We start from the raw sequence: 72,089 nt of genomic DNA, 5'->3' as shown, positions 1-72,089 counted from the left end.
GATCCCCTAGAGGAGGGCATGGCAACCCATTCTGTTGTTCTTGCCTGGAGAATCCCATGGACAGAGGAACCTGGTGGGCTACAGTCCAGGGGTCACAAAGAGTCAGACACGCCGGAAGTGACGAGCACGCACGCAACTGAGTCCTGCAGGCTGGTGAGCTCCAGCAGGGGAGTACACCCAGGGTTATAACAGTGATAATTATGCACAGGACCTGGCAACCAATAATCTCTAGTCTGTCTTTACTGTTATTGTGTAGTCGCTAAGTAGTGTCTGATTCTTCGGGGACCCCGTGGACTAGCCCACCAGGCTCCTCTGTCCACGGGGTTTCCCAGCCAAGGATACTGGAGCAGTTGCCATTTCCTTCTCCAGGGGATCTTCCCAACCCAGGGAATGAACCTGGGTCTCCTGAATTTGCAGGCAGATTCTTTACCACTGAGCCATCAGGGAAACCCTCTGTCTTTGTACATTGGCCTTTTTTGACATTTCATATGAAAAGAATAAGATAATATGCATAATACTACCTTTATCTTTTATAGTTGACTTCTTTCACTCAGCATAATATTTTTAAGGTTCACCCACATTACAACCATATCAGTATTTTGCTCCTTTTTAATGACAGATAGTATTTCACTATATGGGATATTCAAAACTTTATTCATCAAATGATGGACATTTTTAGGCATAAATAAATAATAAAACAGTAATGCTGTTTTGAAGACTCGCTTTCACTTCTCTTAAATAAATACTGGAAAGTAAAAGCTGTGTCCTATGGTGGCTTTTCCAATGAGTCAGTTTGCATCAGGTGGCCAAAGTATTGGAAAAGACCCTGATGCTGGCAAAGACTGAAGGCAGGAAGAGAAGGGGACGACAGAGGATGAGATGGTTTGATGGCATCACTGACTCAATGGACATGAGTTTGAGCAAGCTCTGGGAGTTGGTAAAGAACAGGAAAGCCTGGAGTGCTGCAGTCCATGGGGAAGCAAAAAGCCAGACACGACTGAGCAACTGAAATTAACTTATGATAACTTTATCTTTGAGAAACCACTGAATTATATTCCAAAGTGGCTGCATCATTTTATGTTCCCACCAGCAATATAGGAGTCTTCCATTTGCTTCACATCCTCACCAGCACCTGTTATCATCTTTTTAAAAAGAACTTTACTGAGGTATAGTTGCTTTACAATGCCATGTTAGTTTCCACTGTACGGCAGAGTGAGTCAGCTATACCTGTACACATACACCCTCTTCTTATGGAGTTGTAAGAGATTTGAAACGTAGCTTACCTTTGGGTCCACTGACATCTGGATATTATTGATAAATTATCATAAGTGGGTGAAGACAAAGAGTTGTTGACATCCAATGATCATTCCCTCTGTTATATCAAATCTGTCTTATTATACTATTTAAAAATAAGCTGCTGTTAGGACTTCTCTGGTAGTCCAGTGGCTAGCAGTGCACACTCCCAGTGCAGGAGACCCGGGTTCAATCCCTAGTCAGGGAACTAGATCCCACAGCCAGCAACTCAAGATCCCACATACCACAACTAAGACCCGGCACAGCCAAATAAATAAAAATAAATAAAGTAAAAAGGAAAATAAGATTTTGGTCTCCCCTGTCTTATAACTATTTGATCACCTCCAGTATAGACTAGTATGAAAAAATTTCAATCGCAGCTAAGAAAAAATAACCCAGAAGTGGTGAAAGAAGGAATGACAAAGCAGAGTTTTTCAGCAGACACACAAAAAAATTATGCAGCCTGATGTTTCTAAAAAAGAAATGGAAACAGCTCAAGACCATAGCAGCAAAATTTCAGGCTACTGAGTTTTGGCTTCTCTTTTCACCAGTTCCCAGTATTTCTACTGAAATGAAAAGGTTAGTCATTAGTCAGTGGAAAATTTTGTTGAAGGGAAAAAAGTATATACTAATGGAATCTGTTGTCCAGACTGCAAACTGCTTTACAAGTGACAATTAATTAAGACCCACAACACAAGCATAAGGCAGTTCTAACCCCTATCACAGCAAAGCCTTGCTGAACCTTGTTATTTCTTAGGATGAAACATTTTGAGGAGAGTATTGGGACATGGGAATGTCATAAGAATTTTTACAATGTATAAAGGCCACATATGCAGACCTTTCATTTTGCAAATTACTTACAGAAGTAGCAGGATAAATCTGATGAACTTCCCATATGCTATCAAAAACTCATTCTCTTTGGGGCATGGATTAAGTGAAACTCTTCCCACTTCATTTGAAGACATGCCTTTTTTTTCCCCCTCACTCATGACACCCAACTTTGACCAACATAGAGTAGCATTATGGCAAACTTGGTAGTCTGCAGTTCATCCAACACACATACACTGATCATCAACTGAACGTCAGTTATTGTATTTCCTGAAACTGTCAATTCCAATATACTTTATAGCAGTGTCACAGCATTAAAGTTGCCAGCAGTGGGTGATGACAGAGTTGGGTGTGGGAGACAGAAGAACCACAAGATAAACAAGAAGTTAAATCACAGAATCTTGTAAAATAAGGGGAGATGCTGATCAGAGCCTCTCACTCCCATCCCCGAGGAACGGTGACGTCATGAGTCATCCCATCAGCACGCTGTTGATGGTTGTGTGTTCTCCTCCCGTCAACTCCAGAACTTTTCCAGGTTCGGTCAATGCCCAAGCCATCAGGCCAAGGGCTATTTTCAGTTCCAGCAGCTCCCTTGTTTTGCGAGCAGCCCAGACAGGAAACCACCCAGTCTGGGAGGATTCAGTTAGGTCCCAAAAGAGCACACACTCAGGTACAAAACTTTCAAGGCAGCAAGCGATGCTGCGGTTAGTCTCCAGGCACCACTGAAGAGGGGACAAACAGGCGTTGGTTCTCCAAGGGATTAACACTGTTTTACACACATGCACACACACACACCTACACGTCACACACACACACAAACACACATACACCCCAATATGTGTATGTATATGCACGCATGTGGCATACACACATACATATTTGTACTATATATGTAAATACATGACACATATAATGTATGACACATATACACATATATTTGTGTGTATGTATATGTATATGCACATGTATTTGTATGCATGCACATGTATATATGTATATGCTTAAATATTTATGTGTATGTGTATAAATACATATACAGACATATTTTCACATAGGTGTGTACATACATAAACATATACGTATATGTATGTAAGCATATGAGGGGTGGATCTAAAGGCATTTTACAACCCCCCATTCCTCTCCATGTGTTTCTACATTGATTTCTACCAAGAACTTGCGGAGACTTTAAATTTACACCTTTTTTTTTCAAGGAAGATGTTTCATTTCAGTTGAAAGTGCCACTAGTTAACAATCATGTGAGTGTAAGGGGAGCAATCTCAGGCAGATTTTGTAGATAGGACAAACATCTGTCACACGCAGAGTTTTGGTTAAAATTCGGAGGACGTCCTTAGGGTGAGCTTGATTTCTTCATCGTCTCCCAGGAGGCTCTGGTTGGCAAGTCCATCTGATGTTCCTGGACTCACAAGTGCCCACATGGCTTTAGAAAGGAAAGTGGGAAGAGAGGGCAGGAGGACACATCAGATCACGCAAAGTCAGATGTGATGTTGGGGACCTACTCATACAAAAAATTACTCAGTGTATCTGAAATTTAACTGAGTTTCCTAAATCTTGTCTGACAAACCTCTCATTGGTACTCATCACCCACTCATTCTTAAGTCTTGATTTGTTCATGGTCAATCTGGCTTTTCTAATCTCTGTTTCCTCATGGGGCATAGTCCACAGCTGGGAACAGGAGAATCTACTAATATTTATTGGATCAATGGATAGACACGTAACAAACATAACCCAAATCGTTAATTCTTACAAACCCCACTACCTAACATAAAATGGTCAAATTAAAGTTAATTGAGGAAATAAATGTCCATAAGAACTTTCAGATGCATGACTTCAGATCAGGCTATTTAATACGATAGTTTCTACAGCTGGTAGGCTGGTACTTGAATTGGGACTAACTTCTCCCTGGAGGTGAAACTAGAAGTTCCATTCAACCAAGGGTAACTGTCATTTACTGGATGCTCAGTATCATCCAATAAATATTTATACAAACCTTAACTTTCACAAAGCCCTACTGGGAAGAGTTTAACCCTCTTTCACAGATGAGGAAAGGGAAGCTCAGAGACGTTAAGCAATTTGCAAAAGATCACACAGCTGTCTTCAAGGACAACTGGAATTTGAACTCAGGCAGACTGGCTCCGATATTGGTATCCTAACTATTCAACTACATAGTAGCTCAAATAAAACAAATTCTATGTATTCAACAGGGCTTCCCAGGTGGCTCAGTGATAAAGAATCTGTCTGCCAAGAAGGAGGCTCAGGTATGATCCCTGTGTCTGGAAGATCCCTTGGAGAAGGAAATGGCAACCACTCCAGCATTCCTACCTAGGAAATTTCAAGGACAGAGGAGCCTGGCAGGCTAATCACAAAGAAGTCGGCATGATTTAGTGACTAAACAAAAGCAGTGTGTTCACCTATGCTGGTGGCTCAGCAGGAAAGAGTCCACCTCAATCCAGGAGACTCGGCTCAACCCCTGGGCTTAACCCCTGCGTCAGGAAGATCCCCTGGAGAAGGAAATGGCAGTCCACTCCAGCGTCCTTGCCTGGGAAATCCCATGGACAGAGCAGCCTGGAGGGCTGTAGTCGGCGGTGTCACAAGAGTTGGACACGACTGAGCGTCTAAAGCAGCACCACCACCACAGGCTGACCCCACAGCTTTTGCTTCGTGAAACAGATGAGCTCTTGCTGTCCATGCCCTAGTTGTCTTTCTCTACTACCAGTAATGTTCTCCAACAGGCCTTGCGTGTTTTTCCTTCTACAACTCCTCACTTCCATGTAACTCTTAGTCAACACTGCGAATAGCTTTCCAAAATAGCAACAACCTATAAGAAGAATCTCCCACTGAAATTATGCCCCAAATTTAAGATCTTATCAAGTTTATCCTCCCCCTCCTCCTCACCCACTCTCTGCTCCAAAATATAGGACAAGGTTAAAAAGTAGGAGCAATGAATACAGCATAAGAAGGCTTCTTTTGTGAAACTTGTGGAGGGGAGGAGAGGGGTTGGCGTACAGATTTCTCATACTAGGGATTCATATCCAATAGATAAACCCAGAAAAATGAAAGTGTTAGTCACTCAGTCGTGTCCGACTCTTTGCGACCTCGTGGACTGTAGCCTGCCAGGGTCCTCTCTCCATGGAATTCTCCAGGTGAGAATATTGGATTGGATACCCATTCCCTTCTCCAGGGGATCTTTTTGATCCAGGGATCAAACCCAGGTCTCCTGCATCGCAGGTGGATTCTTTACCATCTGAGCCACGAGGGAAGCCCAAAAAAGCTGGGCATAATTCCTTTTATTAAGGATGGCTCAGGTCATTTCTAGACTCACAGCAGCTATATTTGGGATGAAAAGAATATTTTGGAAAGTTCCCTAAAGTCATTTCATGTAAAGGACTATAAAAATATTAGGCATCATGCTATCTTATCTTTGTATGATAGAGATATAATGTATCTTTATTAGCCAATTTTAAAGTAATATTTTAGGTGATGACAAGGTGAAAAGACTGGATATACGGAACTGTAACTGGAAATTTTCACGGGAAAATTTAATCCATTTTGACTGATGGCTGGAAGGAAGAGATGGTAAGGTTGAATTAACAATTTGGAAGGCTAATTCATCAGCAATAATAAGCTAGTTTCAACGGAAAAATAAGATGCTAAACCATGGGAACCCCCAATTAGAAAGAAAAAAAAAATACAAAAGACCAATACAAGATACATTTCCAAAGAAGGCTGCTCAAACTATATCCCAGGATATTCTTTCTCACAACTGATTTTAAAGAAAACTAAATAACTGTCCATGTGTAATACATGAAGTAAAATTCTCACTAGGCAAACAAGGATAACCAGAATGATGCTTTTAATAAGGACCTTTGAATTTCATATCAAAGGCTTTCAGTTCAGTCTACAATGAATGTACTGATTTTTATTCCATCATCTGCCCACATGGAACCATACAAGACTTTGGTGTTTTGGGGTTTAGGAACCACAGGTGAGGGATCTAGCACTTCAGAAACACTGAAAACCACTGGCTACCTGTGGCTGATTCATGTTGCTATATAGCAGAAACCAACACAATATTGTAAAGCAATTATCCTCCAATTAAAAATAAATAAATTTAAATTAAGAAAAAAGAAAACCATTGGCACTGCCTTTAACTATCAAGGTCCTTTGTTCCCAAATTAAACTACCAGAAGCTTCAAACCCATGTGACTCTTGACATTCTAACTACTGTTAGGAACAAGAGAACTATCTGCTTTGTTTCACCACCATTACCCAGACTACAGAGTCTTCTCGTATCCAGGCCTGGTGGACACAAGCAAACCCAACACATGGCTGCAATGGACTATGTAGGCCAGGCCTGTAGACTTCCACATGTGAACCAGGGGTATGAAGCCATTGCATCTCATGAGAACGCAAAACCTCCTTTTGCTGAAAACAAGACTGTTGGTCTGGGACTGCATGGCAGCCCAGTGGTTAAGACTGACTTCCACTGCAGGGGGTGAAGGTTCAACCCCTGGTCAGTGAGTTAAGCCTGCACACGCCTCAGGACCAAAACACCAAAATATATAAAACCACCTCTTGAGTTATCTCCTAGTGGAGACTGCAGGGAGACATGGGGGACACACAGATCAAGCTCAGATAGTAAGAACGCAGAATCTGTGCGCCTTACCCATCCCCTGCGAGTAAGGGACCCTCTGGTCACCTCATCAAGGTAGATTCTACCTGGGAGCACTGGCTGTTATGTGTTGGATCTGATGTCCTCTCAAGTTGAAAATAATCAACCTCATTGAGACATATCAAGAAAATTTCACCCAGAAAACACTGATGGAGCCATGCGGGGAGAGAGACAGAGGATAAAACAGGAAAGAGAAGGAAGAGGAGTAGGAATAGGACTAGAAGGAGGCTGCAGTCTCCAGCTGCCAGAGGTCTCTTTATTCCCCACTCTTTTTACTCTGCCCTTCACACTTTCACATTTTCCATCTGAGCATGGAGCGCTTTGAGTTTACCATTCCCCTATTTCCCACTAGCATTTCAACCACTGTAGAGCTATGTTCATTTCCCTATCCTGTGATGTCCCTCATGTCTCTTTTCGTGCATCTCCTGGAAACAGCCTTTCCCCTCTCAGGCGTTCTCTTCCAGGTCACTAGTGTTTGTCCTTGACATTTCAGCATAGACCCCACTTTATCTTAGAAGCCTGCCATGGTGCCCAGAAATGAGTTAGACATCTTACAGATGTACAGCCACAGGAATCTATTCACATTCTCTGATAGTGCACACTACACTATATTGCAATTCTATGTTTATTGGTTATTCTCTCCCTCCAGATATGAATTCCTTGAAGGCAGAATTGTACCTTTAACCTTTGGATCATCTACACATGGCATGAAAGACATTCTAGGAAAAAAGTATTAAAGTAATAATTATATGAATATACCTAATTTTTTAAAAGGCATATTTCAGTTTTGACAAAGATACACAGTTTGATCAAGATTTTGACATAAATTCATGGCAGAACTAGAAATAAAAGTGGCCTAACCCCTGGTGGTTCAGCAGTAATGAATCTGCCTGGAATGCAGGAGAGGCAGGAGACACAGGTTCAGTTCCTGGGTTGGGGAGATTTCCCTGGAGGAGGAAATGGTAACCCACTCCAGTATTCTTGCCATGGAAATCCCACGGACAGAGGAGCCTTGAGGGCTACAGTCCATGGGGTCCCAGAAGAGTCAGGCACAACTTAGCAACTAAACAACAACTGAACAAAAAGAGAAAAAAGGAAGAGAAGCAGGAATAAGACTAGGGAAGACAGCGGGTGCAGAGTTAACCGAAGTTGCTCTGATGGAGACCCTGAGCCTCAGCCAGTCCCTGAGAAGCTTGCTGCTGTTGTTCTTAAGGCTCCATTTCATTAAGACCAGGAGTTGGGCATGGTGCCCTCCTGACTGCTGGGCCAACATGCTGCTCTGTTACTGCTACCATTGAGAAGGAAAGGGAAAAACATATTTGGCATCACGGCTTAGACAAATTTACATTTCATTGTGGAAGAGTCCTGTTTGTTCAACTCTACTCAGTTCCAATCTGTTTCAGTCAAATAACTTTTTATCCTTCTCCCACATTTTGTAGGAGAGGAAGGAAAAGAGAGGAGCGAGAGAGAGAGATGGAGACAGAAAATGAGAAAGAGAACACGGGCTCTTAGGGTCTACTGATTTCTGCCCAGCCCCCTTTGAAAGTGGGATATTTCCTGTGCACAAAGAATGAGAATTTGGATTAAAGTACTTTTTTCTAAAAACACACATACTTATTTTATTTTCGGTCGTGCTGGGTCTTCTTCGCTGCAAGGACCGTTCTCCAGCTGTGGTGCATGGGTCTCTCCGTGGGTCTCTCACTGCAGGGCCTTTTCCTGCTTCGGAGCATGAGCTCCTGGCCTCAATACCTGCAGCTCCCGGGCCCGAGTGCGCAGGCTGAGGAGCTGTGGTGCCCTGTCCGAGTTGCTCCAAGACACGGGGGGTCTTCCCGGACCAGGGGTCGGACCCGTGAGGCCTGTTTGGCAGGTGGGTTCATAGCCACCCAGCCACCGGGAAGCCCTGGATTGAACTGTTTCTCGATTCACTCAAGGTTTCAAACAGAGTGAAGGTAAGAACCCAATATCGAGTAGTTTTTTTTTTAAAGTCTAAATTTTTGTATGAGGTTGAATTCAATACAAGCATGACTACTTTGGCTCCCACCCCGAAAGTGAAAGTCACTCAGTCGTGTCTGACTCTTTGCGACTCCATGGACTATACAATCCATGGAATTCTCTAGGCCAGAATACTGGAGTGGGGAGCCTTTCCCTTCTCCAGGGGATCTTCCCAACACAGGGATCAAACCCAGGTCTCCCGCACTGCAGGCGGATTCTTTATTAGCTGAGCCACAAGAATACTGGAGTGGGTAGCCTAATCCTTCTCCAGGGGATCACCCCCACCCAGGAATCGAACTGGGGTCTCCTGCATTGCAGGCAGATTCTTGACCAACTGAGCTACCAGGGAAGACCCACCCCCAAAATAAGTCCTCATGTATAAAATGCTTAAGGATGTTCACTCTAGAGCAGTTGTATCAATCAGACAGCTCAGTGACTTGAACCTCAAAAAGAATGCTGAGAGCCTAGTGCAGTGGGAAACAATTGTCAAGCCTCTGACACGCCTTAAGTTCCTGTGATTAAATAATTCAAGGCATTGTGCATTTGCCAGCGGGACAGAATAGTCCCTATTTCAGGATGAGCCTCCCTTGTCACTTTGAAAACCATAGGAAAAGAACGACAACAAATTTGGACAATATAAATCTTGTCTGAGAAGTCAGTATGAGCAAAGATTGTAACATAATATTTAACTTTAAAAAATCTAAATAAATAAGTAAGGACTGTAAGACTTAAGTTGAAACCAGAACCAATTGCCCAAGTATCTTATCAGGTATGATCCCAGCCCTGAGATGGAGGTAAAGAGTGAAGTAAGTGAGCTATAAAATCAGATCCTTGGAGCACGCAAATCCACCCTTCTCAGGTTCTTATTCATTTGAAAAAGATCTGCTGTATTTGGAATTATGTGACTTAAAAAAAAAAAAATGGTTAACCATTGACTTCATTTTCCCTGAAAGTATAGCTAGATATGTATACATGTATAGTTCTACAAATACACATTCCAAATAATTTAGGAAATGATATAATTAGTTTAGCATGGTAGTTGCAGTCACTTAAAAAAAAAAGGAAGAAAGCTTTCTCACTGCCTATTGCCTGCTTCTGGCTATTTCACAAGGAATTGAAAGACTCTGTATAGATTTGCCCTATTAATGCTTTCTGCTTAGGAAAATTGAACTTCCTTCATCCTGATCAAAAGCAAACAAAATTGATTTGGCCAAGTGTCTGAATTGTAGAGCACTGCAGAAAAAATGTTGGATATCCTCTACTATTTGTTCTATACAGAAAGGGGAAAAAAAAAAAAAACCCACATACAAAAATGCAGAGGGAAAAGGAGGAGAAAGGAGTCACAAAGAAGCAGTTGAAAAAGTGTGTATTTTCAAGTGAGGGGAATGGGGAGGGGAAGAAAAAAAGAAAAGTTACATCAGGACACAAGAAAGAGGTGATGTATTTCCAAAGATTACTGTCAACAAGTTCCCAGCCGGGGACTTCCCTCATGGCCCAGCGGTTAAGAATCCAACTGCCAATGCAGGGGACATGGGCTTTTTGAGTTTACTCAAACTCATGCCCATCGAGTCGGTGATGCCATCCAGCTATCTCATCCTCTGTCATCCCCTTATCCTCCTGCCCCCAATTCCTCCCAGCATCAGGGTCTTTTCCAATGAGTCAACTCTTCGCATGAGGTGGCCAAAGTACTGGAGTTTCAGCTTCAGCATCAGTCCTTCCAATGAACACCCAGGACTCATCTCCTTTAGGATGGACTGGTTGGATCTCCTTGCAGTCCAAGGGACTCTCAAGAGTCTTCTCCAACACCACAGTTCGGTGCTCAGCTTTCTTCACAATCCAACTCTCACATACATACATGACCACTGGAAAAACCATAGCCTTGACCAGATGGGCCTTTGTTGGCAAAGTAATGTCTCTGCTTTTTAATATGCTATCTAGGTTGGTCATAACTCTTCTTCCAAGGAGTAAGCATCTGCAGTGATTTTGGAGCCCAAAAAAATAAAGTCTGACTGTCTTTAGACTGTCTCCCCATCTATTTTCCATGAGGTGATGGGACCAGATGCCATGATCTTAGTTTTCTGAATGTTAAGCTTTAAGCCAACTTTTTCACTCTCCTCTTTCATTTTCATCAAGAGGCTTTTTAGTTCCTTTAGAGTGATAAGTATGCTTAAATCCAGCCTCTGCACCATCTACCTAATGAATGATTCCACCCCAGGGCAAACTCCACTCCCTCCCCCATCCCACACCTTCAATCCCCCACCCCTCGATCCCCACCCCCTCACCCCTCCTTCCCACACCCCCACCTCAACACCCCCCCCACCCTTGCTACACTCAGCACATCAGTTCAGTCCAGTTCAGTTGCTCAGTCGTGTTCGACTCTTTGCAACCCCATGGACTGCAGCACACCAGGCCTCCCATCACCAACTCTCAGAGCTTGCTCAAACACATGTCCATTGAGTCAGTGATGCCATCCAACCATCTCATCCTCTGTCGTCCCCGTCTCTTCCCACCTTCAATCTTTCCCAGCATCAGGGTCTTTTCCAAGGAGTCAGTTCTTCGCATCAGGTGGCCAAAGTATTGGAGCTTCAGCCTCAGCATCAGTCCTTCCAATGAATATTCAGGACTGATTGCCTTTAGAATTGAATGGTTTGATCTTCTTTCAGTCCAAGGGACTCTCAAGAGTCTTTTCCAACACCACAGTTCAAAAGCATTAATTCTTTGCTGCTCAGCTTTCTTTATAGTCCAACTCTCACATCCATACATGACCACTGGAAAACCATAGCCTTGACCAGATGGACCTTAGCACATGAGTCATTTAGCACGAGTGGAACTCAAGCGAGATAGAACTCACTTTACTCTCTCTCGGACTTGCTTCAATCTAAACCTCCTATTCTTCTCATTTTCTCAGGAAATCCTGAAGAACTGATCTGATAATCACACGCTGAAATGTACTGCTCCCCCAAAGGATATAAATGTCAGGCATTGTATATTTTTTCCCTCAAGGCATTTGACCAAACAATCAGTGGTTGTTGTTCAGCCGCTCAGTCGTGTCCGACTCTTTGCGACCCCATGGACGGCAGCACCTCAGGCCTCCGTGTCCATCACCATCTCCTGGAGTTTGCTCAAACTCATGTCCATTGAGTCGGTGATGCCATCCAACCATGTCATCCTCTGTCATTCCCTTCTCTTTCTGCCTTCAATCTTTCTCAGCATCAGTGTATTGTCCATTGAGTCGGCTCTTCGCATCAGGTGGCCAAAGTATTGGAGTTTCAGCTTCAGGATCAGTCCTTCCAGTGAACACTCAGGACCAGGACTGATTTCCTTTAAGATAGACTGGTTTGATCTCCTTGCTGTCCAAGGGATTCTCGGGCATCTTCTCCAACACCACAGTTCAACAGTATACAATTAGTTAAGTTGTATGTTCGACCATATATAGTTAAAAGCATTTCTGTACCTATATCCACCTTAGCAGAAAAATTGCAAAACAGAAATTCCTAAAGAACTGGCACATGACTGGCTGCACAAATCAGTGAGAGAAGTATGAAGCCTTGTCTGTATCAAAGCCGTCTCAGGATCAAAGGCCTGCAGCATCCTCGGCTAACCCAATGGTGCCACATGATGAACAAAAACAAAATCAGAAGGACTCACCCCTCTCACTGCCAAGGCCCTGGGTTCAATCCCTGGTTGGGGAACTAAGACACTGCAAGCCAAGCAGCATGGCCAAAAACAACCAACCAAGCAAACAAACGAAAAAGCAGAATAAAAGCCTGAACCAGTTATTTCCTGGATACCTACTGTTTCCTACATTGTGTTGGACACTGCGGGGAAAAAAGCTGGTGAAGTAAACCGATGCACTCGTTTTGCTATGGATTTTACATCTAGAAGAGAGCCAGTGAGCAAATAACCACTCAAGCTGTGTCAAGTATCAATACTATAGAAGGAAAGTACCAGATACTCCAAGATGCAGACTGGGGGCTCTAATTTATATACAACCAGAGGGTGAAAGTTTCGGGGAAGGTCTGAAACTCATGGTCCAGTGGTTAAGAGTTGGTCTTGCAACACAGGGGACACGGGTTTGATCCCTGGTCCAGGAAGACCCCGAAAGTCTCGGAACGACTAGGCCCGTGTGCCACAATGATGGCGCCTGCGCTCCAGAGCCTGGGAGATGCAACAACTGAGTCCCAGGTCCTGCTCCTACTGAAGCCCAATGCCCTAGAGTCCATGTTCTTCAACAAAAAGCCGCCACAAGGAGAAGCCCGAGCACTGCAACTAAAGAGGAAGTCTGTGCACAGCAACGAAGACCCAGCACGGCCAACAATGAATACATTTAAAGAAAAAAAAAAAAATCTCATTTTCCATTAGATTCAAAATTTCACAATGTGAGTGAGCAGGGGAGTTGAGGTCTCTAGTTTCATTAGATTTTTTAATTTTTTTATTGTTTTGCAAGATTTTTTTTTCCCCTAGGTAGGTGGGATGTAGGATTCTTTGGAGGAAACAGAATCCACAGCCAGAGAGCAGAAAGAGGCTGCCTGAACCGGAAGTCTGAGAGAAGTGCCAGTGACTGTCTGCCATCGGGGGTAAGAGTTCTCTCTGTCTGCGTCACGGGAAGGGACGCCGGGTGACAGGGGCGGAACCTCACCCAGGAGACCCGTGCCCAGGCAAATGCTTTCAGGCTTTGGGACAATTCTCGGGAGCCCACATCCCGTTTTCCTCCAGGCTCTGGACTCATCTGCACGGCCAGACCAAGTGACAGTGCTCCTCGCAGCCCCGGGTCTCTGTACCAGGCTGGGACTTTCAGCAGCCCTCAGTGCAACATAATTCAGCTGCAAATGACATTACGCAAGGGGAGCCCAGCTCCAGAAGTCTCTGAAAGCTCAGTAACTGGCAAAGGCTACTTTGCAGTTTGAATGTTCACATACAGAGAAAGGAAAAAAAATTAAAAAAAGGAAATCTCTCTCCATCTTATCAACAGAACTTACATGAGAACTCAGCCTTCCTGATTTCTCACCCAGAATTCTTCCCAGTCTTTATTTTTATATCTGTGGGTAGCATAGGAAAAACAAATGTACTCTCTCCTTTCCAAATCCAAGGTTTTTAAAATATTATGTGCCTTGCTTAAATTGCAGTGTCACTTTATACAATATATTTGTATTATTTAAAATTGACCACATTAAATGACTGGTAGACTATGTGGAATGGCACCAAACAATTGCTGGGTGGGTTTAAATGCATTTCCAGGACCTGACGTCATAGAATCTCCCATTAGAGTAAGGAAAATTCTAAGTTTATATTTGCCATTATAGCAGTCATCTTAAACATATGCAAAATGCATTTAGCCTAATGTAAGTTATAGGCAGAAAACCAGTTAAGACTACTGTTTCACTTAACTGCCCCTATTGAGTGCTCTCAGAACAAAGGATATAGAAATTGCAGACTTGGAAATATCATCCAACCTAACCCCTTATCAGGTTCTTAAGTGTTCCTCCATTGATAGGGATCTCACTACGTCTTAAACAGTCCATTACGCAGATTTAATTCGTTTCAATCCAGAAAAGTACAAAGAAAGAGAGAGAAGGAAGGGAGGAAAGAAAGAAAGAACAAAGAAGAGAGAAAGAAAGAAGGAAGGAAAGAAGAAAAAGAAAGACACAAAGAAAGAAAGAGATAGAACGAAAAGGAGGAGCCTCCAACGCGCCCTCAGTGTAAAGAATTAACAAGCTACCAAGAGCACAGAACAGCATTTTACCGGGAGAGTCAAGTAAAAAATCATCTGACAAAGAAATAAAACTTTGCCTTAAAAGGGTACTGAGCCAAAGTATTAGTTTAGCAAATATTTATCGAGTACTTGGGCAAAACGAGTACAGAAATCCCATGGACAGAGGAGCCTGGTGGGGTACAGCCCACGGGGTCGCAGAGAGTCGGCCCCTGCTGAGCACACACAGTATAGCCTGGTATTGGGTACTTACCATGTACCTAGCACTGCTCCAGGCATTGGAGGTAAAGCAACGAATAACACAAGGAGACTAAACTCTGGCAACTTACTCCAGGAACAGTTTATACAAGAAGAGTTTATATAAGAATAACAAGCAATAATGATAGCAAACGCTCCTGGAGTGCCATGTGCCAGATTTTGTTCTCAATGTTTTATGTATGTTAATACCTTTGATCCTCATTATGGCCCTATGTAGAAGGTACTTTTATTGCCCCGGTTAAATTCCTACACTTGAGAAGCCTGAGAACTTCCCTCTAAAGTCACTTGGTAGCTAGGCTTCAAAGCCATCGCACTTGGCTGTCTTTTAGAAAAAAGTATGTGTGTTGGGGATGAGGGCAGGGGTTGTTTGGTAAATCAAAAGGGAAATACTGATGCTATGGGGTGGATGCCAAATTTAATTTCAGAGGAAACCCAAGAAAACTGGAGTGGGTAGCTTATCCCTTCTCCAGCGCATCTTCCTGACCCAGGAATCAAACCGGGGCCTCCTGCACCGCAGGCGGATTCTTTTCCAGCTGAGCTTCCAGGAAGCCTCAATTTTTGTTTTAGAAGGGGAATCTGTAAATGCCTTCTGGAGGGAGTAACCCTAATCTGAGGCCTGAGAGTTGAATAGGAGATAAATAAAGTTTGCTGCGGGGGGGAAGGGGTAAAAGGAAGCGATGCCACCGAAGAGGACCTCGCGTGGCCAGACGCAGAGGAGTCGGATAGCGCGCAGCCTGCCCGGAACAGGACCCCGCCCACCGAGTCTGACGGACAGGCCGCAGCTCCGCGGGGACACCACCGAGAGCAGCTCTTTCTTTACATTACTCTGTGATTACTCGGATGCCTCCGTCATTTATGAGTTAATTAACAATGATGTGTCAGTCACTCCACAGAAGCTTAACCACAGTCCTCTGCCTCTAAGGTGCTCCTTGCTCTAGATGAGGTGACAGGATTCAGGACCAAGCCACGCACAACGAAGCAACATAAATGCTCTGAAGATGGAAGGCAATATTGCAAATAAGTTAACCTATAATCAATTTGAATAAATTAATCTATAATTAAAATTTAACCCATAATTTAATAATTCCAATTAATTTATAACTAATGGATTAATCTGTGATTAATATAGATAACTAATACTTGTCTAATCAATTAGACTAGTATTGTTAATTAATCTATAATTAATATAGGTGACTAATACTTTATATATTAATAATTGTTGTTGTTCAGTCACTAAGTTGTGTCTAACTCTTTTCCACCTCATGGACTGCAGCATGCCAGCTTCCCTGTCCTTCACTATAACATAAATGAATAATACTTACATAATCAAAAAAACTTAACCTATAATTAATACAGATGATTAATATTTGTCTAATGAAAACAGCAAAGGTATATCCTGAAACTTGAAAGAATGACTCTAAGCTTATTTTGGGGAATAATGGCCAATAATCATTTATAACTCTCTGGAACACAAGTATAAGCGATCTGAATTAAAAGAACTACCAGATAATAAAATCCACCATGAAGCCATAATAACTTTACACTGTGGCGCTGGTACAAGAAGAGACCCCTGGCCGTCTCATTACAGGCAGCCTGCACTTCAAGTGAAAGTTTAAAGATGACTCAGAATCTCCAGTGATACGGAACTCTTCCCATTATTGTGTGATGGCCTGGAGGGGAGGGGAGTCTGAGGGAGAATGGACACATGTAGCTGTAGGACTGAGTCCCGTTGCCAAAGTTCACCTGAAACCACCATAACACTGTTAATCAGTTGTACTCTGATGCAAAATAAAAAGCCTTTTAGAAAAAAAGTCTCCAATGATAGATGAAAGCAGAATGCCATGTTAACATTAACTTTTAATTTTTTTAATTGGAGTATGATTGCTTTACAATGGTGTGTTAACTTCTGCTGTACAGTAGAGTGAAACAGCTTTCTGTATTCACACACACCCTCCCTCCTGGCCTCCCTCCCACCTACCCCTCCATCCAGCCCCTCGAGGTCATCACAGCACTGAGCTGAGCTTCCTGTGCTTTATAGCAAGCTCCCACTAGCTATCCATTTTACACATGGTAGTGCCTATGTGTGAACCGTGCACTTCCACACTTTCAAGCTGGTTTTTAGAAAAGGCAGAGGAACCAGAGATCAAATTGCCACTGGATCATCGAAAAAGCAAGAGAGTTTCAGAAAAACATCTTTTTCTGCTTTATTGGCTATGCCAAAATCTTTGACTGTGTGGATCACAATAAACTGTGGAAAATCCTGAAAGAGATGGGAATAGTAGACCACCTGACCTGCCTCTTGAGAAACCTGTATGCAGGTCAGGAAGCAACAGTTAGAACTGGACATGGAACAACAGACTGGTTCCAAATAGGAAAAGGAGTACGTCAACGCTGTATATTGTCACCCTGCTTATTTAACTGATATGCAGAGTACATCATTAGAAACGCTAGGCTGGAAGAAGCACAAGCTGGAATCAAGACTGCCGGGAGAAATATCAATAACCTCAGATATGCAGATGACACCACCCTTATGGCAGAAAGTGGAGAGGAACTAAAAAGCCTCTTGATGAAAGCGAAGGAGGAGAGTGAAAAAGCTGGCTTAAAGCTCAACATTCAGAAAACTAAGATCATGGCATCTGGTCCCATCACTTCATGGGAAATAGATGGGGAAACAGTGGAAACAGTTACTGACTTTATTTTTCTGGGCTCCAAAATCACTGCAGATGATGAAATTAAAAGACACTTACTCCTTGGAAGGAAAGTTATGACCAACCTAGACAGAATATTAAAAAGCAGAAATATTACTTTGCCAACAAAGGTCCATCTAGTCAAGGCTATTGTTTTTCCAGTGGTCATGTATGGATGTGAGAGTTGGACTATAAAGAAAGCTGAGCACCAAAGAATTGACGCTTTTGAACTGTGGTGTTGGAAAACACTCTTGAGAGTCCCTTGGACTGCAAAGAGATCCAGCCAGTCCATTCTAAAGGAGATGAGTCCTGGGTGTTCATTGGAAGGACTGATGCTGAAGCTGAAACTCCAATACTTTGGCCACCTGATGCAAAGAGCTGACTCATTGGAAAAGATCCTGATGCTGGGAAAGATTGAGGACAGGAGGAGAAGGGGACGACAGAGGATGAGATGGTTGGATGGCATCACCGACTCAATGGACATGGATTTGGGTAAACTCTGGGAGTTGGTGATGGACAGGGAGGCCTGGCGTGCTGCAGTCCACGGGGTCACAAAGAGTCAGACACGACTGAGCGACTGAACTGAACTGAACTGAGTGAATATATGTTGATCCTGATTTCCCAATTTGCCCCTTCCTCTCCTTCCCTGCCTCACCTGTCTACACATCCATTTTCTATGTCTGTGCCTCTAATTGAATGGTTTGCTCATTAAATTTGCCCATATAGATCTTTCTTGACTTAGGATGGGGCTAAATCTCGATAAACGCATACTAAATTGAAAATTAAGTTGAAAACACATTTAATATATCTAACCTACCAAACATCATAGCTTACTTTGTTGTTGTTGTTTAGTCACTTAGTTCTGTCCAACTCTTGGACGATAGCCTGCCAGGCTCCTCTGTCTATAAGATTTCCCGGGCAAGAGCACTGGAGTAGGTGGCCATTTTGTCCTCCAGAGGATCTCCCTGACCCGGGGATTGAACCCACATCCCCTGCACTGGCAGGCGGTTTCTTTACCCCTGAGCCACCTGGGAAGCCCCTAGCTTTTTTGTTATTGTTGAGTCTCTCAGTCATGTCCAACACATTGCGACCCCCTGGACGGCAGCACGCCAGGCTTCCCTGTCCTTCACCATCTCCCAGAGCTGGCTCAAACTCATGTCCATTGAGTCAGTGATGCCACCCAACCATCTCATCCTCTGTCATCCCTTTCTCCTCCTGCCCTCAACGTTTCCCAGCATCAGGGTCTTTTCCAATGAGTCAGCTCTTTGCATCAGGTGGCCAAAGTATTGGAGCTTCAGCTTCAGCATCAGCCCTTCCAGTGAACACTCAGGGTTGGCTTCCTTTAGTTTAGCCCATCTTAAGTGTGCTTGGAATGCTTACATTAGCCAACAGTTGGGCAAAGTCATCTAACACACAGCTTAGTTTACAATCAAGTGTTGAATATGTCATATAATTAACTGAAAACTGCTCTGAAACTGAAGAACAGAATGGTTGTCTGGATGCAGAGTGACTGGGCAGTTTACCCTTGGGATCGCCTGACTGACTGAAAGTTGCCCAGCCTCACAACAGATGGTCGTCCCGCATACCCGTCACCCAGCAAAAGAGCAAAACTCAAAACTCAAAGTACAGTTTCCTATAAACTCGTATTGCTTCCACAAAAGTGTAATGTCAAAAAATCACAAGTCAAAACATCATACACTGGGGAATGTATTATTTCCATTATTTGGGGTTTTATTCATGGATTTAAGATCTTTATGTTTCAAGAACATTAAGTTTGGTGTCACTTGCTTGTTGCCAATGGATGCATGGCTTCATCTTAATTCACTGACACACCTACAGATACATCCTACTTACAGCTACCTACAGCTTTGGTTCACACACATACATATTTGCTTGTCTACACTATTAATTCTTTCTCTCCCCACAATGATAACACAGAATATGAGACAACTGAATCTGGCAAAATGTTATCATGGCATAATTCTTGGGACCCTGCGTGAGCCAAGTCAACTTCAGGAGTGATTTCCCTGCACCACAGCTTTTTTTTTAAAAAAAAATAAATGATTAACTTATTTGTCTGCACCGGGTCTTAGCTGTGGCACACAGGAGCTGTGAAATGCGTTGCTGTTTGTGGAATCTTTAGCTGCAGCATGCGGGGTCTAGTTCCAGGACCAGAGACTGAGCCCCGGCCCCCGCATTGCAAGTGCAGAGTCCTCGCCACTAGACTACCAGGGAAGTTGCATCATGCCTTCCCTTTATGAAAACCTCATCCTACCTGAAAAGACTTCATAACTATAACTCTTAAAAAAAAACCGTGAAGAAAATTCTCAAAATACAAAAATATTTGCAGCTCTATTTCACCCTTTTCTGACAACCTCTCCTTGGCTGTTTAAAAAGGAAACACCATGCTTTATTTCCCCCCAGAGGTGATCTCCCTGTAGATTCGGTGATACAGTAGAGGAGCCACGTAACTAAGTGGGCGGCCTGACTCCCCACACACCTACTGTCTGAATGAATAAACAAAGACGTCTCCCAGCTGGGTATTCCTCCACAATGCTAAATCCACTGTCTGTGGCTCTCCTTCTCTACTCTTGATTGAATTCTACCCTCAAAGCTCCTTCCAGGAATGGGGTAACCAGCAGAAACCTGGGTTACACCATGCAGTATATTTATCTAATGAAACATGAGCTCTGGGTACAATGAGCCATGGGTTGCCACAGACACGCCATCCATCTGCTGAAAATAATCAATCTCAGAAAAGTCCTGGGAAAAGTTAAAACTGGGTACATACGAAGGATTAACAGGGGGTTCAAGGGCAGAACTGCAGTTATTTTATTGACTTGGAATCAGTGCCTGGGGAAGGGATTGGTCTAAAAAAAAAAAAAAAAATGTGTGTGTCATGTAAAAGCCAGGGTTGCCTACACAGCAGTCACACAGGTTATGCAAAGTTGCCTCTAGCTGATCGTTCCAGTTTCTGGTCAGAGGGATGCTCCCAGTTGGTCAGCTAAGAGAAATTTCATGTCATCTACAGCCCCCACAGGACCCTTAACCTTGGATGAAAATATTATTAATTAACAGCTACCATCATGAAGGAAATAGTGCACAACATTTGTTGAGTGCCTATGATATGCCAGGAGTATTTATAAAGATGCTTCAAATTAAAAAATAACCTCATGTGGTCCTCCTAAGAATCCTTTGAAAGTGAAAGTGAAAAGCACTCAGTCGTGTCCAACTCTTTGCAGCCATAGTCCATGGAATTCTCCAGGCCAGAATCCTGCAGTGGGTAGCCTTTCCCTTCTCCAAAGGATCTTCCCAACCCAGGGATCGAACCCAGGTCTCCCGCATTGCAGACGGATTCTTTACCAGCTGAACCACAAGGGAAGCCCAGAACATCTGACATAGTTATTATTTTGTTGTTGTTTAGTCGCTAAGTTGTATCCAAGCTTTTGCAACCCCAGGGACTGTAGCCTGCCAGGCTCCTCTGTCGATGAGATTTCCCAGGCAAGAATACTGGAGTCGGTTGCCATTTCCTTCTCCAGGGAATTTTCCAGACCCAGGGCTCAAACCCGTGTCTCCTACAGTGACAGGAGGACTCTTTACCACTTAGCCATCAAGGAAGCCAAGTTATTATTACTCCCAGTTTATGGATCTGCACATAAACAGAATATTTGAGCTCTGCAACTGCAAGCCCAGCAACTCTGAACGGGGCAGCGCGCTGACAGAAAGCCAGGAGAGACCGGATGTTGTCCCCAAGCAGCCCATTTTTCTTCCTGAGAGGACAAGGACTGTCCCTCAGCTGTAAGGATGCTCATCTCAGACTGACGGACAGTAGCTGACCAGAAAGGAGGGAAGGCATTCTCTGGCAGGATCCGGGGTGCAGAGGATGAGAGTTCGAGGGGAGACAGTCACATCACATGCCGTGAAGCAGGAGGGGACACATCACCAAGCCCGTCTCTGCCTCGGGCCAGGCTGGGTGCACGCAGCCACCTTGGTACTCTTGTTTGTGGGAGGAACTGCCAGAGCCACCACACACTCCCAACACTTCCTAATTGATATGAATTTGATTGACTGATCAATTGATTGGATGCAGGACATGTGGGATCTTAGTCCCCTGACCAGGGATCGAACCTGCACCCCCTGCATTGAAAGTGCAGAGCCTTAACCACTGGACACCTAGGGAAGACCCAGCTCTAAACAAAATTATTCCCGAAGAAAAGAATCAGGCTCAGATAGGCATGTCTTGCAAAAATAAAGCAGAGAACTTGAAGTGAAAAGTGAGAAAAAGAAATGTCGCAATGGGCTCCCTCAGTTTCACCCTGGCTAAGAATGTAAGCTCTCGAGTCAGCTAGACTTCAAGTGTGGATGCAGACTCTATAATTTAGACAAAATAACTTTTCATTTGTAAAAGTGGGTTAAGACTGGAACCTACTGGGTCGGGTTGCTGCTGGATTTAATGAGTTAAAGCACCTGAAGGAGCCTGGCAGGTAAAAAGGACTCAGTGGAGGACAGCTGTTACTGTCACCCTCGTCATCAACATATTTGTCATTGTCCTCAGCAGCAGCAGCGCCGTCAGCATTCCCTTCCAGCTCCCCACCTTGCCCTGCGAGCACCTTCGACGTTCTCTGCATCCTCACCTGCTCCACACATCACAGTCTCACGTCCTCTTACTTACGCATAGATGGCAGCCGGGCACAGGACAAATAGAAGAGAATAGACTTTCCTCTTTGCTTTCGAATATGGCCAATCACAAGTGGACATATTTTTCACCACTTCCTTGTTTGAAGCAGAAGCAGAAAGAATGGAATCCTGAAGAACTAGCTATTCTCAACTCCTTTTTTTTTTTCCTTAATTAAAAACCACAGACAGTTCCTGAGTTGGCTTGTCAGCCACCCACAGCCAGCTGTCTGATATTTATGCAGAGACACCATCTCTTAGAAAGGGCTTTTTCTCCCTCTATAAATGTTGCCACCTTCAACATGTTCTTACTGTTAATAGTTTCCTGTACTTTTCCTTAAAACTGATAGACCAAATTGTTGGGAAAAAATGGTGGCAGGGGTGGGAGGGCATTGGGGAATGAAGTCTGGCAAAATGCAGTTTTTAAGAACCAGAGCTGAGAGTCTAAGATGTTTGACTTGGAGTAACAGGGAGGGACTTACACAGAAGCAAAGAGGAGCATTAGCTGAAGAGAAGGTTCCCGGACAGAGCAAGGAAAAGGGCCCTGCTGACATGAAAGCCAGGTTGAATCCATGGATGTTCCCATCCCATCCCACTCCAGGAAGCTGCTCCACAGGAGCACTTCATCGTTAGCCACTCAGTCATGTATAACTCTCTGTGACCCGGGGACTGTAGCCCAGCAGGCTGCTCTGTCCAGGGGGTTTTCCAGACAAGAACACTGGAGTGGGTTGCCATGTCCTTCTCCAGGGGGTCTTCCTGACCCAGGGATGGAACCTGAGTCTCCTGCATTGGCAGGTGGGTTCTTTACCACTGAGCCACCAGAGAAGCCCACGAACTTCATTACTCTCTTATAAATCCACAAGCATAGCCTCCTGGTCATATGTGTGCAAACTGTAGAACCGCCTCAGAGCCTTCATCCATCCAAGCACTGTCTTTCAAAATGGGGTTCACACAGAAAGACCAAGTAGGCTGGCCCAAATAAAACTTTCAGAAATGCAATCCAAATAAAATAAAACCCAGGGTTTTCCTCCGCTGACCTGATTCACAAGTGACGTTTCTTATCCCACACAGAGAGACGTTTCCCTGCACAGTCCCAGAGAAGAAGCCCAAGTGTCAACTTCAATATGAGGATTTAATTCTACATTTCCTTCGGCGGATCACTAATTCCAAGGTTCAGCATGCCTGAACGTTCTGTGGTTGGGTAGATTTTAGTGGTCTTTAAGAGATTACCTCAAATGCAAAAGCCTCTCAATACAAGACCAGAAAGATTTTGAAAGAAAAGAAAAACACTTCCAACTGCTCTAGAATTCAGCTTTCAAGAATTTAAACTTACTTAAATCCATGTTTTTAAATCTAAGTTGTGCCAGGTTTCGGGTATGGGAGACGTCCCATCCTCCGCTTGTTATCAGCCAAGTATTTACTGCGTGTTTGAGTCACACACAGCGACGTGTACAGGCCAGCAGAGATCTTAATAAAGAGGAGACAGCGCTCTGCCCTCAAGGGACTTACAGTTTAATTGCAAGCCTTTTGTTTTTTGTTTTACTTATTTATTTTAAATGAAACAAAGATGAATATTTTTAATGATAAAAGGTACAATTCACAAAGAAGATAGACATCATAAGCCATCAGATACCTTAACAACAAAGAAAAAAAGGTACATAAAGCAAAAATCAGAAGAAATATAAGGGAAAAGAAAAAATACATAGTCACTGCGAGACATATTAACATTTCTCTGAGGATATTTTATCCAGTGCAAAAAAAAATAGACTAGGAGACAGCTCTCTGCCCTCAGGGACTTGTTATTTAATGCAAGCCCTTTGCTCTATGCATTGCTGTAGTTTAGCTCCTCTGTACGTACAGTTGTTGGACGTACAATCAGCGAGTAGAAGGCTGTCTCATTTCGACTCATTCTGTTCTGAAGAATGACTTCCATCAAGAACCATTTGGACTTCCTACTTGCATAACAACTTTTTATCTGAAGTTGGTGAAATCCATAGATTTCAGAATTCGAGGCACACAAGGGCATAGGTAGAGGGAATACGAATGAAGCCCGAAAAGCAAGGTGCAGGAGCTACGGAGGGTCAATGAGGTCTGCAAAGAGACAATGGCCAGGGATCTCACCCGTGGTCCAGGGGCTAAGAATCCACCTGCCAGTGCAGGGGATGTGAGTTCAATCCCTGATTGGGGAAGATTCCATACACCTCAGGGCAACTGAGCCCATGAGCCACAAGAGAGCAACTGCAACTAGAGAATGCCTGCGCCCAGCAAAATACAAATAAAGAAATAGAAATTTGAAAAAATAAAAGGAGGTAATAGGCAGGCAGTCGAGCAGAGAAGAGAGGCAAGAGCTCTCATTCCAGGTGAAGAAGGTCCCAGAGGCGCAGACGCGGGGGAGAGGGCCAGGTGCACCGGGCCACGGAGCCGGGGACTGGCCGCCGTCTTTGCTTGGCGGGCCAGCGCGGAGGGGAGATGCATTCGGGTTGAACTTTAAAGTGCAGGAAACAGAAAGTGTTTTGTCCCCTTCGGAGAGCGTCCCATTTTCCACTCAGGTCCAATTTGCGTGCCACAGCCCTGAGTCTGCGATCTTCCTCTCAATGGACGCTTATGTTCTGGCCAGGAAGGGCAGCCCTCGCCAAACGTTATGGTTTGGAAGGATCCTTCACAGGGGTGGAAAACCGAGTTAATTCAATTAAGGCCCGGGGTCCTGGGCTTTGAACCAGCCACAGTCTCGATTTTATGAGAGGATGAAAAGTTAATTATTTGCCGAGTTTGAGCGAAGTCCACTGTGAAAAAGCCCTTTCCAAGAGAGGCATTTGCCTGTCAGCTTCCCTGTGGAAAATAAAGGCAATTTGAACCAGGGTCATAAGGAGACCCTGGGAGCTGGGTGATCAGATGGGGGCTCGGGGCTCCCCCACCCCCACCTTGCCTCTCTTCATCTCATGTCTGATGGGGAGGCTGGAGGGTGACTGCAAGGTCACCGAAGCTTATGTTTACTTCCATAGGCTATTTGGAAAAATAGAAAAGAAAATCCAAGTTGAATTCAGAAAGTCGAGTTTTTAGGGTGCTCTTTTATCGGTGCATGTGCTAAGTCATTTCAGTCGTGTCCGACTCTTTGCCAACCTCTGGACTATAGCCCACCAGGCTCCTCTGTCCATGGGATTCTCCAGGTAAGAGTTCTGGAGTGGGTTGCTGTGCCCTTCCCCAGGGGTCTTTTATACCCAGGGATGAAACCTAAGTCTCTCATGTCTCCGGCATTGGCAGGCAGGCTCTTCAGCGCTAGTGCCACCTGAGAAGCCCATTAGGTGGGTACCTAGGCTAACTGTGTTGGACTTAGGGAAAAATTGGACTAATGAACACACTCGCAGAACAGAACTTGTTCATATGTAGGGGACTTACTGCAATCCCAGGGAACATGATAGAAATGCTACTACAGGACCTAAAACAAAGTAAAGGAGCATTTTCAAATCAGTGTACCCCTGGCAAGAAGAGCGGACTTGAAATGAAGAGCCCGAGTTTGATTTTATCATCAGCCTCAGACAGCACCTGACTCTCCAGCACGGTTTAGTAAAAGCCGTGGTTGAATGAAATCAGCTGGAAGTTGTTTTCCACTGGAGAACAGGATTCATACTCTGTCCGGCTTGTTTGTGGGGGTATGTTATCATCGACATTATGAGAAAAACTCAGTCTTAAAGGAACAGACTGGATCAAGCCTAAAGGGAATCATGATACTTCTTTGCATCAACTTTAAGAAAATAAGATGAACCAAATGCAAAAAAAACCCAGGCAATTGATATACATCAACAAGAGAAACTCGTAGACAAGAGCTTGGTAACATCTAGCAAACAAATTACTCAATCTTACCACGTGCAGAAAAGAAAGTCAAAGAGCAGTGGGGGAAATAAGAAAGTTGAGATATGATTTCTGCCTCAGTGTTGCTAGCACGTGATGGGAGAGAAAAGCCATGCCCATACAAAGACCTCTGAAATAGAAAGCTTCATGAGCTACAAATGGTGCCCATTTTGTTTCAAAAAGGGGTTATGTCAGTTTAGAAAACTGCATATAATACCAAAAAATTCAAAATGCATTAAAATAAATCAGAAAAACAAGGTGAACAAAATGACAAACACAGGTGCAATATTAAGGTAAGGATAAGCTAGATTCATTCAATAAATTGCTATATGCTACATCGTGAAGTATTCTGGCAGCCAATGTAAAGAGGAAGGGCTAGACAAGGAGAGATAGACATTATAATATTATCAAGATCATTAAAATAGTAGTTAAGGCTTATATAGGGCTTGCTGTGTGATCAGCAGTCAGGCAACATCCTAAAACTTTGACGTATAGATTAACTCATTTAGGCTTCCCTGGTGGCTCGGTGGTGAAGAATCTGCCTGCAATGCAGGAGCTGCAGGAGACCCGAGATCAGTCCCTGGGTCAGGAAGATCCCCTGGGGAAGGGCACAGCAGCCCACTGCAGTATTCTGGCCTGGAGAATCTGAAGGACAGAGGAGCCTGGTGGACTACAGTCCATGGGGTTGCAAAGGGTCGGACGTGACTGAAGCTGCTGAGCACAACACAGCAGAGCCAGCTCATCCAACCTCATGACGGAGCTTCCCAGGCGGCGCGGTGGTAAAGAATCTGCCAACCAATGCAGGAGACTCAGGAGATGCGGGTTTGATCCCTGGGCCAGGAAGATCCCTTGGAGGGGGCCATAGCAACCCATTCCAGGACTCTTGCCTGGGAAATCCCATGGACAGAAGAGCCTGGTGGGCTACAGTCCCTGGGGTCGAGAGGAGTCAGACCTGACTGCACGACTGACCAGGCAGGCCCACACTCAGCGAGGAGGTCCTAGTTAGAGTCAGCTTTCAACCCAAGCCATTTGACTAGATAAGGACACCCCTTCTCATTCCAACCCCAGCCTATAAACCAAAGGGAAGCGATTTGCAGTTTTTGTTTTGTTTTCTTAGACTTTCTTAAGCGCTCCTCTTTCTCTGGAAACTAACATGCAAATACGTGTTTATCACCAGGAAAATTAACATTCTTGCAAAAATAAACAAGGTGAGTTAAACTTAGGGGCCAATCAGTAAACTCCCCACAATATCCAGGAGAGGGAGTCGCCTGCTGAGGAGGGGTGGTCAGGAAGGCTTCCTGGAAGAGGTATATCTCAAAGGATTGGGGAAGTATCTCAGGAAATAGGAATTGTGGGTAGGCTAGTGTATTTTTCAGGATCTGTTGCCAAATTGAGTTCCTGAACTATGGTCACATGAAAATTCAGCTCAATTTCCAGTGAACCCAAAGACAGACCTTCCAGTACTGATAGCTCAAAGAGGAAAAAACCACTTAGAGCTAAGCCTTTGCTTGGCAAGTATTGTCAGGTGCCCACAAAGGCCGCAAATTCCCTACAGGAAGACGGCAACCACACGGCCTCTGTTCTCTGCTTTCTCTCCTCTGTGTTTCTTCTCAACCATCCATCCCCAAATCCGCAATTCCAGAGGACAATGACACAGCGGGAAAGGCAGGAGGCGAGTTGGGGGAGGAGGGGAATAATGAAAGTGGCCTTGGGTTGCTGCTCCTTGGCCATTGCTGCCGGGAGACCCCATTGCAAAGATGCAGAAACCCACCCTCATTGACAGCCTGGTGACAGATACGAGAACGGTCGCCATCTGAAGCTGCTGGAGCTTCCTGGCCTCTGAGTCCCAGGCAAACAGAACCCTGCTAGCGGATATTCTCAGAACATTCATTTGCTTCAAAATCAGATCAGCAAAGGGTTGAGAATATTCTCCGGGAAATCTGGTCAGCCTTGAAGGAGAGGCTTCTAAAAGCAGTCATTGATGCCACGATTAAGGGGAACAATTATCTCTCCCCTTTCTTCTGCCACAGAGAATTGCTAGAGGCCAAGAACCGATTAGTGCAGGCGAACCAGCCCTGCCCTCCCCGTACCCCCAGGCCCCCGTCCTGCTGTCTCCCAAATGGAAATGGGCAGAATATTTTTCAGCTGAACTAATTCACAAAGCTATAAAACTAGCAGCCTTGCTTACCATTCACCAATTGGGATTTAAAAACTGAAAAATAGGAGATTAGAACATTTTGGCTTTCTATACCATTACTACAATTACATAAACAGCCCCCTGTGTGAATTAATCGCCTCGATGCGGTCTAACACAGTGCAAAAATCTAGGCGAGATTTTGAAAAATGTTGAGATTGATTTGAATCAACTAGGGATTGCTAATGGTTTTTATAGCTTTCACCACTCTCCCCCCAAAGCAAACACACACACACACACCCCTCTAAACTCAGGAATATGGTGGGGTCTCCGTGGGTTAGCCTTGATCTTGCAAAATGAATATCCACGTTGCTCTTGCACTGGATATTCATTTTCTTCTCAATATGGCTCAGAACAGATAAAAGATTACAGTGATGATCTTCTCTTTCCAAAATTGCAAGCTCACATTTTATAACCTGCCTGGTATTTATTTCATGGTGAGATCCTGGACCAGGGTCACTAAGCAGTTGCCCAATAATCCTTGAAGCAAGACACAGACACCAATGTGACAGAAACAGCTAAAATTTACATGAAAATGGAGAATACTTAACTTGCTAGAAAAACTCTAAATGTGTCAAGGCTCTACCTAAGAAAGATACACAGGGAATAAAAGAACAGTAATGTGTGTGTGTAGGAGTAGCCATGCATATTGATTAACCTGAATTTTTCATTTGATACTGGAGTGTGGGTGATGGACAATGTTGTGTTAGTTCCGGCACACACACAGCAGTGACTCAACGACTCACACTCATGTGTGTGTCCTTTTTCAAACCCCTTCCCCATCCGGGTTGTTACAGTGAGTGAGGAGAGTTCCCTCTGCTCTATAGTAGGTCCTTGTTGGCTAAATATTTTAATTAAAAATAAAGATGAGAGAAAACTTATTCCAAAGCGTTAAGGGAGACCATGTACTCAGGCTTCAGCTCTGCAGAAATGGCCTTAATGATCACAGCTACAGGATGGGGGGCGCTGAGTTCAATTATCTCAACTCTTCTTAAGAAAAGAATGGAAAGCCCTACACACCGCAAACGGCACATGTGATAGTCCTGGAGATCACCAGAGGAAAAAAAATCAAAGGAGAACGAGTTAAACAAGAACCATGACAGCCTGGTTAATGAAGGAGAGTGGACGCACTCCATGAAAGCCACGAACACGGCAGCAGGTGGAGAAGATGTTGACTTTATTTAGCATTAATTACAGGAAAGGGTCTATAAAATGTGGTCAAAAATGATTAAACCCCAATGTTATGCCAACACTATGCCATCCCCTGTTCCAAGGCAGGTGTATTATTGCTGGTCCCCAGGATTAAAGTAAATCATTGCTTTTCCATGTATCCTGAATATTGCGTTTCATTATTTTTTACTGCCCTGTTTCTCGAGGTTTTGTGGCTTAATAGGCAGTGTTATGGATAAAGTCAACATGAGTTCCATGTTGGGAGAGGGAATATGGGGGAAAGAATACCAAAATACCGCTTCAACATTCACCCCTCCATCCTTAAACTCCCAGCTGAACGTTCTCTACACACATCTCCAGAAACCTCTCTGGGGTGAGACATACTTCCAGTCATTTGTTGTTGTTGTTGCTCAGTTACTAAGTTGTGTCAGATTCTTTGCGACCTCATGGACTATAGCATGCCAGGCCCCTCCATCCGTGGGATTTTCCAGGCAAGAATACTGGAGTGGGGTGCCATTTCTTTCTCCAGGGCATCTTTCCAACCCAGAGATCGAACCTGCATCTCCTGCACTGCCAGGCAAATTCTTTACCACCAAGCTACCAGGGAAGCCCACCCCCAGTCATGCCAACAGATAAATCTCTCACACCCCACGGATGTTGGAATATGCACTTAGATTTGAGATGTCCCTCAACTACTCACTCATCTGTAGAAACTCAGCTTTGCTTATTTGAAGCCCCAAACTTGCTTCTAGAAACCACAAAGTGATGTTAATAAATTCAAACAAAAGATGGGTTGGGGTCACACAAAAATCCCAAAAGAATCAAAACATACTAAATCTCAACTGAAAATTAAAACATCCAAGTAGCATTTTGCAGTAGGATCACACTATTGGCCATGAAAAGATGCACGAGAACCCAGAAAAAGGTAACTGAGACTTAAACAACCTGCTGGGAGAATATTTACCTATGACAGTTTTTCATAAGCTATAGCTTTTTCATAAATTATAAGAGTCATCTGGTCCCATCACTTCATGGCAAATAGAAGGGGAAAAAGTGGAAACAGTGACAGATTTTATTTTCTTGGGCTCCAAAATCACTTCACTCAAGCTGCTGGAAAGTTGGGGCGAGCTTCCGCTGTGCTAATGGTCCCTGATTTGGGGGGACGGCCAGCACACATGGGGCCGGGCCCGACTGGGCGATTAACGCTGTCACTTTTCACAACACGCTGTTCCTTCAAGCTCTTTCTCACCCCTCCCGGTCTCCTCGTCAAAGTGCTGTAACTTTTTGTCTTTAATTCACAGAAAACAAAAGGATAGGCCACCACCGAGGGACCTGCCGCCATGTCTCTGCTTCCCAGAGACAAAGGTAATGGGCCGAGAGACACTCGAGGGCTGCGCCCTGGTTACAACGTCCAGTCGGGAACAGCAGTGGAGGAGGCAGGGCCCTTGCTCCCAATGCCAGGGGCCCTGCAGAGGCTGGGGGGAGACAGAGTGGTGCCATGTGACAACGGCGTTTCCCAGCCTTTTTTCTTTTTTTCTTCACTCTTTTCCAAGAAAACTTCTTTTGACTTTTCCTAACTGCCCCTCTTCTCCATGCAATTTTTAGTGTCACAGATATACTGTATGTGTATCTGTGCTTTATTATTGGATTGGCCAAAAATTTCCCTTGGGTTTTCCGTAAGATCTAATGGAAAAAATCCAAACTTTTTGGCCAACCCAATATATTTAAAAGAAGAATGAGTTTTCTTTTTTTCTTTCTTTCTTCCTTCTTTCCTTCCTTTCTCAAATGAAATTTTTGGTCAGCCCAATCAATATATTTTTTAAAATACGCTTTCTGTCTTTCTGTCTGGCTTTTCTTCCTTCTTTCCTTTCTTTCCTGAACAAACTCTTTGGCCAACCTGATATATATACCAGAATGAGTTTTCTTTCTTCCTCAGATGAACATTATGGACACTCCGATATGTTTAAAAGAATTTTCCCCTTTCTTTTCTTCTTTCCTTCCTTTCCTGAACAAACTTTTTGGCCAGCCCAATATATTTAAAAGAAGAATGAATTTTGTTTCTGTCTCTCTCTTTTTCACATTCTTCCTTCCGTTTTTTTCTTTTTCCTGGCCCTGAAAGAACCAATTTTCACCCATGGGTACTGACACTGTTCCTGTTGAGTTTGCACGTGCCAGCTAGTACCTGCTTCTTAGACCTTGGGAATGCAAGGATCGGCCCACTGAATTTTTTTCTCTCTAGGGCAGGGCTTCTTAACCTCTGAACCCTTGACCTTTGGGAACCCTTTTTGCCTCAGGGGCAGCCCTGGTCAGGGTAGCATGGTTAGCATTATTTCTGGCCTCTAGATGCCAGTAACACTTTTATCCCCCATTCCCACTTCTAACAACCAAAAATGTCTCCAGACCTTGTTAAATGTCCCCTGGGGCACTTATGGGGGAACAAAATGCCCCCTGGCCGAGAACCAGTGCTCCTGGAGGGAGGGACACAGCAGTGAGCAAGGCAGGCAGAGCCCCTGTCTGTTTCGCTACTAAACAGTTAATTAACAGCCCTCAGATGCTTTACTTCTCAAAAAAATTAAATAATATTAAAGTTCCTCTCCAACGTTATTATCCTATTGCAAGTGATGTCTTTGTGTTTTTAATTTAATAAACCTGGGCTCTTTAGAATAGCACTTTCTCCCTCCAAGATTTGAACTAAAATCACATACACAACTGATTCCACTTTAAACAAAGCTCAAAAGCATTTATTGATGTTCTTCCAAAATCAGTTTGTAAATAATCTTATACAGGGAAAGTTATGTGGATATCATCTCCTTATAGATTACAGTCCTGAGCGAGCAGCTCGAGGCCCTGTAGAGAGCTGAGTACAGCAGTGTACACCATCGAGCACACAGTGGGTGTCATGCTTTATGAGTATAAAGCCATCAAGGAGGGTAATAAAATCACATCGAGCCTCGTTAAACATTTTGTTGACTTTTTGTTAAAGTCATCTCTCTCCTCCCCTTCTCCCTCACTCATTCATTTTCTCTCCCTGCCCCCCTCATATAACTTGACACTTTTCTTTTACTTGGAGGATAACTGCTTTACAATATTTTGTTGATTCCTGCCATCCAACAACAGGAATCAGTCGTGTATACCCTCCCTCTTGAAACGCTCCCCAGTTCCCCACCCCTCGAGGTCAGCAAAGGGCGCGGGGCTGAGCCGCCCGTGCCTGTGCCGCAGCGTCACACTGGTTCTCTGCTTACACACAGGAGTGTGTACATGTCAGCGCCACTCTCCCGACCCTCCCCTCCCCCTCCTGCCCCTGCTGTGTCCAAAGTCTGTTCTCTATGTCCGTGTCTCTATCCCTGCCCTGAGGCACTATTTACAAGAGCTAGCATGTGAAAGCAACCTAGATGCCCATCAAGAAGAATGGATAAAGAAGGTGTGGTACATAAATACAATGGAATATTATTCAGCTATAAGAAGGAATGCATTGAGTCAGTTCTAGTGAGGTGGATGAACTTAGAGCCTGTTAGAATGAAGTAACTCAGAAAAAGAAAAACAAATTTCACATATGAATACACACATATGGAATATAAATTGATGTTTTGCAACTTGAAAGCCAGTACTGAATTAAATGATTGTAATAATAAAAACTAGACCTTACATTAACATGCCACTTCCCTGGCTCAGACGGTAAAGAATCTGCCTGCCATGCAGGAGTCCCTGGTTTGATCTCAGGTGCAGAAGATCCCATGGCGAGGGGAATGGCTATCCATCCAGAATTCTTGCCTGGAGAATTCCGTGGACAGAGGAACCTAGCAGGCTACAGTTCATGAGGGTTGCAAAGAGTCAGACAAAACTTAGCAGCTAACACTTTCACTTAGTATCATCAAAAGTACTTCTCACACACAGAAAAGTCTTATGATGCAGATCGTGAAAAAAGTACTGTTCCAACTTAAGCCATGTAGAAAAGGGAGGCTTAGAAAAGTTTAGTGATGGGAACAGAGTATGCTCAAAGGCCCCTTCATCAGGTCACACAGGAGCCTTTGGGACAATATTGAAAGTTTCCTACCATTCTTACTACCGCCAAGCTCTATCTGCCCAAGGTCACCAAAATATTGCCTTCCTGGACACAGAAATTAACTCAGAGTCTCTGAGAAGAGGACTGAGGTCAGTTTTTATGAGGTTCATGTCTCTTCAACCTAGGAGATCATGTGGTATCTCAGTGAACAAGGGGTGAGCATTAAATAGACGCCTTTATTTACCACCTGAAGCAGAAAATCTACCTAAGAATGGAGCTGACTTAACGAGAGGGTCCAAACGGGTCCAGGACCCATCTGCAACGCGGAGTGCTGATACACCCTCCAGCTTGATGCTTCCCTTGGAAAACCACCATCTGAGAGCTGGCTGACTCATTACTTCTCTTGCACGGTTGCTGCGCTGTATTTATTTGTGCATTTGGCGGAACCGCCTCTCCGATGCCGCGTGCAGCCTTTCTCTCGTTGGGCGACTCTCCAGTTGTGGACTGCGGGCTCCTCTCTGTGGTGGCTTCTCTTGTTGAGGAGCAGGGGCTCCAGGGGCTTGGGCTCAGCAGTGGTGTCACATGGGCTTAACTGCCCTGCTGCCTGTGGGATCTTCCCAGATCAGGGATGGAGCCCAAGTCCCCTGAATTAGCGGGCAGATTCTTAACCACTGCACCACCAGGGAAGTCCCCTCATGGGCTCTGAAATCCCTTAAATAACTGGAGAAGCACGCTGAAGATCAGGATGAGTTCTTACTTTTTTAAACAAATGACCAATGTTCCGTGAATCACTGTCAGCCCCAGAATTTGACCAAAGAACTATCCAAGAAGAGGTTGCTGTTTTTTGCTTTTTTTTCTTTCCTATGTAGACAAAGAATGGAGGTTGGCTTCCATTTCCTTTCCATTTTGATGGTCAAATCATCTTGAAAGGAGAGGATATTTTAAGTTGTTAGAACTTAAAACTCCATATTTCTGTGGCTGGCTCAGCACCCAGGAAACATGTAACTGGTACCTGATGGCTTGTTCCTTGCCAGAACTCACTGAAGACCTTGAGGGACCCCCTCTCAGTGTCATACTCCCATAGGCAACAGACTTGACCTTTCTAACCAAGGGACCCAGGTGTAGATAACCCTGTTGGCAAACTCATCTATGAGTTAGCTAAGCACCTTCTGGGGTCAACATCTAGGGACTGCCATCAGAAAGCCTGAACGGTTACTATCCCATTTTGGAGTCCTCTCACTCTCCGGCCCAAAGTTAAACTAACTGGCTGAAGAACCACGAACTTCTAAAGAGGCGTCCAAAGGGAAAACCAAATAGCTCATAAAATCTTACCCCAGTCTGTAAAACAGCGCAAGAGACACTTAGCATAGAGTGTTGTTTTCCTGGTTTTCGTTATTTTATGAGGTCTCAATAAGATTCCTGGGGCTGCTGTAAAAAAGATTTCTTTCTAGTGGTTTGCTCGGCTAGATCCCCCCAAACTCACAGGCCCACCTCCTCTTCACGCTGCCCCTTCTTTGTCTGATAGACAAAAGGGTTTCCACATCCTACCCTACTTCTGTCAACTGGCTTTTTTTTTTTTTTTGCTCAAAATGCTTCTTTTCTTTCAGGCAGTGTTTGCTTCTAAAACTTGTCAAAGTGCTTGTCAAAGCTCAAATTATGGATTGAGCAAAGCTCTATGTACATAGCTTTATTAAAAAATGAAATATGGTAGAGTCTCCCAATCGTGGAAGGTGAATGCTATGATGTGCCACCCAGACCTTCCTCAGCATCACTGAGTGGTCCTTTCCTTGTCCCTGCATGTATTGATGGCATTTGGCCCAATCCCACAATGGGTCCACCTGATGTGAACAGCCAACTCAAGGGAAAAGACCCTGAATCTGGGAAAGATTGAGGACAGGAGGAGGAGGGGGCGACAGAAGATGAGATGGTTGGATCGTATTATTGACTCAAGGGACATGAGTTTGAGCAACTCTGGGAGAGAGTGAAGGACAGGGAGCCTGGCATGCTGCAGTCCACGGGGTCACCAAGAGTCAGACACGAGCGACTGAACATACGTGATGGGTCCTTGGTCTGTGGGGTGAGAGCTATCAAAGCAGGACAAGTGGAAGCTCTGACACTACCCCCTCTCCTGGGTGAGGCAGTAAGTCAATATCAATATTTCATCTTGAAAAGATGGCAGACGTTAATGCCACCCTTAAAAATTTAAAGGATTAAATCAGAGATCAGCAAACTGCAGATCACTCTGGTCTTCTGTGAGTTGCCCATGAGCTAAGGATGGATTTGTATTTATATATTTGGCTGCCATGTGGCATGCAGAATCTTAGTTCCCTGTGTAGGCAATGGAAGTGTGGACTCTTAACAACTGGACTACCGGGCAAGTCCCTTGGATTTATATTTTTAAATAGTTAAGCTTGGATGGTTATCTGATGTCATTGTTTAGTTGGTAAGTTTGTTTCCAACTCTTTGCGACCCCGTGGAGTGTAGCCCACCAGACTCCTCTGCCCATGGGATTCTCCAGGCAAGAATACTGGAGTGGGTTGCCATGCCCTCCTCCACAGGATCTTCCTGACCCAAGGATTGAACCTGCGTCTACTTCACTGGCAGGCGGATTCTTAACCACTAGCATCACCTGGAAACTCTCTCACCCTTTGTCCAAATACTGTCTGCAGAGATCTGGACCATCTAGACGTTCCACAGAACAGTACCCTAGTCTGCTTAGATCGGTGACATGGTGCCCATCAGTCCATCAAAAGAGCACGAGATGACTGGCACATCGGAGGCCTTTGTAAGATATGTATGCTCCAAAGCACATAGGATAAATCCTACAAAGATACAGGGGTTATGGGACTTCCCTGGTGGTCCAGTGGTTAAGAATTCACCACTCAATGCAAGGGATGCAGGCTCGATCCCTGGCTGGGGAACTAAGATCCCACATGCCTTGGAGCAGCTAAACCCACGTGCCACAACCAGAGAGTCATGTGCCACAGTGAAAGATCCCACATGATGCCGCAGCTAAGACCTGACACAGCCAGATAAATTCATAAATAAATATTTTTTAAAAGATACAGGGGTTTTCAGTAAAAGTTTTAGGGTCCGGCAGGGAGGCATTTTAGCATAGAGGTCAAAAGAACAGTCCTTTGCATCCCTTATATGTGGAGTCTAAAAAGAAATTATACAAATGAACTTATCTACAAAACAGAAGTAACGGATATCATCACCAACTCGATGGACATGAATTTGAGCAAGCTCCGGGAAAGGGTGATGGACAGGGGAGCCTGGCGTGCTGCCTTCCATGGGGTCACAAAGAGTTGAACGCGACTGAACAACTAAATTGAACTGAACAAAGCAGAAAGACACTCACAGACTTAGAGAACGACCTTATGGTTGCCAGGGGGCATGGATGGGGAAGGAAGAGATAGCTAGGGAGTATTTAAAATGGATCACCAATAAGAACTCACCGTACAGCACATGGAACTCTGCTCAGGGTTATGTATCAGCCTGGTTGGGAGCAGGCTTTGGGGGAAAATGGATACATGTTTATGTACGGCTGAGTCTCTCCACTGTTCACCTGAGACTACCTCAACATTGTTCATAGACTAAACCCCGATAAAAAATAAAAAAGCTTGATGTTTAAAAAAAAAAAAGTCCTTTGCTATTCTCTGCCAAGCAAAGAATAGGTGCTCAGAAATTGGAAGGTAATGAGATTTATGGTACTGATAATAATTATAACTTTTAGAGTTTGGAGGACTTTCCTGGTGGCTCATATGGTAGAGAACCTGCCTGCAATTCAAGAGACCCGCGTTCAATCCCTGGGTCGGGAAGATCCCCTGGAGAAGGAAATGGCACCCCACTCCAATATTCTTGCCTGGAGAATTCCATGGACAGAGGAGCCTGGCAGGCTACAGTCTATAGGGTCACAAAGAGTCAGACACGACTGAGCAACTAACACTTTAGAGTTAGGAAGATCTGGCCCTGCATTTTTTGTTAACCTGCCCTTGTCTTTAAGTCTTAATTTTGTTATGCCATGTGGCAATATGATGCCTTGATTTGGATAACTGGAGCCTGATCGAAATGTTGGTTCGCTCCCTTAGCGGTTGTGAAACCCTGCACATGTCATTTCATATCTCTCCAAATTATGTATATTATCCCCTGTAACAATTGGCTTAGATCAGATAACATCTAAAATATCTTCCATCTTAACATAACGTTGCAGTCCTTGATTTCAGCTCCAATCCACAAGTGGCTATCTAAATTTACAGATTAATTAAAATACAATTCCTCAGTTGCACCAGCCACAGTGTTCAATACTCACATATGCCCAGTGGACAACAGAGGCACAGAACACTCCCATGCCACAGAAAGTCCTGTTGACAGCCCTGCACTGTAACACTATCATAATACCTTCCAGTCTTTTTGGGTTCAATTTACACATACATACACACCCTGGAAGCTCAGCTGGTAAAGAATCCACCTGCAATTGCAGGAGACCCCAGTTCAACTCCTGGGTGGGAAGATGCCCTGGAGAAGGGATAGGCTACCCACTCCAGTATTCTTGGGCTTCCCTGGCGGCTCAGACAATAAATAATCTGCCTACAGTGCAGGAGACCTGGGTTCGATCCCTGGATTGGGAAGATTCCCTGGAGGAGGGCATGGCAATCCACTCCAGTATTCCCACCTGGAGAATTCCCATGGAGAGAGGAGCCTGGCAGGCTGCAGTCCATGGGGTCACAGAGAGTCAGACACCACTGAGTGACTAAGCACACACACCTAAGCAAATAACCCATAACCTAAGAGCTAACAGCGTCTGAAATGATTCACTCATAAGTGCTCAGCACTAGGAGATATACACATAGTATCTCACTTAATTTCATCACACACTATCCCTATGAAACCATTAACATGTTCTACCACGAAGATAATACTTTGTCCACCCAATGCGAAGAGCCAACTCATTGGAAAGCACCCTGATGCTGGGAAAGATGAATCCGGGAGAAGAAGGGGACGGCAGAGGAGGAATGGTTGGATCACGGACTCAATGGACATGACTTTGAGCAAACTCTGGGAGACAGTGAAGGACAGGAAAGCCTGGTATGCTGCCGTACATGGGTCACAAAAAAGTCAGACATGCCTGAGCAACTGAGCGACAACAACCATACAAACAAGGAATCTATTTAGTTTCTTAAAGTGATTAAATCCTTACCCCCAGTGGTGGAGGAAAGATCCTTAAGCACCATCCCTACTTTCTTCCATCAGTTTCGATGCTGATGGCAGTTACATGTCTGTCTCTGAATCCCAATGTGGCTGGAACTCAAGCAGCTAGCAACTGGCTTGCAGGCCCTTGGATGCAGAGGCTTGCCTAGCTTCTAAGTTCTCAGGGCAGCGTGCTGGAAACAAAGGGAACATGGCCTGGAAAGGGTCCCTCCCTCTGGCTTTCAAGTTCATTATTTCCTGTCTCAAGACGACATTTGGGCCACTTTGGGCACATCCCTTCCCTAATCTTCACACATATTCTCTTTGTTAATCTTTTCTTTTTTTTTTTTTTTTTCCTATACTGAGGTCTGAAAATAGCACAGTTGTCTGGATGCTCTTTTATTTCATTAATTTAATAATAGCATAGATGTCTGGATACTGTGTTATTCCTGGAAATAGCACAGGATAGACACTAGCCTAAAAATAGCATGGATCCTTGGATGCTGTGTTACTCTAATAATTTAATAATTCCAATAACATTCTGCTTCCATCCTATATTCTGCTTTCAGAGTATACATAAGTGCTTGTGTTTGTGGCAATAGAAAACCTCCTGGCTGTTAGGATTGGAGGTTCAGAAGAGTCCCTTGACTTGGGCAAGTTGAGAACTGAATTTTATATTTTGGAAGAAAAAAGGGGGATTCCCAGGTAAGAGTTGTGAAATGTAACTGACTGAAGTTCAACTGGCTCTAAATATTTTTTTGAGATGAAATGGTACTGCTGCACATTTTGAGGGACAATAACAGCTGAAAGGCAACCTGGCTTGGAACCAGGAGACTTGTGTTTTGGTACTAACTCTGCCACTCATTGCTGCGGGCCTTGGACAGGCAATTAAACTATTGAGTTTTAGTCTCCTCCTCTGAAAGTGGTAACCATGGTAATACCAGCCTCACCTAACAGATGCTGTGGTACCTGGCCCAACCTACCCCTTTGAGACCAAGGAAAGGAGGTAACTGCACATTTTAGTATATCAAGGCTGCTTTCAAAGGTTGATTTTGCATTCTATGAATGTATATAAAAATGTACATAAAAATAACCTCAAAAAGTTTTTAGAGTTTAAATGACTACTACTAAGGAAGGCTTTAAATGTCTCCTGCATCAGCCCTGTAAAACTCAACAGGACTGTCTCAATGTATCACTGAGTCAATAGACATGAGTTTGAGCAAACTCTGGGAGATAGCGAAGGACAGGGGAGCCTGGTGTGCTGCAGGCCGTGGGGTCACAATGAGTCAGATATGACTGAGTCACTGACCAACAACAAACATATCAGTGATCTTAAGTCAAGGGGATAAGTTATTTCTAGGCTGTTTTTTAAGTTCGCAGATAGCGGACATCAGTATTATTCATCAATACCTTCTTCTGTTCTATGTTGGGGAATATATAGAGTGATATTTCCTTGGTGTCCCCTTGAATTAAGGAAAGCTATTTGGCTAATTCTGCCCAGGAAGCTTTGAGCAGAAGTTACTTGTGTGATTCTGAGTGGTAAGAAATTCTCCACGTCTCTTCCTCGGCCGTGACAATAGAACAAAGAGCACTGGATGGCATGGAGATGTTAGGACACTGAAGCCACCTGGAGCGCTGAGCTCCTGAGGGAAGACGGCTTTTCCACACCGAACGTCTGCTGTGGCCTGAGACTGTTGCCCACAAGATGGCTGCAGGGGCTGGGTGCTCCCCTGCTCAGATCTAACACAAGAAAGAAAAAGCTCTCTCCAAGACACAAAATACAAGTTTCTCCTCTTGGTCCACCTGAGCTAAGACAGGTCCTACCATACGGGAGATGCACTTATTACTCTAAAAAATTATTTGTTATTTATCTAAAATTCAAGTTTAATTAGTTTCTCATATTTTTATCTGGCAACTGTAGTCCTGGTAGACTTCACTGTTGTTGTTTTTCAGTGGCTAAGTCTTGTCCAACTTTTTGTGACCCCATGGACTTTGGATTTTGTGACCCTTTGGACCCCATGGTCCACTGGATTTTCCAGGCATGAATACTGGAGTGGGTTGCCATGATCTTCTTCAGGGGATCTTCTGGGAGCAGGGGTTGAACCTGGGTCTCTTGCATTGGCAGGCAGATTCTTTACCACTGAGCCCCGAGGGAAGACCCCCTGACTGACTGACCCGAACGTCCTCTAGAGGGAGGAAGGGAGGACATAGGAACAAAATTGGGCTGCATGTCTCTCTCGTTTTTACCAAGAAAGCAGGCAAACCAGATGCTAAACACAGAAAACACCAGCGTCTGCTGCAACAGATGTCCATTAGGGATTTCTGAAGAGAAGTCCCAGGATGAGCTGCTTTATCCAAAAAGTAATCTCAGTCTTAGTAAGTATTATCATTCAACCCAAGTGTATAAATATTTATGAAACACTTTTAAACAACAAGGCACTATTGAAGATTCTGGAGTCTCTGCTACCAAGGTGCTTCTCAAGCACTAGGGAGAACTAAGTAAAAGCAGATGTGAGGGCCACCAAGGGAGGGATTCAGAGAGCCATTCGGAGATCCCAGGGCAACGCTTTCCTTGAAGAGCCAGTGTTGGGAATGTGTCAAAGGATACGGATAAGAAGTGAGACAGAGAACAACTGGGAGACAGAGGCTAGAAGGAGTCCTTACGGCTAATTTTTACAGAGAAATTTCAGTCCAAATCTGAAACCTTTTTGTTTTTTCTTCTAATGATTTTTTAAACTTGGAGTATAATTACTTTACAATGAGTTGACAGGCATTGGAGAATCTAAAAATAATTAGATACGAGGTGGTAAGGGTGAGGTATTGTAAAAATGGAGTTTTTATCCCCATAGGTATTGATTGAAAGGGTGAGAAGGCAAGAGGAAAAATTCAAAGATGAAAAATATGACCCTGTCTACATAAAGAATCCTTTTAAACGTGTCAAATCAGAATTGCTCATATATCTCACTTTCTCTTTGTGACGTTCCTTTAAGGTAAGTTAGACAAAAGGTAATAAGGTCAGGATCACAGAAAAACCTAAATGAACTTTTTGGCCAACCCAATAGTGTTTTTTAACTTTATAAATTTTATATTTCACAAAATGCAGATTCAGCATGAAGGCTGGTTTTCAGCTGATCTATTTACATGTTTTTCTTAAAGCTATAAATGCTTGTTTCAGAGTTAATTATCAACACTGTGATATGTGAGACAGATGGAGTAGAAATGTATAAAAGAGCAGCCTGAGACCCAGGAGAGCAGCCAGCTGCCCACGAGCCCACGACACGGCGATGGCAGAGCCGGGACAGGAGCTCGCCACCCAAGGTTCTTCCCTCTGCATCCACCCGACTTCCTCTCCCTTGTGACGTAAACTAACTGGCCCAGCAGTCGCTCTGGATAGAAAGCCTTACATCGTGCAACTTAGAAGAGCAAGGAGAACACCGTGAAAAATGATGACATCCAATTCTCTTCCAAGTCTTAAAAAGGCACTCACTCGGCATCCCTCTTAAATAGGAGGAGAGAGTAGTTCACAGACAGCTGGCAAGAACTACAGCCCAGTGAATCCCCATGAAGAGAATATTCATATCTATATTCACGTAGAACCCATGGAAAACATCGAGAAACGAGACATTGGCGTGTTTTTACAAACTGTTATTGTTGAACCAGGCCCAGAAACCCACGACAGAGCATATAGGTCTGGAACTTGGCAAGACCCAAAATTAATGGTAGCGTCATAAAGTTATATATAATAACTTCTTAAGCCATGCACCAGGAAGGAGGCTCATATAGGGAAACCACCTCAGCCCACCCATAAATAATCCACATTAATATCGTAGGAGAGGTCATAGGCTGGAGTCATGTGCTGACATCTGGCTGTTTCTGGCAGGACAGCCTGTATGGTCTCCACAGATGGCCTCTAATTAGTGGCCTCTAATGGTGGGTTGTCCCAGCAGAGGGCAGCGTGGGCAGGAATGGTTATTTGGACTCCCCACCTCATGCCTGGCTCCTAGGGCTCTTGGCATATCGTCAGAAGCGCCACTGTGGTTACTGCCAATGGGGCTGACGTCACCAGTGGCAGCCCGTTGCACTACCATCATCATTGGAGGGAGGTCTCCTTGGAGACAGTCTCGGCTAAGAGGGCTTGGTGCAAATTGGCTGGGAAATTTGGGAGATGGATGAAGGCGGAGAGAATCCGTGGGACAAACGAGCCCTTAGGGGAGTTCCCTACAGGAATCTTTGGGTTTTGGAGCCAAGAAGCCTGCTTAGTCTTCTTGAACTCCATACATTCTGATGGGACTTCCCTGGTGGTCCAGTGGCTAAGGCCCCATGTTCCCAATACAGGGGCCCAGGTTCAATCCCTGGTCAGGGAACTAAGATCCCACAGGCTGCAACTAAAGATCCTGCATGCCACAGCAAAGACTCAGCATAGCCAAATAAATAATTACTAAAAATACAACACACACACTCTGAACTCTTTCAGCAGCAGGAAGAGATACGGACTAGGCTTGTCTCCTTCCACGTCTGAGTTAAGTGGCAGAGGAAAATGCCCACAGGTCATTTTTCAAGAGCCAAGCTGCTGATGGATCCTAAGACCCATTGCCCGGAAATAAAACAATCAGGCTTCTGTTCCAGATATAAAGAGAACATGACTTACTGTGTCCAAAATGGAACGCAACAGGCAGCAAAACCAAGTCTTGAATTCACTACACCCAGGAGTCGAGAGGACACTGGGGCCCTGAGCAGCGAGGCGAGCTCCTCTTCTGAACTGAAAAACAAGATATTCTTGTGTACCTGACCCTCAGCAGGGACGTGTGAGAATGGATTACACCAGGAGCCTTCTAAGCTAGGTGAGTCGTTGGCAAGGACCGGAGAGCTCTGCTCTCCACAGTGAAAGTGGGTATTGGCCGGTGGACAGGTGAGCATTTGGCCAATTTCCTGTTGGGTTTTTCCACCGATGGCCCTGGAGTTTTATGTTTCAGAATGTGCTGGTAGTGAGAGTCACACTTAGCCAACTCAGCTTCCTCAAACAGAGTAGAGACAAAATCCCAGGAGGACAATAATCTCTGTCTTCAGAATGTTAGGCAGACGCTTCATTCACTTGTCTGCTCTCTCAGTATCTCGCTTGACAACTTTCATTTGTTGTTGTTGTTCAGCCATTCAGTCATGTCCAGCTCTTTGTGACCCCCATGGACTGCAGCACACCAGGCCTCTCTGTCCCTCACTGTCTTCCGGAGTTTGCCCAAGTCCGTGTCCATTGAATGGGTGATGCCATCCAGCCATCTCATCCTCTGTCACCCTCTTCTCCTGCTTTCAATCTTTCCCATCATCAGTCTTTTCCAATTAGTCGACAGCTTTAATGGGTCACTCAAATGCAGTTTCTGTGACAGACATGGATTTCTATATTACACAGAAATCCTAAAAGACCAGGAAGACTACTTCAGCATACAACTTGGGAGATGCCGCACTGCCTAGATTGGAAAGTTATCCTCCCTCTAGGGTGAAGCGAATGGTACAAACCTTTAGTCATAGACAGGAGACTATATATAATATCTCCAATCAAATTAATATCACATGGGCTGAGAAACTCCCAGATAAGAAAGATGGCAATCATTCAAATACAAATTTCACAGATTTAAGTTGAAAGTTATCTCACGTCAAAAGTTATCAAGGGAATGTCAAGGCCCAGAATATTCCTGACAATGCTTTCACTAGTCCTCATTTTTGGAAGAAACTACAGAGACAAATGGAGATCCCTGAGTTTTTTAACTTTTTTTTTTTTTTAAACATGGACCATTTTTAAAGTCTCTGTTGAATTTGTTACAATATTGCTTCTGTTGTTCATGTTTTGGTTTTTTTGTTCATGAGGCATTTGAGAGCTTAGATCCCCAACCAGCCAACCACAGATGGAACACACCCCCTGCATTTGAAGGTGAAGTCTTAACCTCTGGACCACAAGGGAAGTTCCCAGACAAGAGTTTTGATTCAGCACCTTATTGACTTTGTGATCCTGCAAGTCTTCCTCCATAAAATGGGAATTACATATACATGTTTCATTTGTTCATTCATTTAACTGATATTTAATCCCCTGGAGAAGAAGGGAATGGCTACCTACACCAGTAGTCTTGCCTGGAGAATCCCATGGACAGAGGAGCCTGGGGGGCTACAGTCCGTGGGGTCGCAAAGAGTCAGACATGACTGAGTGACTAACACTTTGAACACTTTCACTTTTGTATTTGGGGCACCAATTAAGACGTCAGAAGAGTTGCAATGAACAGCAACAAGAAAAGACAAAACTTCCACTTTCATGGGTCTTACATTCTCATAGAAGAGCCAGATAATAAATTTATTTAAGTTAATACATAACACACAGGTAGTGATAAAAAGGCAAGTAATATAGGAAAGGGGGATAGACAGTGACTCGCGTGGTGGTGAGGGTACCACTTCAGATGGATGGAAAAACAAGTCCTCTCTCCAACAGACGAAATTCGAGCAAGGATCAGAATATGTCATGATGGAATAAGTCAGGAGGCTATTCGAGAGTAGACTATCCCAGGCAGAAGAGATGCCAAACGTGAAGGTTTGGATGTTTGATGTGCAGGAAGAAATGCCAGGAGGTCAGTGGAGCAAAACAAGCCAGCGTCCAAGGTCAGAGTCAAGTGGGGACCAGAGACCATGAGGTGTCACGTACATTTTTCCTCTGTGATATTCAAGGGAAGACCTTGATTTTTACAGGTGCCCATCACCTGTAAAACTCCAGAGCTGCACACACAGCTAACGTTTCTTGAGCGCCTGCTGTGTGGCAGGTCCCATCCGAGCGCTTGCCTGCCGTCACACCGGTTACTCTTCTCTACGACCTTAAGACGCAGGCGCTGTTATTATCCCTTTTTACAAGTCAGGAAACTTAGGCTTAAAGGTTAGACAGCTTGCCAGAACTGCCCTGCTGGTAAGCGTGGGAGATTCCAAAGTAAATATGAATAAACCACAAGGAGGTTAAAAGGCTCACCCTGCTGTTCGAAACCCCCTACTCGGAGAAGAAATTCCAGTAGACCGTGCTTGGCCTTGCTCTTCCTAATCAAGAAAGCAGAGTCGGGGGAAGCGGGGGATGGACCCTTTGGAAGAGCCAGTCTGCCTCCCCAGACAGGCACTATGCTTCAGAACCCCTCATTCTCAAGGAGCCTTCGCTCTCTGCCGGCCCCCGCGCTTATGTTTCCACTGATGCTGAGGATCACGCTGAGAGCTGAGAAGCCCTCTGCAGCCTTCTCCTCGTGTGGTTAGAGGTGGAGGAGAGTCTGGGCTGCAGTGCCAGGGACCACACCTCTTTGTCAGGAACATGTAATTAAAAGAGAGAGAAAAAAAAAAAAAAAGAGCGAAGGACTAGCCACCCACCCCCATCTTTCTGAAACACGCATTCATGCGCACACATCCAGGCAGAAGCCAGCCCGCGTCCATCACCCGGGGCCTGGCATTCTGATGAAAACATTTTCCACCTGGCACAGTCAGGCACTAAACACCCCTCCAGCCCAACCTGAGACTTGGCCCGTCCGTGGAGATATTTTTAAAGGCATGACACACAGGAGTGTGACACCCTCGGCTTTCTCAGTGGGTGGGGAGAGTGCCGCTTCGTGTTGTTCTTGTCACTCAGCCCGGCATCATAAGCGTGCACTTTTATTGCTGCAGAGACAGCGCTGCGCGGCCCGCCCGGCACAGGCCGTTCCCAACGAGGGGGCGGCGCCCGGCTGGGCGCGGGGCAGGCGGGGCAGCAAGCTGCTGGGCGACGGGGTCTCCCTCCGCGCGTTCAGCTCATGCCCAGCGGCGTGTGAAGTGTCCTGTTCCTTTTCTTGATACTCTGTATTCCTCAGTTGCTGTCCTTGGGAAAATTCTAGGTATTCACGTATTTAGTGACACCTACACCATTTCTTAAATGGCTATTTTTTTCACGCTCTTGGTCGTTCAGTCGCTCAGTCGTGTCCGACTCTTCGACCCCGTGGACTGCAGCATGCCAGGCTTCCTCTGTCCTTCACTAACTGTCTCCTGGAGTTTGTTCAAACTCAGGTCCATTGAGTCGGGGATGCCATCCAACCATCTCATCCTCTGCTGGCCCCTTCTCCTCCTGCCCTCAGTCTTTCCCAGCATCAGGGTCTTTTCCAATGAGTCAGCTCTTCGCATCAGATGGCCAAAGTATTAGAGCTTCAGCTTCAGCATCAGTCCTTCCAATGTGCATTCAGGGTTGATTTCCTTTAGGATCGACTGGTTTGGTCTCCTTGCTGTCCAAAGGACTCTCAAGAGTTTTCTCTAGCACCACAGTTCGAAAGCATCAGTTCTTCACTTTCTTGATCTCCCCCTTTCCTAATGGGAGGTTTTTCCCAACATCACACACAAAACTTAGAATTAGGACTAAGTTTCTCTGTCTCACTGTTTACATACAAAGATGTTGGTCACCAGGCCCTCACTGATTCCTTGAGGGCAGGCAAGACAATGATGTATCAGGGAGTGTAGGGGGCAGTGGGTATGTCTGCCCAGGATACAGACAATAAAAATGTGAGAGCCTCCCTGGGGGTCCAATGCTTAGAAATTCACCTGCCAATGCAGAGGATGCAGGTTCAATCCCTGGTCAGGTAACTTATATTCCACATGCTACAAGGCAAGGCCAAAAGATAAAAGATTTTTTAAAAACATTTTTTTAAATGAACTGCATAGAAGTGTGCCAGTGGATTTGTCTGTGAAGTAGGAGGAACAGAAAGGGTTCAAAGATGACTCCTATACCTGGAACCTGAGCCGCTGGAGGAGGTTGACACTGCTGAGAAGGAAAAACCTGCAGGAGGATCCTATGTTGGAGAAAGTGGGGGAGGGAAAGATTTCCATTTTGGATATTTTGTATTAAACAATACTTTGTTAATACTTTGACCACCTGATGTGAAAAGCTAACTCATTGGAAAAGACTGCGATGCTGAGAAAGACTGAGGGCAGGAGGAGAAGGGGGTGACAGAGGATGCGATGCTTGGATGGCACCGCTGACACAATGACATCAGCTTGAGCAAACTCTGGGAGATGGTGAAAGACAGAGGAGCCCGGCGTGCTGCAGTCCACGGGGTCGCAAAGAGTCGCACACAACTGAGTGAACAACAAAGAAGCAGAGGCAGATTATAGGTAACGGTTTCAAGGAGATTTGTTATATGACAAAAAGAAGGCAAAGCGACAGGATAGGTCGAAGGCGCTACTGAGGAAGGTGGAGGTTGTCTGGAATGGGGGAGACTCCAGAGCATTTGCAGGCTGCTGTGACTGAGACCCTGGAGAGAAAAGATAACATGAAGAGATGGCCAGACTGCTGTGGCGCAAAGGCCCCACGTAGATAATCCAAGATGGAAGCCGGAGCCCCGGCAACGCAGTCCGTCTCAGAGGGGAGCGGGCTGCGGTCCTCAGGGAATGCATAATATGTGGTCCTGAAGCATGAGGCAGGCGATTCATTTATATGCAGAAGAGGAAGTTCTCTTCTGCCTGCTTCTGTTTTCTCAGTGAATAAAAGATGCGTTCAACCCCTGACAGTGAGTGGGTGAAGGCAATAAGAGAGGAGATGTGACACTGTGGCCTTGGAGAGTGGGGCTGGGACTTGATCAGGGGGTGGAGCGTGATCGCCAGGGCCTGGGGGAGGTTTGTGGTCAAAAACAAATACACGATCAGGTAGCTCTGCTTTGCGTTCCCCTCCTGCTAGATTGAAATACTCTGGTGCAGGCTCAGAGTCTGTGGAGAGTGAGGCGGAAGCAGAGGAAGAGATGTTCCTCCAGGTCAACCAGCTGGAGAAAGAGAAGGGGGCTGAGCCTTTTTGCGAGGCGGTGATGATAGAGATGGGAAGAAGGGATTGAAGGGTGTGAAAGACTGAAGGAACCGTGTCAGATGGAAGAGGCCGTGGGTTTCATCTAGACCCCCCTGGTGGCTCAGGGATAAAACATCTCCTGCCAATGCACGAGATGGAAGAGACATTGGTTTGACCCCTGAGTTGGGAATATGCCCTGGAGGAGGATATGGCAACCCACTCCAGTATGGCTGCCTGGGAAATCCCACGGACAGAGAAGCCTCATGCTTGGGCCGCAAAGAGTTATACATGACTGAGGATGCACACAGTCTCCCTATTCACTCTTCCTATTATATTTCAGCTTCAGTGGTCTATCTCTGTCTCCAAAAAATACTAATAATGTTCCAGCCTCAGAGCTTTTGCACTTGCCATCCTGTTACCTGGAAAACTGAGATTTTTTTTTTTTCCAATGTGGACAAATTTGCAAGTCTTTATTGAATCTGTTACAATACTGTTTGTTTTACCTTTTGCTTTTTGGGCATGTGGGATCCTAGCTCCCCAAACAGGGATTGAACCCGCACCTCCTGTACTAGAAGATGAAATCTTAAGCACTGGACCACTAGAGAAGTCCCACCTGGAAACTCTAATCTCAGAGCTTCTATGGCTGACTGTACGGTCCCTGACAGCTCATCTCAGAGGCCACCTGCATAAAGAATCCCTCCCTGGCCATCATATCTTAAGTACCATCACTGTTTTCTTCATCTTTTTCTGAAAAATATATGAACTTCCCATGCATCACTTCTTTTAATGTTAAGTTTCCCAAATAGCCTGCAAGCTTCATAAAACAATAGTATTTTCACCCCCTTCTGTGCACCAAAGGGTCCCCAGCATGCAGAACAAAGTTTAGTCTGTGAGGGTCCTAAATAAGAATAACAACAGCAAAAACAAGAAGAGCAATAGTAATAATAGTATATCATCGATGGTCACTGTAGAGGTGAATAGAAGTCATTTACGCTCCCTCAACTTCATTCACACATTAAAGACTTTGACCTACCTCTTATCTTTAAGATCCTTTCCACTTATAATGCCAGTTGTATAACAGCCTGATATAATCTCAGAGACTTACAGGAATGTTAATACTCAACATATATCCTTGAGTCCAAGAGAAGATATCCCTTGGGGAAAAAAAAATCTCTTTATCAAGATAAGTGATCTCATGTGAGCAAAGAAGGAAGCAAGATGTGGCCAGAGTGAACTTGGACATTGTAGGAATCAGTGAACTAAAATGAACAGGAATCAGTTCAGTCGCTCAGTTGTGCCCAACTCTTTGTGACCCCATATTCTGCAGCACCCAAAGCTTCCCTGTTCATCACCAACTCTCAGAGCTTACACAAACTCATGCCCATCGAGTCGGTGATGTCATCCAACCATCTCATCCTCTGTCGTCCCTTTCTCCTCCTGCCTTCCATCTTTCCCAGCATCAGGGTCTTTTCAATGAGTCAGTTCTTCACATCAGGTGGCTGAAGTATTGGAACTTCAGCTTCAGCATCAGTCCTTCCAATGAACATTAAGGACTGATTTCCCTTCGGATTAACTGGTTTGATCGCCCTACAGTCCAAGGACTCTCGAGAGTCTTCTCCAACACCACAGTTCAAATGCATCAATCCTTCAGTGCTCAGCTTTCTTTATAGTCCAACTCTCACATACATACATGACTACTGGAAAAGCCATAGGTTTGACTAGATGGACCTTTGTCGGCAAAGTAATGTCTCTGCTTTTTAACATGCTGTTTAGGTTGGGCATAGCTTTTCTTCCAAGGAGCAAGTGTCTTTTAACTTCATGGCTACAGTCACCATCTGCAGTGATTTTGGAGCCCCAAGAAAATAAAGTCCGTCACTATTTCCATTGTTTTCCCATCATGAAGTGATGGGACAGATGCCAAGATCTTCATTTTTTAAATGTTGAGTTTTAAGCCAAACTTTTCACTCTCCTCTTTCACTTTCATCAAGAGGCTCTTTAGTTCCTCTTCACTTTCTGCCATAAGGGTGGTGTCATCTGCATATCTGAGGTTATTGATATTTCTCCTGGCAATCTTGATTCCAGCTTCTGCTTCATCCAGCCCAGCGTTTCTCATGATGTACTCTACATATAAGTTAAATAAGCAGGGTGACAATATACAGCCTTGACTTACTCCTTTCCTGATTTGGAACCAGTCCATTGTTCCAAGTCATGTTCTAACTGTTGCTTCTTGACCTGCATACAGATTTCTCAGGAGTCAGGTAAGGTGGTCTGGTATTCCCATCTCTTGAAGAATTTTCCAGTTTGTTGTGATCCACTGAGAAGGCTTTGGCATAGTCAATGAAGCAGAAGCAAATATTTTTCTGGGACTCACTTGCTTTTTTGATGATCCAACGGATGTTGGCAATTTGATCTCTGGTTCCTCTGCCTTTTCTAAATCCAACTTGAACATCTGGAAGTTCACAATTCACGCATTACTGAAACCTGGCTTGGAGAATTTTGAGCATTACTTTGCTAACATGTGAGATGAGTGCAATTGTGCAGTAGTTTGAACATTCTTTGGCATTGCCTTTCTTTGGGATTGGGATGAAAACTGACCTTTTCCAGTCCTGTGGCCACAAGTCAGACTCTTTTGCTGACTATGAGGATAACTCCATTTTTTCTAAGCAATTCTTGCCAACAGTAGTAGACATAACGGTCATCTGAGTTAAATTCACCCATTCCAGTCCATTTTAGTTCAAATGTTAATATTCCTAAATGTCAATTCCTAAAATGTCAATATTCACTCTTGCCATCTCCTGTTTGACCACTTCCAATCTACCTTGATTCATGGACCTAAAATTCCAGGTTCCTATGCAATATTGCTCTTTACAGCATCAGACTTTACTTCCATCATCAGTCACCTCCACAACTTGATGCTGTTTTCACTTTGGCTCTGTCTCTTCATTATTTCTGGAGTTATTTCTCCATCTTCTCCAGTAGCATACTGGGCACCTACCAACCTGGGGAGCTCACCTTTCAGTGTCCTATCCTTTTGCCTTTTCATGCTGTTCATGGGGTTCTCAAGGCAAGATACTGAAGGCAAGAATACTGAAGTGGTTTGCCATTCTCTTCTCCAGTGGACCACATTTTGTCAGACCGCTCCACCATGACCCATCTGTCTTGGGTGGCCCTACATGGCATGGCTCATAGTTTCATTGAGTTAGACAAGGCTGTGGTCCATGTGATCTGTTTGGTTAGTTTTCTGTAATTGTGGTTTTCATTCTGTCTGCCCTAGGATGCATAAGGATTAGAGACTTATGGAATCTTTCTGATGGGAGAGACTGACTGTGGGGGAAACTGGGTTTTGTTCTGATGGGTGGGGCCATGCTCAGTAAATCTTTAATCCAATTTTCTGTTGATGGGTGGGGCTGTGTTCCCTCCCTGTTGTTTGGCCTGAGGCCAAACTATTGTAGTGGTAATGAAGGTAATGGCAACCTCCTCAAAGGACTTTTGCATGCACTGTTGTATTCAGTGCCCCTGACCCCAGGGCAGGCCACTATCAACCCACACCCCTGACAGAGACACCTAGACACTCACAGGCAAGTCTGGCTCAGTCTCTTGTGGGGACATTGTTCCTTTCTCCAGGGTCCTGGTGTGCACAAGGCTTTGTTTGTGCCCTCCAAGAGTCTGTTTCCCCAGTCCTGTGGAAGTTCTGTAATCAAATCCCACTTGCCTCCAAAATCAAACTCCCTAGGGCTTCTCAGTCCCTTTGCCAGATTCCCACGTTGGGAAATCTGTTGTGGATCCTAGAACTTTCTTAACAGTGAGAGAATATCTTTGGTATAATTGTTCTGCAGTTTGTGGGCCGTCTGCTCTTGGCTCTATGGTGGGGCTAATAGCTACCTCCTCCAAGAGGGAGGATATTTTAGGAATCAGTGAACTAAAATGAACAGAAATGGGTGAATTTAATTCAGATGACCATTATATCTACTACTGTGAGTGACAATCCATTAGAAGAAATGGAGTAGTCCTCAGGGTCAACAGGGCTTCCCTAGTGGCTCAGGTGGTAAAGAATCCGCCTACAAAGCAGGAGACCTGGGTTCAATCCCTGGGTTGGGAAGAACTGATGGAGAAGGGAACAGCTATGCACTCCAGGATTCTGGCATGGAGAATTCCTTGGACTATATAGTCCATGGGGTCACAAAGAGTCAGACACAACTGAGCAACTCTCACTCACAGTCAACAAGAGTCCAAACCACCGTACTTGGATGCAGTCTCAAAAACAACAGAATGATTTCAATTCGTTTTCAAGGCAAATCAAAGAAGAGTTTTACTGACACCTTTTCTTCCATTTCACATTAATTCTTTAAGTTGCGGCTAGACCGTGTGCTTAAAAGCAGAGGCCAGAACAACATGGTCCACAGATGCAGTTGTACTGACTCAGTTTATCTTGTACCTTTGGGTGAGTTCCACTGCATTTTGATTTTTCTTCTCATGTGTTTAGGTGATATGACTAGAGCTTCCTAAACTGTAGAAGCAGTCTCATTGCCCCAAGAATCACCAAGATCTTTAAAAAAAAAAAAATCACCAAGATCTTTATCAATTGATCTTAGTCAAATTCTAATTATTTGTTAAGAAGTTGATGAGAACCCAGTTTATCCATTTTCTTCTTTCTGCAGCCATTATTAAATTAGGGCTAACTATGGCCCAGGTCTTCTCCTAAGGAGTCAGGAATTCAACTCCCTTCTCAAGCTCTTTGTGGTTGTTGTTCAGTTGCTAAGTCATGTCTGACTCTTTGTGACCCCAGGGACCTCCACATGCAAGGCTCCTGTCATTCACTGTCTCCCAGAGTTTACTTCAATTCACGTCCATTGAGTCGGTGATACTATCTAGTCATCTCATTCTCTGTTGCTTCCTTCTCCTCCCCTCTTCAATCTTCCCCGGTATCAGGGTCTTTTCCCATGAGTCAGCTCTCTGGGTCAGGTGGTCAGAGTATTGGTGCTTCAGCTTCAGTATCAGTCCTTCCAATAAATATTCAGAGTTGATTTCCTTTAGGATTGACTGGCTTGATCTCCTTGCTGTCCAACGGACTCTCTAGAGTCTTCTCTAACACCACAACTCAAAAGTGTCAATTCTTTGACATTCAGCCTTCATATTCCCTCCTTTCTAAAGTCAACTAAGAATAAGTCATCTGGTGTCCCACCATCCTATTCACTTACTCTTTGACCAAAGGATTCAGATACCCAAAGAGAGGTCATCCATACTAGCAAAGATCACAGTTATTTGGCAAAAGTCTCACACCCACTGACTGTGGTCCTGTGTTTCCTCTTTCATTTTCCAATTCTGTGTTCCATTTCTCTGCGTGAAAGAGGTACCTTCCTACCCCGCCCCAAGTCAAGCAGCCTAACCCTTCTTCCATTGCATGCTCACTCAGTTGTATCCAACTCTTTGCAACCCCATGGACTGTAGCCCACCAGGCTCCTCTATCCATGGAATTTTCCAGGCAAGAATACTGGAGCGAGTTGCCATTTCCTCCTCTGGGGGATTTTTCTGATTCAGGGATCTAACCCTGCATCTCTTCCTTTTCCTGCACTGGCAGGCGGATTCTTTACCACTAGCACCACCTGGGAAGATATCCTTTCCCCTACGTCCGAAACCCCCTCCTCAGCAGATTAACGTGACTTCTGGGGTTGTAGGCTCTTTATGAGCCGGAGACGGAAGCCAGCAACTGAGCAGTCCCCCCTGAATGGGGAGCCTCGAGGTAAGAAAAAAGTCAGGAAGAGCATGGGAGGCAGAGCCTGCCTGTTTTGATGACTGGTCTAAGGCTTCTTACTTGAACTTTTGGTTTTTATAGTTCTATAAAAGGCAGCTGACAAAAGAGATCCCGTTTTGGGAGGGTCCAGCTGGCAGGGCTGAGTGGGCGGGGCAGCCCCAATATTGGAAAGCCCAGCCTGATTTTCATCCATGATGTCAGAGAGGCACGGGGTTCCCAGTGAGCCAGAGGGTGGGGGAGTAGACAGCCCCAGCCCACTCCATGGCCCTGGCAGCAGCAGCTTCAAATGCTGCCTTCCTGGCGCGTCTGCAAAAGCCCTTTTCCTCCTCGGAGATGCTTTGCCATGTTTGGAAAGGAAGCTCCCTCGCTCCCCTTTCTGGACTCCAGCGTGGGTGTCCAGGGGCAGGAGGGCCTGGAGGCTCGCTCCCATGTCCAGCCTTGGCCCAGCACTCTGTCTGCTCTCCTTTCAGCAGGGGATTCGCTTCAGGGCTGGTGCCGTGGCCCACATCTTTCTACCGATGCGTCGTTCCGGGCTCCTGGGTGCCAGGCCCCCATGTCTAGGTTCGGGGGACCAGCCTCTGCTCCCTCCCCTGACACAGAGGCAGACACTGGGCCACAGTGCTGCCCAAACGAGAGACGGTTGGTTGGGAGTGTGGGTTGTTTTCCCACAAGTCCAATCTGGACTCATGGGTTGTTGTTGTTTGGCTAATTCACATCAAACTAGTCCGCTGCACTGGCCCCAGCTCTACAGTTTCCTGTGGACAAAGCGGGTCGGCTCTCCAAGCCCTCGGGGAATGGAGGTGAAGCAACAGCCACTCACTGAGCCCTGACTCAGAGGACGTTCCTCCTCCCAGGCCGGGAGCGGCCACTGCCCGGCTCCGGAGAGAGGCTGGAGCGGGGAGAGAGGGCGGGAGCCAAGGAGAGCAGTCCAAGGGGCCCTGAGTGCTTGCTTTCAGATTTTCAATTCTCAAAAGGTGGCAGGAGCAGCGTCGCGGTACCAGCGCGAGGCAGTCGAACCTGCCCTCTGCGTGCTCAGCATTTTCCTCTGGAGGCTGCCCAGATCCTCCCTACGAGGCCTGGCAGCATAGGCAGCGGGCAGCGTAAGGGCCAACCCGCCCCCCCCCCCCCCCCCCCCGCCCGCACCCCGAACACTGCAGAGCGGCTCAGAGTGCAAAAGCCATCCACCTCCGCCGGCAACGGAAACGCACCCCACTGTTCCGACGTCCTTCCTCCGCGCTGTCGGTCTACACGTTACCTGCACCGTCCACACGCTCCAGTGTCAGACGTCATGTTCAGTGGGCTGGAGACCAGGGCATGCACAGCAGGAAGACAGCCAGGGAGAGAGCTGGCTTCACCCGGATGCCCCAAAGACCAGGGCTGTTTGAACAAAGCTACCCTTTGGACAAGGGTAGTGGAGGGAAGGTGGTTTCCTCTGTAACAGGAGGGACTAGGCATGAGGGTGGCCCCTGGTCCTCGTGGACTATGCCTGAGGACTCACACGTTCCTGGTACTGCCCCTCCTCTCTGCTAGGAAGGGCCCCGAGTGGGGCTAAGGGTAAAGAAATCTTCTGCAAAAGAGTGAAAATGAAGTTGCTTTTACTGGAGGCAGTTAGGAAGGACTCTGCCACCCAGGCTCCCCTGGTAGCTCAGTGGGTAAGGAATCTGCCTGCAACGCAGGAGACCCCAGATTAATTCCTAGATCAGGAAGATCCCCTGGAGAAGGGATAGGCTACCCACTTCAGTATTCAGGCTGAGAGAATTCCATGGACAGAGGAACCTGGCAGGCTATAGTCCAAAGACTGTAGGGATCGCAAAGAGTTGGACAAGACTGAGTGACTGCCCTTTTGTTACCACCTCCCACTTATTTATTCTTAAAAAAAAAAAAAAAACAACTTTATTTGGCTGTGCTCAGTCTCAGATGTAACACGCAGGATCTTCGATCTTCACGTGGCATGAGAAAGATTTAGTTGCGGCAAGTAGGACCTTCAGCTGTGGCATGGGACTCCTGGCTGCAGCATGCAGGACCCAGCTCCCTGACCAGGGATGGAACACAGATCCCCTGTGTTGGGAGCATAGAGTCCCAGCCACTGGACCACCACAGAAGTCCTCACATTCCTTATTCTTATTCTTCCTTTCTCTTTTTTTTTTTTTTTTGCTGTCTCCTGCTCATTAATTGGAGGTTCCCTTGTGGCTCAGCGGTAAAGTATCTACCTGCCAAGGCACGAGATGCAGGTTTGATCCCTGGGTTGGGAAGATCCCTTGGAGGAGGGCATGGTGACCCACTCCAGTGTCCTTGCCTGGAGAATCCCATGGACAGAGGAGTCTGGTGGGCTAGAGTCCATGGGATCGTTAAGAGTTGGACATGACTGAAGCAGCTTGGCATGCACCTTGGAGAGGATCTTAGCTCAGGCTTCTCTAAGAAATTACCATACACTAGGTGACTTCCCACAGTTCTGAAGACTGGTACATCCAAAATCAAGGTTGAAAATGAGAGATGATGATAGCAACCACACAGGGTGGTGATAGGAAGATTAAATGAGCCAATGGGTGAAAAATGACTGGAACTAACATATATACACTGCTGGTATAATCTAGCTAACTAGTGAGAACATACTGTTCAGCATGGAGAACTCTACTCAAGGATCCGTGGTGACCTAAATGAGAAGAAAATCTAAAGAGGGGATACATGTATACATGTAGCTGATTCACTTTGCTGTATGGCAGAAACTGATACAACATTGCAGTAACTATACTGCAATAAAAACAACAAAGAAAAATGAGTAGCACATCATAGATAATCAATAGCTTTACCCCTTCTTCACTACATCAGATTAAGAGATATAATCCGTATTGATCCTAATCCCCCAACTGGGAACTAAGCTTCTGCTTCCAAATATTACCATAACTAAATACTTCCTAAAATGGCAGAAACTATTATGTTTTTAAAATCTGCAATGAAAAAATAAGTCTACAGTGAGAAATAGAGCAGTCTCCCTCGGTTGGTATCTCCTTCTGAGCTTCTCAAGCTCACTTGTTTTGATTCTGTCCTTGGCATCAGTGACATAAACGGTTTCCACTTGTTTACAAATAATGCAGCCCTGGCAGTTTGCAGTTTCTCCAGACTGTTCCCTCCATGTCACATGGATGGCATTTGGGAGGCTCTTCACTGAGTATCTTTCTTGACTGAAGTGTCGTTGTTCACATACCCGCATCTTCACGTCCAACGTCCTGCTGGGAAACGATCAGTTCACGGGGTCCCCAGAACACATTCCCTCCCTCTGCCTGTTCACATCCAAAGGGTGCCCTGATGCTCTCATCCGGGAAATATGTCCCAAAGACATTCACCTCTAGGTTTCTGGTGACCCAAGGCTATAATGACAAAATGCCACTCGCATCTGATAGTGTCTTGGCTTAGGTGAAACCAATTTCTAGGGGGCAACGAGCCAAATTCATGGCCAGGCCGGGGGCAGACATTCCATTCTACTGTGTCTACTTGTCCAATAAACCGTCTCCCTGTGGGAAGTGATGACTCCAACTGGGCCCACATCCGCAAAACAGGAACAGAGCCTCTACAGACTTCTTCTGCCCATATCCTGAACTTTCCCAGGCCCACCAGAGGCAGGAAAAAGTGAGCAGGTGGGAAGGGCTTCCTGAAGGTTCTGGAGCTGGTGTGGGTTCTTCAGGGAAGCTCTGCTGTCAGCTCGGTTCCGTGTCTGGCTCTGCTCAGACACCCGTGGGGCCTTGGCCTCTCCTCTGTGAATTGACAGGGCAGGACCCAATGATCTCAATGGTCTGGCCAAGCTGTCAAGACTCAGGTTTCCTTTTCCCCACTTTCAACATTATGGTGATACTCTTTATCCCAGGCTGTGAATGGCACTGCTGCAGTACCTGGACAAACATTTTTGGTATATCGTTAATGTGTTCTATTTTCCAGTGCTAACTGTTCCCCCTTTTACATGGAAGTACTTCTTCAGTCAAAGTGAAGTCATTAGAAATAATGACGATTAGCCAGTCGGTGAACGTTTAGTAATACTTTGGGCTGGGTCCTTGGGTGCAGGACAAAAGACACTGACTAAACATGGACACGAGAATAACATAATAACTGCTCTGGGGAAAAGAAAATTGGGTGATTGGGGAGGTATTGTGGTGGAGCAGGGGCTCACTGCCCAGTGTGCAAAGAAGCTAATACCATGGCACCAGCTTTTGAGAAGAGAGCTTATTGCGAGGTGGGCCTAGCAAGGAGACAAGCGGCAAGGCTCGCAAATCCAACCCCCCGATCCAGGGTTCACAGTGAAACTTAAAGAGTTGGGGCTCCCTGATTCAGGGTTCACAGTGAAACCTAAGGGGCTGGGGCAGACTTCCAGGACTAGCAGTGAATCCGTAATTGAGCCCCCCTCGGGCTTCTGGAAGCCAGCTTTCCCTTGTTGCAGGGCTTCTCCCTCAGTTAAAGACACAGTGCCGGCATTTCTGATCTTTAAGATCTTTGAACGGAAGACTCTTGGTACCAGCTCATCCTGGAGACAGAGGGCTTCTGTCCTGAACACGTGCAGGGCTGTTTCTGTAAAATAACTCAGGGTTTGATCAATCAACAACCTGTCTCAGGAGGCAAAGCCAGTTCAATCTGGTCAACGTTTCTGTACTGCTCGGGCACCTCGCCTAGGCTGGGAGAACACAGACAGCCCCTTTAAGAAGGTGCCATGTGACAAGTAGATGGAAAGGAAGGAGCATTCCAAGCAGAAGGAATAAAACTACTGAGGCTTGATGCCTCTGAAAGGCCAGGAGGAGTCTGGATTAGCAAGCGCCAGAGATCACAAAATCCTCGTAGGTGAGGGTTAGGAGACTAGTTCGAATCTGAAGGATTTTGCAGACTTCAGTGATGGGAGCTGAACTCCAGCAGGGTACATGCAATCCTAAATGTAGGTCATCTATCACCGCAGTTCAGTGGTGATCCAGAGGAAGAGTGTGCTGGCTGCTTAGTAGACAGAAACCTCAATCCAAGTTATTAATTTGGTGAACCGGCCTGGGAAGGCTGAGACTGGAGGATGTGCCCCACTGATGAAAGACGAGGAGGCTGGTGAGCCAGAGTGGAGGGTGCACCAGGCTCAAGTGTGCCCAGGAGCAAGAATGGAATAAGGGGCACAGGAGACAGGGAAATCCACCTGGGAGGACACCAGACAGACGATGGGACGCTGGTGCAGGTAACAGAAGGGAGTAGGCTGGGGCCCTGGGTTCTGAAATAGAGGATGGGAAGTTTGTAATAGGAGAGAATTAGGGTCAACACGGACCCCACCACCCATCTTCTTCACTCCTCAACCAGACCTTACACATAGGAGAGTGGCTCAAAATTAGACAAGACACAGACGTCCCCAAACCCTGTATTTCTCATCAATTCTTTCCTAGTTAAAAGAATCAAGGGATTTTCCCTGCTGATTCAGTGGCTAAGACCCCATGCTCCCAATGCAGGGGCCCGGGTTTGATCCCTGGTCAGGGAACTAGAGAAGCCCATGTGGCATCCCACACGCCACAACTAACACTCAATGAAGCCAAACACATACTTTTTAAAAAGTCAACATGTGTTTGTTTTTTTTGCCTCTACTTATGCATTTTCTAGTCATTCCCTGCTGATTCTAATTTACATTAGAAAATGTTTAGTTTGTTGGTCGATTATGAAAAATAATACCTAGAATAATTTTTAAAAATAATAAAACCAGCTTTACTCCTGCCAGTTGGAGACTAATCTTAATATCTGATATATTTATTTCTAGTCCTTTTATGTGCATATGCATACGTTTATGTATTTTGCATTCATCATAGGACTAATACAGCATATTCTTTTCACTATGAACTTTTGTATGAATATGCCTTAAACTTATTAATTTAATGACTGATAACATTCCTTTGTAAGGTCCTACCAGTATTAATTAACTATGTCCCTATTATTTCACTTTTTAGAAGTAGTTCAGCTTCGGTACATGTTATTACTATGCTAACAGTCTGCCACCGTACCCTCAGGTTGAATCTTCACAAAAGCTCTAACAATTAGTTGGGTACTATGTTTATTTTCTCTTTCACAGATGAAGAAACTGAGGCTTAGTGAGGTTTGAGGTCCTGCACAAAAAACATCCCAGCTAGTAAGAAGTACAGCCAGGAATACTACTGGGTTGGCCAAAATGTTTGTTTGGATTTTTCCATGGGATCTTACTTATTCAGAGAATGTTCTCACCTTTGTGTATTTGTATCTGCAAATAGTTTCACAAGATAGCTTCTCAGAACTGGAAATTCTGGGTCAAAGGTGTAACCTTTGCTCTTTTTATACTGTTTTAATGAAAGTTAAAGGGTTAGTCACTCATTCCTGCCTGACTCTTTGTGATCTCATGGATGGTAGCCCCCCAGACTCCTCTGTCCATGGGATTCTCCAGGCAAGAATACTGGAGTGGGTAGCCATTCCCTTCTCCAAGCATCTTCCCAACCCAGGGATCAAACCTGGCTCTCCTGCATTGCAGGCGGATTCTTTACCTTATGGGCCACCAGGGAAGCCCCACAGAGACTGCTGAAAACCCACCATTTTGGGAGTTGGTAGTGGTTCAAAATCTCGCTCCCCTAGACGTTCCTCTTCCTCTTCTCTCCACACACACCGAGTGTCTTCCTTTGTTTTACTTCCTTCAGCTTCTCTCTGGGTCTGCCTTCTCCCCTGCATGCTGGGTAATCAGGGAAATTCTTCTGTCTCCACGGAGCAGTGTTTCTTACTCAGTCTCCTTTCCTGCCTCCCTTTGTGCTTCCTGAACTTTCTCCAACAACCGAGTTCCACTCGTAAGTGGAATTGTGGTGAATACAATTTTCCCCATCTCATTATACTCAGACAAATGAAACCAAGCTCAAGATCAGAGATCTATCCATCTCTGTTTTATTCTGGCTTTTGTTCATGTGACGATTTCATCCTTTTGGTCTTTGGATTGTGGTGTGTGCACTGAGACATGATGCCAACTTTATTTCAAATAGTTAACCACTCGCCCCCAAAATAGACTTTGGTGTATAGAGAAGAGTGAGCTTGTGATTAAATTTGGCATTCAAAATTATAGGAGAAAGAATCATGAAATAGAGCTGGGACATCTTTCTCTGTGCATTCTCTTCTATCATTTCTTCTACAACCACCATACTGTTTTGATTACAATCTATTATAATAGCTCTTTTAAAAAAATGTCTTGGCTACTTGCACCATTTCTGCTTCCAGATGAATGTTAGATTCATTTTTTCAGAGGTCTTTTAGCCCTTATTATTAGGGTTTTTATTAAAATCATTTAAATCATAATATAGTATCAGAAGAATGTGTATATTTATACTATCTGATCTTCTGACCAGGAATAGCTATTCAAACATTATTTTGTATCTTCTTAGGAAGTGTTCAGTATTTACCCTACTTAGGGTCAAAAAAATTCTTAACATCTTATTCGAATTGAGAATTTTGAAAATATTTTTTATCAAAGAATTGATGTTCTATCAGCAGTGTACTAGCATTTTCATGTATGATTTTTACATCAATAATCACTTGTTAATTTTCTTCTATAAAAAGTACAATTCTTTAATAAGTCTTTGTTTTCTCTCCTCCATATCAGCCATCTTCCTTTTGGGCTTTTCTCGCTCTCTTTACTTTCTCTTCATTCCAGGAGTTTCTTAAGTTTGTTCCACATCATTGATCTTATTTCTGACAGCATCAAGTCAGCTTCCTACCATCTCTAGGATAGACATTTTTTAAACATTACAAGTTCTGTTTCTTTGTAGTAATTCTATTTCTCTTCAATACCCTTTATATTTTCTGTTCATTGACTTCGTTTTATTCAAAGGGTGCAAAAATGCCTTGGATGCAATGAGACAGAAAGGGAAAAAGAGCAAAGAGGAGAGAAGGGGTTAAGGTGAAATGAGAGAGGAACAAAATGTTGGTTTCATTTGCTTCTTTTAATTCCTCTTCCTACAGAAGGTAATTTTCAGAGGCATGCTTTCCTTTTAGCTTTTAGAATAAAGTTCTGCTTTCTTTGAGTTGATTTTTTCTCTCTCTCATGGGTAGGAGGTTGATTTCTCTCTCTTTACTTGTCCTGGAAGGAGACTTTTATCCAAAAAGAATGTGTGTAAACAGCTTGTACATTTGGACTCTTCTTAGCCTCTTCTACTATTTTCTTTCTGCTGACTGAAACTATATTTTACCCAGAGGATAAGCTGAAAAAGTAAATGAATCCATAATTCAATGAATTCTAAACGAGAAGTCCAATGAATGCATTTCTCAAACCCCATGATATCCTGAAACAAGATGGCGAGTCCCGCCAGGATATTCACAGCTGAGACCTTCATGTCTTAGATGGGGATGGTGGCGTTTGTTAAGCACATCCCTGAGATGTCAAAGGTAAGTTCCACAAGGCTTTGCAGCAGGAACTCTCACAGCAACTGGAGCCTGCCAGAACCGTGGGAGGCAGATACTCTCTGCCCCACAAATCTTGTTTCCAAGCACAAACAATGCAAGCAGCGACTCAGCCTGTGACTCAGTGATTCCCAGCTGTGTGGGTGATGATCACGTGAATCTCAAGGTTAGGCACAGGCCACAGGCCAGTGGACTGGGCTGAACAGCACAGGTGCTGGGGAGATGCCGAAGGACCCCTGAGAGGAGGTCTTGACATGGCTCTTCAGAATCCAGTGACAGGCGCAGGAAGGCTGAGACGGACTGGAGAGAATGAATGATGAAGCACCGCTTTGATCCTCTTGTGTTGTTGGTCAGTTGCTACACTGTGTCTGACTCTCTGAGACCCCATGGACTGCCACACACTGGTCTTCTCTGTCCTCCACTATCTACTGGAGCTTGCTCAAACTCATGTCCATCGAGTCAGTGATGCTGTTTAACCATCTCATCCTCTGTTGTCCCCTTCTCCTCCTGCCTTCAATCTTTCCCAGCATCAGGGTCTTTTCCAAGGAGTCAGTTCTTCGCATCAGGTGACGGAAGTATTGGAATTTCAGCTTCAGCATCAGTCCTTCCAGTGAATATTCAGGACTGACTTCCTTCAGGATGGACTGGTTTGATCTCCTTGATCCCCTTAAATCACTCCTCTGAAGGGTAGGATCACACTGTGGGGGAGAACTCAGTCTACCTCTCATGTGGTAAGTTCTAGTATTCAGCCATCTTTGTTCACCTCTTCCTCAAGGACTGGGGAGGAGGGTCAGCTCACCAGCTTCTCACTAGGCAGGGTCACCTGACTAGTGTTGGCCAATGGGCTGAGGGCTGAAGGGATGTATCTTTTCCAGAATAGAACTGCTGTTGAGAGACCCTTCAGCATCCTCTTGGCTGCCGTGGCAACTGGGAGGCAATGTCCCAGATGACGATGTTTCAAGATGGTGACCCCTCCTCCAGTCTAGGTCTCTGAGTGATCATAAGCAGCTAGAGTACACATGAGGAATAAACATTTCCTGCTTTAAGCCATGGAATTTAAGCTATTTGGTGGACTTTGAGGTTTTCGATAAACATGGCACAAGCTTGATTTTTTGACAAATATGTTCTCTTGTTAACTGAGTGATCATGGGCAACTCTCTGAACCTCTTTTCATGCTTAGCCACTCAAGTCATTTCTGGCTTTTTGTGACCCCATGGACAGTAGCTCTCCAGGCTCCTCTGTCCATGAGATTTTTCAGGCAAAAATACTGGAGTGGGTTGCTATTTTCCTCCTCTAGGGAATCTTCCAGACCAAGGGATTGAACCCGCCTCTCCTGAGTCTCTTGCATTGGCAGGCAGATTCTTTACCCACTGAGCCATTTGGGGAAGCCCAAATCTCTGACGGTCTATCAAATTCCTTAGATATCAAGTAGAGAAAAAATTGCAGCATCTGCCTTAGCAAAGAGATTAAGATACTTTTACGGTTTGTAAAGTGCTAACCAATGTGTCTTAGATATTAACAAGTGGCTCACAAATGTTAGTCCTTAGCCTTATTAGATTCTCTGTGGGATAGAATATAATATGAGTGTTCTTCCGTCTAAGCAAGGAACTTCACATTTGAGACGAGAAGGACAGAGGGAGGGAGGGAGGGGAGAACACTGCAAACATGTCATTTTCAGAGCAGTTCAGGATCTCCTCGTGCAAACCACCAACACTTTATTGCCCAAGCCCCACACGCCAATGCATTCAAGGTTCCATAAGGTCTGAGCCACTTGGTCTTTTTAAAGCTAAATATCTCAGGAGAACAAAGGCTTGAACTCCCCAGGATGGTATACCCACATGTCATTCATCTTCCTCTTCATTATGTCCCAGGACAGTCCTGGCAACCTCTGGGAAAGCAAGACTGCTGTCTAGAGGCTCTGATTTTCTCACAGCAGGGAGGGTAGCCAACTCAGGGTGTGGCACCTTCTCCACACACATTCTCCTTGGGGTGTCTCAGCATTCCAGAGGTGTGGCTGGGTGAGTATCACTCCACCCATGAGGTGTCTTCTTGCCCAAGCCTCATGGGCCCAAACTCCCATCAGCAGGACTGTGAAGTGGTGGGAATGATGGGGATATATTTAGCATCCTCCACTGTAATCTAGATAGTGTATCAAAAAGCAGAGACATCACTCTGCTGACAAAGGTCCACAAAGCTATGCTTTTTCCAGTAGACACGTACAGATATGAGAGATGGACCATAAAGAAGGCTGAGTGCTGGAGAACTGTGGTCCTGGAGAAGACTCTTGAGAGTCCTTTGGACAGCAAGGGGATCAACCCAGTCAATCCTAAAGGAAATCAACCCTGAATATTTATTGGAAGGACTGATGCTGAAGTTGAAGCTCCAATACACTGGTCACCTGATGCGAAGAGCTGACACATTGGAAAATACCTTGATGCTGGGAAAGATTGAGAACAAGAGGAGCAGAGGATGACAGAGGACAAGATAGCATCATCAACACAATGGATATGAATTTCAGCAAACTTGAGGAAATAGTGAAGCGCAGAGGAGACTGGTGTGTGCCAGTCCGTGGAGTTGCAAAGAGTCGACACGACATAGCCACTGAGCAACACTGTCTCCCCCCCTAGACGGGCTCTAATTTCTCTTCTTGTTCCAGAACTCTGCAACCCTGGCTTTAAATGATATTAGGATCACCTATACCTGTAGGTCACAAGGCAGCGATTAGCCATCTGACGTTTCTCACTGACTCCCCTACTTGAGTCTTCCTTGTTGATTCCATCTCAGGTTGACCTCCTAAAGCAGATTTCTATCCTTCACAGAAGTCATTTAAAGGTGCCAGCTTCCACTGATCCACTATGGCTTTCCTACTGCCCACCTCTATTGTCCAGGAGTCACTACGGACTCCAATCATGTTTCCTCCCTGGACTTTCCGCCAGCTGGTTTTACAGGTGGAGCCCCCATGACCGGCAACATCCTGTGCTAAGAGAAGGCATTTCTATATAGACACAGCTGCATTGAATCTATCAGCTAAGGCGCGGGTTTTAGAGGGAAAAGTGGTCTTGGACTGGCAGAGTGATTCCCACCCATGCTCAAATCCTCATATCACAAATAACACATGCTGATCACCTATTGTGCTCAAAGCCAGATTTTGTCTAACATTTTCCCCACAGTACATTAGTAATTCCTGTCTTCTGTCTCCACAAAAGCTAAGGCAACCTTCCTCTCTCCCCAAGCCCACTCTGGGTCTTTATTGTTGTTTTCTTTTTAATAATTTTTAAAATGTACTTCCTTTTGGCTGGGCTGGGTCTTCGTTGCTGCACAGGCTTTTCTCTGGCTGCGGCAAGCAGGGGCTGCTCTCCAGTCGTGGTGCGCGGGCTTCTCTTCGCGGCAGCTTGCTGCAGAGCTCGGGCTCAAGGGCACGTGGGCTCGGTGGTCTCGGCTCCCGGGCTCCAGAGCGCAGGCTCGGGGGTCTCGGCCCCTGGGCTCCAGAGCGCAGGCTCGGGGGTCTCGCCCCCCCCCCCCCCACCCGGGCGCTAGAGCGCAGGCTCAGGGGTCTCGGCCCCCGGGCGCTAGAGCGCAGGCTCCGGTGGTTGTGGAGCATGGGCTTAGCTGCTCTGAGGCCTGTGGTATCTTCCCAGACCAGGGATCGAACCTGTTTCTCCTGCATTGGCAGATGGATTCTTAACCACAGAGCCACCAGGAAGCCCCCACTCTCGCTTTTCCAAGTTGCAGGAAATGGTCTTATCAGAGTCCCCTCCCTCACCCCACCCCCACCAGCCAATGTTCTGGGGATGACCCGTCACCTTTCCACACTGAAACTGCGGAGAACCTCTGCCAAAGGGTGTGTCACAGCCTCGGGCAGTTAGAGTTCATATAGGAATGCTGTTCTCAAACTCGGGGACCCAGAGAGGCCACTGGAATTTGCCGAAGGGCCTGGACCAATCATAACAGAGCTCCCAGTGGGAAACTCAGGGTTTCCTACAGACTGTTCTCTCAGCCTGCTCCTTGAAGAAAGATGCTGTGGATAGCCACAAAGGGCCCTGGAGATGGTCTTCTGCCATCGGCCCAAACCCGGCGCCCCAGTGGCGCAACGCTTCCGTTAGCTCCCTCACTGGTCACTGTCAGACTGAGGGCCCCTCTGCCCAGTCCCAGCACTGTGTGAAACACTCTCTTTAATAAACATCCTCTTCCAGTGCTGTGTGCTTAGCTGTTCAGTTGTGTCCGACTCTCTGCAACTCCACGAACTGTATCCCACCAGGCTCCTCTGTCCATGGGATTTCCCAGGCAGGAATACTGGAGTGGGTTGCCATGCCCTCCTCCAGGGGATCTCCCCAAACCAGGGATGGAACTCAGGTCTCCCACAGTGCAGCCAGATTCGTTACCATCTGAGCCACCAGGGAAACCAGTTAACGGTGTTTATTTGTTGAGATTCTACTGTCTCTATTTACTTTTTCTTGATATCCAGTCTTCACAAAAGTGCATGGAAACCAAAATATCACTGTTGCAGAATTCTAGGCAAGTTTGAAAACAAGGAAAAGCTTGATTTAATTTGGTGTGTCACATCAATTTAATGGATAAGAAGCATGGAATGAATTGCAGAAAAAAATCAGAGAGTTGAGGAAGGAACCAGCCAGCCTTCCAGGTCCTCCCAAGTGAGTGGACTCGTAGATTGGCTTTGCTGTTTTAGCTTACAGTAAGTCATTGCCACACTGGCAGAAAGACATGGTTCGATCCCTGGGTGGGGAAGATCCCCTGGAGAAGAAAATGGCAACTCACTCCAGTACTCTTGCCTGGAGATCCCATGGACAGAAGAGCCTGGCGGGCTACAGTCCACGGGGTCGCAAAGAGTCAGACACGACTGAGCACGCATGCCACACAGTGCTAGAAAAGAAAATGAGAACCTACAGACGATACTGTTCTGAAATGTGCAGAGCAAGCCAGGTGTAAAAAAAGGCTCCTGGTTGGTTACGTTGCAACTTAAGAATGACACTTCAATCTCTCATTGCCTTTTTTTCAAGTCTACTTTTCCAGTCTGTTTCTCTGCAGAGTTCCAGGACCACACCTGACTGTCTGGTACACATCTCCATTTAGGTGTCTGACAAGCATCTCTGAATCATTATCTTTAAAGCCAAAATGAAAGCTGCTTCACAACAAGAGAAATGAGGGTCCCATGACGTATATATTTAGGGGGAAGTCTGCCGTTTGAAAAACGTCCAAATCTCTGCCTCTCCGCCATGCTGCATTAGGTCTGTTTTCATCCCCTGCTCTTTACACTCCAGGCCACACGGGCCTTTCTGCTGCTGACTTCAACAACAAGGGCTTCTCACTTGCAGCACTCTATCTAGATACTTCTCTAATTTCTGTACATCTAAATCTGAAAAGGGCTTCCCTGGTGGCACTAGTGGTAAAGAATCCATCTGCCACTGCAGGAGATGCAAGAGAGAGACTTGGGTTTGATTCCTGATCAGGTAGATCCCCTGGAGAGGGAAATGGCAACCCGCTCCAGTATTTTTGCCTGGGATAGCCCATGGGCAGGGGAGTCCAGCGGGCTACAGTCCATGGGGTCACAGAGAGTCAGACACGACTGACACGACTGAGCACAGAAGAGCTGATAACCATGCATATCTCAGTTCAAACGGCATTTCCTCCAAGAGGACTTTTCTGACCTAAAAGCTTCCGTTTTTCTCACTTTCATTCTCTATCACTCCCCTGGATCCTTCATTTTGGTTTTTAATATTGAAACTTCTTATTCCTTCTTCACATTTTTCATTCTGCTCACCACATGAGCAGGAACTCTGCCTGTCTCGGTCATGACCTCCCTGGAACAGCATCCAACACGTAGTAGGAATTCTCTAAATACTTGCTGAATAACTGACAGCATGAATCATCATCCCCAAGACCTGCTCTTTTCATCTTTTTCTCTTCCCTGCAAACATCACTGCCTTTCACCTAATTACTCAGACCAGACAGGATCATCCTAGAACCTTCCCTCCTTCTTAATCTCATTTTAAAATTGCCAGAAGAAAAATAAATTACCTTCTGAAATATTTCTCAGGCCTAGCCCCTCCTCACTGCCTCCAGGTCATTGATGGAGTAGAGGGCTTCTCTTTGTTCACAACTATTACTCTCTAACTGAATCCCCCTCCCCAAGGGAATCTTTCCAGTTTACCCCTTGTTGTCAGTCTTATTGTTTAGTCACAAAGTCATGTCTGACTCTTTGCAGCCCCATAGACTGCAGCCCCCCAGGCTCCTCTGTCCATAGGATTTCCCAGGCAAGATATACTGGAGTGGGTTGCCATTTCCTTCTCCAGGGGATCTTTCCAACTCAGGGATCAAACCTAAATCTCCTGCATTGGCAGACAGATTCTTTGCCATTGAGCCACCCTGGAAGTCAATTTAGCCCCCAGATTGCTCTAGAACCTAATTTTGATCATATCACTTCCCTTCTCAATCCTCCGATGGCTTCTCATTTTTTTAGGAATAAGATGTGAACTCCCTATTATATTCTGGAAGATACTTCATACACTGGGTTCTGTGGGCCAGGCCAACCTCTTTTCCTATCATCTCTTGCTTATTAATGTGAAGCATAAAGCACACCTCCTCCCTCCACCACCCGGTAGCTTTCAACAGCTGCTCTGATTTGCCTAAAATTGCCCACAACACATGCATGGACTCCCTGTGTGACAAGTGGACCCTAAGTAGCAGAGGCCTAGCTCAAGCATCTTCCAACCTGTCTGGACACACCAAGGTGCACCACATTTAACCTCGCCTCCGTCTGCAGCAGTCCCCAGCCTTTGGGCACTAGAGACAGGATTCTTGGACAACGATGTTTCCATGGACCAGGGTGTGTATCGTGGGGTGGGGAGCGGGGTGGTTCAAGATGATTCAAGCGCATTACATTTATTGTTCAGTGCTTCTAGAGGTTGGGAACACCTGCATTATAGAGTTTTCACTTCCCTGGTGGCTCAAATGGTAAAGAATCTACCTGCAGTGCAGGAGACCCAGGTTCGATCCTTGGTTTAGGAAGATCCCCGGTAGAAGGGAATGGCAACTCACTCCAGTACTCTTGCCTGGAGAATCCCCATGGGAATACATTTTTGTGGTGAGTTTTAATCAACTCTAATCCTCTGGAATTTCTTGTTGACATATGGCTTCTGATGAGGAGCCATTATTGAATGCTGAAAAGATGACAACTCCCAGAAGAGCATCTGTTTGAGGCTGGGAATGTGCAGAGGGCTCCAGTAATCACTGCAGAATGTGATAAAGGGGGCCACACCCAAGCCCGCTGGACCCGAGCCTTCCTCACATTAACTATCATGAAATAACATTTGAATGGGATGCCTTTTTCTAGTTTCTTACACAACACAGCCATTCATGCGCTTCTTGCTTTTCAACAATGAGAGGCAACTTCTGCCTCAAGCCCTGATGGAGTAGCTAGTATTGGAGATGCCCCAATGCTCTTTCTGCCAGAGAACCTTTCCCAAGCACAGCACAGGCAGGTAGAATCGAGAGAGTATGACCGTCCTGCTGAGCTGAGGAAGCAGGGATCAGACATTAGCAAAACTAACACAAGGGCCAATCCCAGGGCAGGGAACCGGAAAAGGTGGGAGTACAGGGGTCTGCAGGGAATGAGGGGTGGTACTGTTAACAGAAGTTCATGTGTTCGATGCACAGTGAGCCCAAGCAAACTGAACCGTCAGAGCTGAGAGCAGAGAAAGGGAACCATGGGAGTCTGAAGCAGAGAAACAGGGCAATGCAAGGAGATGAGGTGGCTCATGCTCTAAAAGCCTCAAACCCTCGGAAGAGTGTGGCAAAGCACTTTTAATAACCAGGTGAAGGATGTGAGGGTGGGCGGTGGGGGGTGGTCACAGGGTGTACGATTAGCTTGTGCACAGTCCTCTGACCGGCTGATGAGGGAGCAGGGGGTGTCACAGCGGTCCCGCCCATCAGTTCTGAGGCTGCAGGAGGCCTGGGGCCATGTGTTCATGGTCATCAAGTAGTTAACATCTTCTCCTTGTTGAAGAGGGAGGGATTTTTTTTACATCTGCCAAACTCAAGAAATGTACATCAAATGCTATTATCTAGGTACTTTAGAGAGGAGCTAAAGCAGAGGATATGGGGGAAGGCCTGTCCCCACCCCAGGGCCCATGAGGGCCCGCTCCTTACAGTGGGAGAGGTCTGTGCAGGGCTCTCTGCAAGACCTTAGCCAAGGGCTGGGCTGCCAATGTGTGTGATGAGTGACGAGACTCCATGAGGCTTCCACAGAGAAGCTGCTTTAGGGGTGACAACGGAGACTCTAGAGGTCACATGGTATGCAGAGACACTGGATTCTTATCTCATCTCAGGCATGCAACTAGACACCTCTGAGTCCGTTCCTGAGTAGTAAGGCCCATGATCTAGAGAAGGATCAACAAACTATGGCCCACGGACTGATTTCATATATATATATATATATATATATATATATATATATATATAAATTTACTTTTAAAAAATTAATTTATTTGGCTATGCTGGGACTTAGGTGTGGCATGTGGGATCTAACTTCCCAACCAGGGATCAAACCTGGCCCTCTGCATTGGGAGCATGGAGTCTTAGCCACTGGACCACCAAGAAAGTCCCTTTTTAAATGTATTTATTTAGCCGCATGGAGCGGCATGCAAGATCTTAGTTCCCCAACCAGGTATTTTTTTTTTTTTCCAACCAGGTATTTTAACCCACACCTCACTGCGGTGGAAGGGCAGAGTTTTAACCACTGGACTCCCCCAGGGAAGTCTCCTGATCATATGTGTTCACTTGTGTATGTGCTCAGTCGTGTCTGACTCTTCGTGACCCCATGACTGTAGCCCACCAGGCTCCACTGTCCACGGGATTTCCCAGGCATGGAAACTGGAGTGGGTTGTCACTTCCTCCTCCCGGGGACCTTCCCAACCCAGGGATAGAACCCGTGCCTCTTTCGTCTCCTGCACTGGCAGATGGATTTTTACCACTTTGCCACCTGGGAAGCACCTCCCCACCCCAGAACCTATACTTTTGTAAAGAAAATTTTACTGAAACATAGTCATGTCAATTTGTTACATATTTTTATGGCTAATTTCTTGCTACAATGGCAGAGTTGAATAGTTGCAACAAAGGCACTATAAATCATGTGCCTAAAATAGGTATCATTTGACTTTCCAGGAAAACTTTGCAAACCCCTGCAGCAGAGTAAGGACTACACTAGATTGCCCTATCAAAGCCTAAATCTAAGCTCCAACAGGATCAAGGAGAACCTCTAGTATTTTATCTGCCTGCCAGAATATAATCTAACATGCTTTAGAGAAAGACAATATAATCTAGGCTCCTTACAATGTATTGTCTATAATATTCATCAGATGATTATGAAATATGATAAGCAAAATAGAAAAACATGACCCAAAATCAGGAAAAAGAAATAAAAGCAAACAATAGCAAAGATCTCAAGATGACTCAGATGTTGGAAACAGCAGACAAGAACTTTCAAAGAGATATCCGGCCATGCTGTGGGATCTTAGCTCTGAGACCGGGGAGCCAATTCGGGCCCCTGCAGGGGAAGTATGAGGTCTT

This window comes from Dama dama, chromosome 5 (genome assembly GCF_033118175.1).
Source record: "Dama dama isolate Ldn47 chromosome 5, ASM3311817v1, whole genome shotgun sequence".
In the NCBI taxonomy this organism is placed as follows: Eukaryota; Metazoa; Chordata; class Mammalia; order Artiodactyla; family Cervidae; genus Dama; species Dama dama.
Note: the sequence above shows the minus strand (reverse complement) of the source record.